At 39.8% G+C, this 72,089-nt stretch overlaps 2 protein-coding genes and 1 long non-coding RNA gene across 4 annotated transcripts; 1 reads left to right on the top strand and 2 right to left on the bottom strand.

Annotated features, from left to right (window-relative positions):
• Window positions 1–610: 610 nt before the first annotated feature.
• LOC128888114 (uncharacterized) lies at window positions 611–1,754 on the bottom strand. Of its 2 annotated transcripts, XR_008460160.1 has the most exons (4): window positions 1,684–1,754; window positions 1,300–1,551; window positions 817–923; window positions 611–738 (listed from the first exon to the last, which is right to left on the bottom strand). It is a non-coding gene; the product is annotated as an uncharacterized LOC128888114 (long non-coding RNA). The 2 variants fall into 2 exon arrangements; XR_008460159.1 differs by lacking the exon at window positions 1,684–1,754 and having other exon boundaries at window positions 1,300–1,609.
• Window positions 1,755–12,820: 11,066 nt separating this feature from the next.
• Window positions 12,821–39,988, top strand: LOC128888064 (uncharacterized). Its single transcript, XM_054144686.1, has 4 exons — window positions 12,821–13,395; window positions 15,289–15,514; window positions 26,087–26,381; window positions 38,449–39,988. Exons 1-4 carry the CDS (start codon window positions 13,262–13,264, stop codon window positions 38,655–38,657), a joined length of 864 nt encoding a protein of 287 aa, XP_054000661.1. The 5' UTR covers window positions 12,821–13,261; the 3' UTR covers window positions 38,658–39,988.
• A 15,767-nt stretch (window positions 39,989–55,755) lies between these two features.
• LOC128888048 (uncharacterized) lies at window positions 55,756–57,887 on the bottom strand. The gene has a single exon (XM_054144663.1). The coding sequence runs from the start codon at window positions 56,888–56,890 to the stop codon at window positions 55,814–55,816; it is 1,077 nt and encodes a 358-aa protein (XP_054000638.1). The 5' UTR covers window positions 56,891–57,887; the 3' UTR covers window positions 55,756–55,813.
• Between the last annotated feature and the right edge of the window lie 14,202 nt (window positions 57,888–72,089).

Genomic DNA, 72,089 nt, shown 5'->3' with positions numbered 1-72,089 from the left:
TTTGGCATGAGAATCCCTGAAGAAGGTCAAGAGATGATCGTTAGGTTTGGAGGGAAGGTAAGAATGTGGACAAAGTCCGCCGAAATGGCGTCGCCACGTGGTGGTACGCGATCGCGCACACAAGGTCGTATCCATGTCGCGTAGGGTTTCGATAGCGAAATAAAGCAATTAACGCATCGGGCGTTGTTGAATCGAAGAAATAACACGACCCGTGAGTCTATTGAATGCACAAACTCGCGGGATAGCAAGGTATAATTACACTGAATGCGTCGACGGAACACGAGTGTTCGCGGGAGCCGGCGAGAGCCAGGGGGGCCAAGCTACCGTATTACAAGTTGGTACAAAGTTTGCAGCGCCGAGTGGTTTTGTGTTTCCAACTAAAATGTAGAGCGCATGAGCGTATATGCATATATATATATATACAGTAGCGGGCTTTTCAAATTGTTTTAAATTATTTGAAAGAAAGTAAGCCAGAGAAAGGCAGACACAGTTCAAAGGATTTTCGTCGTTTCAAAAAATATAATTTTATAACGACGAAAATCCTTTGAATTGTCTGCCTCTCTCTGGCTTACTTTCTGAAAAATATATATAATTAAATATAAAAAACGAATTGTAATAAAAAGGTATACAATACTTATATAACAAACATTTTTTTTATTTAACTTATATTGTACAAATTTTATAATAAGAATATTTTTATAATTACGCTTATGTTACACGAAGTGATAACAGTCCAATCTGAAAAAAATATGAAAATTATTTACAGTCAATCTATGAATCTAATTTAATGCATACTTCATATTAACATATACATACCTGAAATAATAGAGAAATAAGCTAAGCTGCTCAGTTCATTAGACAAGTGAGTGTTTTTCGAAATCCTATATTTAATGCTGCCCCTTCCCCTAGACCAGATATAATTCCTGAAACAGAAATAAAAAGTACTTATTAATAAACTATTTATTTAAAAAATTTTTCCTTGCGAACAAATGAAATTGTTATATTAAATATAAAAAATTATTTACAGTCAATCAATTAAGTAACGCCTTAAGCATCGACTTAAGGATTCCCTTTGAAAGCAATTGCTGTCTATTCTAGATTCACAGTCAATTCTTAAGAAAGTCTTAAGTCCATATGAATACATAAAATAAAATGATAATACATAATACTGTGAATACATAGCGACACAAACAATGCTTATTCCAATAAGGCAAACTTAGTTAAGAACTTCTTGAGACAATGCTTAAGTTGCGACTGTGAATACGGGCCTATAAATATGCTTATTTTATGTATACATACTTGGCAAATGAAGCGTTGGCACTGCTGAAGTACTCAGTCGGATATTTAATTTATAAACATCCTCAAAGTGGACATCGCAGATTTTCACATTTTCCATTGATGACATGTCCTGAAGGCAGGGATTATCACACGCTGCTATCCATTGAAGGCAGCGTTCCCTATCTTTCATCAGATCGGGAAATTGCCGAAGCTGGTTTTCCTGTAAGGTACATCCTCTCACTTGGCACTTTTTAGGTGCCATATTTCACAAAACTGAAAAAAAACACAAAGAAACACACAAAAAACACAAAAAATACACAAAAAACACAAAAAAACACAATTAAAAGTTACGAAGGAATCAAATCACGCTGGCTATCAGACCACCGCCACGTGAGTGATCGTTACCATTGTGCCATTGACAATAGTCCATTATTACTTCGCAAATGATGATGAGTACCGACGGAAACCGGCAGCTGACCCTAGATATGTGTATGTGATGCTTACTAGCGTCGCGTGGATTTGGTTCACCAACTAAAAACGTGATTTCACTTCCTCGCAACTGTGCTTGGTCCCCCTGGCGAGAGCCAAGTGTTCGAGAAACGCAACGGAAGCCGCGAGGCTCGTAGCATCGAACAAAAGAAGTGATGTTGCTTCATTTGTCGATTTGGTGTTCGCGCCGCATGGCGTGGCGATTGAATCTAGGGAGGTACGCGTTTTTTCATCCGTTTTGGAGATGTCGCGTTAATCGCTGATATATGCGAATTAATTCGATTGGTTTTCCGCCGAATCCGCTAGGGCTCGACGGAAGTGTACGTTTCGTTTTAATACTGATTCCATTTTATCTATAACTTTTTCTCCATAATCACCGGGTATAATTTTTAAATTTTCTGTAAATGTAGTTATCAAATCTATAGATTCTGTTAGAGGTTATCCTATTGTTTCTAATTTCTTTATGGCCTCAGGTAACATTTTGAAATGGCTCTGAATAAATATTAAATTTTGTTGTAAATACTCGCATCGTAATGGTTCTTTCGCCAATTTAATTGACCAAGCCTCCTTTTCATCCAATGATTCTATGACGTCTTTCATTCCTTCTAAATGCATTGCATAAAAAAACGCTGCTTCCAACCAGGTTCCCCATCGTGTTACCACAGGTTCTGATGGCAATGGTATATTTTGTAATTTATTTTTATAAATTTCGACGCGTAGTGGAGTTTTTAAAAATACTTTTTTAACGGTAGATATTAATTTGTTAACAACAGGGAATTGCCGTCACACTTCCTCACCAATTCAGTTTAGTGCACGTGCCAAACAAGTTATGTGCAACAAATTTGGATAAACTATTTTCAAATGCTTCCCAGCTTTCAACATACATACGTCACTGCATCTGTGACGAGCAATAGTACTTTATCTTCGCCTCCACTTGGCCATAATACTCTCATGCCTGAATTCACAAATCGAGCAATAGTTGCATAATTTGTTTCTGTTAATTGCTTACACGCCAATAGATAAGCTTGTGTTTTCTCATTCTTCAGAGCTTCCCAATAATTAAATTTGCAATGTAACGACCAGTTGCATCCGTAGTCTTATCTACGGATATCCAAACATAGTTGTCGGCAATATTGTCTCGAATATTTTGGAGAGCCAAATTGGAGCAGTCCTCCAAACAATTCTTCACTTAGGTAAGTTCGTTTAATCATATAATTATATCATACCTTTTAGTGCAGTTTTAATATTTTTTCGAAGTCGGTTACATTTTTTTTCCAAAAATTATTTTATGTCCTATATGTTCCTTCTTTCTGCAATTTCATGAGAGTATTAATGTTTTTATTGTGATACATACTCATACAATAAATCATATAATTCTTAAAACAATACTTTCAGTTATAACCTTAATCATGTTAGTTTATGGTTAGATGAACTTTCAAACCAGAAATAAATCGATCAATGTCATGTATCATGTCAATAAATATACCTGTACATATTAAAATTCGCATAATTATTGTTATTTTTCTTGTTCAGTTACATCTATGAAATCACAAATAATTAGTCACTCAGTGGAACACATTTAAATTGAAAGTGATAGTAGAATTTAGTTACTCAAGGACAGTTTCTGAAGATTGATTAATAAATATATTTTACCGAAAATCTATGTGACAGGAAGGTAAATTCCTTAACGTTCGAAAAGCCCAGGTCACCCCCCCCCCCCCCACCCCACCCGCCCTTGTTGACAAGATTGCTGCGTAGGCATAATTGCCGAAATGCCGAAAGGCACAAAATGTGAGGGGTTCCATCGATTTAATCGATTGCAGGTTTAACATACATGAAATATATTGTTGCGTTTCGGCATAATGAGTAAACACAAACTTTAATAAATAACAACCAGCTTTACAATAGAAATGTGTACAATAGGAATGCAATTAAATATAGCTTCGGAACGTCTGCTCTCAATGACGTCTTGCTCGAATCTGACAGCTTGACAGACGATCGATCCGATCGCCTTCTTTTCGCTGTCTTCATGTTCCGGTCGCGAGCACCAGCAGGTCTTGGATCCATCCAAACGGTGCTCGCAACAATATGTATAATTATGTATAACTATGTATTACAATTGCCGACTAAACGCAGCTTGAAAAATTATCCGACCTTTATCCGACAAACTTCGGATAAAGATGAAAGTGCGAAAATAACCTACGGGTGAAACTCTCTGGAGAGAAACTAGGTACCTCCATCGGTCGGATAAAGATAAAAATGCGGAAAACTATCTTACGGCTGAAACTCTCCGGAGAAAAACCAGGTATCTCTAGCGGTCGGATAAAGATAAAAATGGGAGAACTACCCAATGGGTGAAACTCTCTACAGATGAAGCAGGTATCTTTAGCCGTCGGATAACTCGATTATAAGATAACTTAAATTATTTTTATTTGTGGAATACATTTTTTTATCCGATAGTCATCAAATAAAAATAATGATATGTATCTTTATTCGATTTTCTATTTAAATCATTTTTTTATCTAAATAATGCCCATCTCTGCCGAAAAGTGCAGAACTAGTCGAGCACTGCTTTAAATCAATCACTGGGGATTAAGGGTAATTTCGGTACCGATTTTAGAGCTTGACGCTCCTACGTTTTAAAATTTGATAGTCCCGAAAAAGACCGATTGTTTTTAATGTAAGTATGGTTCCACATGACGTTCGGTCATACCTCTACCACACTGACAGTTTCTTACGAGCCAGTGTGCACATTTAATTTCCTTTGACGGCCAACTTCATACTGGAAAATTATCGTTACCGTGTGCGCGTGCAACACTAAACTTTCATTCTCAATCCACCAAGAAAAGTATAACTTCAAAAACTAAAAGGATAATTCAGTCTCGTTTGGGAAGTCGTAGCGATAAGACGTGTTTACGTAGTAAGATGTGTTTACGCGAACGATCAGTTATTGTGTATTGTGTACTTGTGTATCCAAATTCCTCGTGCGTGCGTGTGAGTGTGCTTCTTACGGGGGCTTGCCGCTGGGAAGTCCAGGCCAGAAATGGCACTATGTACAAATTACTGTAATTTACAGCTAAAAATTGACAAATTAAATGACAAATTTACTGTCATTAAATCGCAAGAGAGTAACAACTTAGCAGATCAGACGAAATCTGATACCCTGATCTGTGATCTGATAGAAAGAACGATCACACATCAAAGAAGCTAACTAAACTACAACCAAAGAAACGTAAAATCAATCCTCCGGATGAATTATTAAGTGGAACAGACACAGGACATACTAAGTGAATGAATAACATTCCCGTTAGTAATCCGTACAGTATCTTGTCGGAGATGGAAGTTGATGAACCCACAGGTAGTAACACTACAGCTATCGAAAGGCAGCAACCGAAACCCTCACAAGTATACATCGAAGCTCAAATCATAGAGCCCCTTACTGAATTAATGAAAAACATAGCCAACAACAACTATACTCTTAAACAGCTTAAAGACAATCATATCAAAATCCAAGTCAATACTCCTGGCAACTACAGGGAACTTACCCGGATACTGAAAGAAAAAAACGCTAACTTCTACACCTACCAACCGAAAAAGGATAGAAGCTACAAGGTAGTACTTAGAGGAATGCATCCTCAAACCAACATTAGTTCAATAATTGACGAGCTGAAAGAATCAAATCATCAGGTAAGGCAAATTAACAATATAACTAAGTACGATACGAAACAACCCTTGCCGCTTTTTTTTTATTAAGTTAGAACCCAAGGAAAATAACAAAGGAATCTATAAAATTAATAGACTACTAAACACGGTTGTGACCTTCGAACCTCCTAGAAACAAAAAAGATATACCGCAATGCCTACGCTGTCAGTCGTACGGTCATGCTAAAAATTACTGCCACAGAACTGTTCCACCTAATAATTCATTCGGAGGATTGATTTTACGTCTCTTTGGTTGTAGTTTAGTTAGCTTCTTTGATGTGTGATCGTTCTTTCTATCCGTCTGGGTACCACATTTCGTTTGATCTGCTAAGTTGCTACTCTCTTGCGATTTAATGACAGTAAATTTGTCATTTAATTTGTCAATTTTTAGCGTTAAAGTGCAGGGATACACTGGTCTTCAAACTGTCCTAATGAAGGGAAAACGAACGTTAAATGCTACAACTGTCAGGGTAACCACCCTGCCAGTTACAAGGGCTGCTCAGTGAGAAAACAGCTGCAATAGAAACTCTTTCCAAGATTAAGATACAAATCAGTTATAGATAACCCAAATACAAACTCAAACATTTCAAATCAAAAGGCAACTTTAGATAGCAATAACAACACTTCTGTATGGAGTCAATACAACACAAAAACTAATAATGTAACCTACGCTCAAGTAACTCGAATTCGGGAACAGGAAGTATCAGCTGATTCTGTCGAAAACCAGACTTCAACATCTGACATGTTAGAAATTAAAAAATTATTAATAGCATCAACAAAAAACACTAAATTAATAACCAACATGCTTATCTAACAAACACAATTATTAACTCAGCAATCTCAACAAATCAACAAAATGTTAGAACTTCTTTCACACATGTTAACAAACAATAATAATTGAAATGGATACATTAAAAATAGTAATCTAGAATGCCAATGGTCTACTACAAAGACTGCAAGAGTTGAAAGTTTTTATATATACAAATAAAATTGACGTTCTATTAATCTCGGAAACTCATTTTATAGTAAAAAGTTTTTTAAAAATTCCTCTCTATAATATATATGACACCAAACATGCCTCTGGCAGGGGACATGGAGGTTCTGCGGTAATTATCAAGCAAGACATTAAGCATTTCTTTCTATGCTCGTTCGCCGACGACCATATACAAGCCACCGCTGTAACCATATGCACAAATCGTGGCAACATTACACTGTCAGCTATCTATAATCCTCCAAAATACAAAATAACGGTACAACAATACGAAAGCTTTTTAAAATCACTAGGTAATAAATTCATTACAGGTGGAGACTATAATGCTAACCATAATCTATGGGGCTCAAAAACAACCACTCCACGAGGTAAAGTTTTAGAACAAACTATACGTAACCTTTCCTTGGACACAATATCAACCGGAGAACCAACATACTGGTCATCGGCACAAGAAAAAACTCCAGACCTATTAGACTGCAATTACTAAAGGTTTACACAAACGTCACTTTGTAGCCCGTTCTTGTTTAGATCTTACATCAGATCATTCTCCCATTCTTATCGATTTTTCATCTAAACCAATACTTACGTACGGAACTAACCACCTATACAACAATAGCACCAATTGGATCCAATTTAAGGAACATCTTGAAACTAAAATAAACTGCAACATACCCCTAAAAACATCTGAACAAATTGAAACAACAGTTATAAACTTTACTGGCTTAATACAAGAAGCATGCTGGCTAACCACTAAACAAACTGAAAATAATAGAAAATATTTATCCCTTCCTAATTATATTCTACAGAAAATAAAGTTAAAGCGAAAATTAAAAGACACTTGGCAAAAACACAAAACACAGCTCAACAAAAACAAACTAAACGCCACCACTAAAAAAGTGAAACAGTTAATTCAAAACTACTTCAATACTGAATTTCACAATTATATAAGAAATCTATCACCCATCGAGGACACAAACTATTCACTCTGGAAAACTACCAAAAGACTGAAAAGGACAGCCATTCTGCTACCTGCTATTAAGAAAAAAAACTCTAGTTGGGCTAGAAGTCCACTTGATAAAGCAAATGTTTTTGCTGAACATTTACAACACACTTTTAAACCTAATGCAGGTAGCTGTAATATTACTCCACAATTAGCTCCACTGTCCATAACTGAGCACCAGGTACCAATTATAACACTAACTACGGTAAAAGAAGTCACCCACCTCATCCATGAAACTCGGGATAAAAAAACGCCTGGGTTCGACATGATAAATGGTAAGATCCTCAAGGAATTTCCACCTAAAGCGGTAAGAATGATCACTATAATTTTTAATGTTGTTCTAAGAGTCAAGTACTTCCCTGTAAACTGGAAGTTAGCTCAGGTCAAACAAATTTAATCCCGCCTCATCAATTTGAATTCAGAAACAAATATGCGACTATTGAGCAGGTGCACAGTCTAATAAATAAAATTTATACTATATTTAAACAAAAGATGTATTGTACTTCTGTTTTTCTAGACATAGAAAAAGCCTTCGACAAAGTATGGCATGAAGGTCTCCTACATAAAATTGAACAAAATCTTCCGTCACCCTACTACCACCTTATGAGATCCTACTTCGCAAATAGAACCTTTTTCGTTAAAATCCAAGACACATGTTCAGGAATCTGTAACATTGAACCAGGGGTGCCACAGGGCAGTATTCTCGGGCCATTACTGTACACAATATACACGGCAGATATTCCCGTCACCAGCGAAACCTCAATATTTTCTTTCACAGACGATACTGCAATCTTAGCTATACATGCTGACCCAAAAATCGCACACAAATTGTTGCAACGATACCTCCTAAAAATCGAAGAATGGTTGATTAAATGGAGAATAAAAGTTAACTTTGAAAAATGTAATCACATTACATTTACGCTAAATAAGGGTACTCTCCCCCCAGTTACCATCAACAATACAACCATCCCACAAACTAAAGTAGTTAGATACTTATGATTACATCTTGATGTAAGAATGACCTGGAAACACCACATCAAAACTAAAATCGATCAAATCAGGATCAAGAGATGTGAAATGTACTGGCTTACTAGCAGGAACTCCAAACTAAGCACGAGCAATAAACTATTCATCTATAAAACAATAATTAAGCCAATTTGGACGTATGGTATTGCATTATGGGGTACGGCTGCCAAAAGCCACATAGTAAAAATGGAAGCCCCACAGTTCATAATTCTTAGAACGATTGTCAACGCTCCTTGGTACGTGCGGAACGAACAGAAGTAGTAAAGATAGGCAGGTTCTAACTCAGGAGCTCCGAGGGTGGAGCGGGGGGGCGAGGGAGGGGGCACGAGTGGTGGAGGGGGGGTCGGTAATTATAATCTACGGTCGTTAAGGTAGAAGGGTCACAACCGATCGGTAATTATCAGTGATCGGTAAGAAAGAAAAACGCAAATTTTACATGTAACGAAATAAGCGCGTAAGGGTGGGGGAAACCGTCCTCTTCGCGCGCAGGAGTGGGGGTGTTTTTTCAGGCCCCGCGGGTTCCCTTTCTCTCTCTTTCTCGTGCCCAAGCATTTTCTTCCTCGCACTCATGCCCTTCTACCCGTGCAACACGTAAGATTAGAAAAGATGAGGTAATTATCATAGGTAATTATCAGAGATCGGTAAAAAAGGAGAAGAGGAACATCAATTTTTCGATGTTTGGTAAGTATTATTATCGTTATCAGAGATCGATAAGAAAGAAAAATGCAAATGGTACATGTAACGAAATAAGCGCGCACGATGTAAGGGAGGGGAAACCATGCTCGTCGTCTTCGCGGGAGGTAAGCGCGCACGCCGTAAGGGAGGGGAACCGTCCTCTTCGCGCGCAGGAGTAGGGGCGTCGTTGCGAGCCTCGCGGGTTCCCTCTCTCTCGCGCCCGAGGATTTTCTTCCTCGCACTCATGCCCCGTGCAACATATAATATTAATATTACATTACAATCTTTATAGAGCGCGCAATATCGGTAAGAACATCTCGCGACAATGGCCTCGAACAGAAGGTCAAAAAACGCAAAGTTTGCAAATAACAATCCGGCAGCAAATCTTTTATTTGCGCGATACAATTGCTCGAAAATTAGATATTAAAAAAACGGAAGAGGTGACATCATTCATTGGCGATGAGAATATTGGAGAACGTGCGAAGGAAACATTACACCGGATGAGAATAAGATATGGGAGAAAATGCGCTAGAAAGAAAGACACATATATCCAAGCTATTTTTTTTTATTGATAACTGTATTCCATCTAAACCTAATGCTAACAATTTAGAGTCAATCAATGAATGACGTTCAAAATTTTCATGTTCAACAAAAGGCCTTTGCATAATCCTAAATTTCAGCATTTTGTATTATTTCTATAAACTTGTACTTAGATTCTACCAGGTACAAGTTTTCAGACAGCCAACTGTACATGTGATCGATACAATATTCAAAAGCGAACAACTTTTGTACGGTTTTTTCACTCATGAACATAGAGATGGTAGAACTTGAGAGTTTTGCGAGTTTTACGTCGTTTAGTTGTCGGAATTTAACTGTTACATCATTAATGCTTATCGGCTCGCTCAAGGTTCCTGATGTATCAGCAAAAATCTGCAGAATGTTATGCCTCTTTCGTAGTAGATCTTTCCACGTATCCATAGAAAATTGAATTTCGTTTCCACGAGAGTCTCCTATAGCCAGCTCTACGTCGCAGGAACCACCGATTCGAACCCCGATGTCGAGATACTTGTAGAATGTATCCGTCAGGGGATATCTCCTCCCCAGTATACGCACCACGCGTGTTACTCTACGTTCCGAATGAACATTATTGCTATCACTGACAAGAGAAACAAAAAATTATAAAGGATATTGAATTTTAAATGCATATTTTGCAATATGTTGTCAAAGAACTTACTGTGTACACTGCGTTCGAGAGCCGCGTATTAACCGGCGCTGTTTTAAATTCGCACTACATCGAACCGCGTAACTTTCTTCAGGATGCGAGAGACGTTGTGCTCGAGCATATACGGGGTGCATTGGTGAAACATAAAACAGTAAAAGTGAATACCGCGTTTAATAGAGAGTTTGTAGCGGGTGATAAACGCTCGAATAAGACTATCAGCACGAAGAACTGTGAAATCTTTGGCGAGATCGGTCTCGAAGAGTGCTACGAACAACGCGTCGTCGAACCCACTCTAGCATCGCTGGAAGAATTTCATGAACGGGATAACGGATGGGCGCTGTCGCGTATACTCAATTTAATTGTTAACGTGAATAAATATATGCCGCTGCATGCTGGATGTACCATACAATTACCACGAGAAATACAACTAAAGAGAGCTGTAATCCACGTATGTTCGAACGACAATGCATGTTTCGCGTGATCAGTAGTGGCTGCTCTGCATCCAACCGAAAGGAACGCATGTCGGGCATCGGTATATCCTCATTATTCAACGGTGTTGAATGTCCAGGATATCGAATTTCCAATGACATTGAACCAAATTAAAAAGTTTGAACACGCCAACAGCATCTCCATCAACGTCTACACCACTGAAGAAAAATAATTTTTTGGAAAAAAAATTGAACCGACTTCAAAAAAGGCACAGTGAAAAGTATGAAATAATTTCTAGTTAATTTATATGAATACGCACTAGCTCTAGATAAAATTGCTTAAAAGTATGGGAAAATACAGTGAAAAGTGTGAAATAATTTCTATTTAAACTGCATTGTTATTCACCATCGTTTGATGAATTTGGTTAAATTATTAAATACATCATATTAAATGCAATGCACCTTTTTCGGAGGCGGCGCAAAATTTAGAATTAAGTATATTAAAAAAAGAAAAAAACTTGGTTTAACTTTCTGTTCGAGGAACAAAAAATATGACATTAATTATTGCTATTACTATATCCGCTTTAGACATCATATTCATTAACACTATTCAATACCCCCGCCCCCACCAAATACTATCCCAAACCTATTCATAGAGTATTTCCATGGGGAGAGCTTATACAATAGCAGTAATCAATATGGCCGCCACTCCCCTCCAAAAAAGCCCCAAATCTACTCACACTATATTTCCGTGTACATACTATATACATTAACTATTAATTCCTCATAGACAATAAACATGTATACATTGACAGCATTCAATATTGCCGCCTCTACCAAAAGCTAACCCAAACCAGAATTAAAAAATTTTTACATCTGCGCCGCCTCCGAAAAAGGTGCATTGCATTTAATATGATGTATTTAATAATTTAACCAAATTTATCAAATGATGGTGAATAACAATGCAGTTTAAATAGAAATTATTTCACACTTTTCACTGCATTTTCCCATACTTTTAAGGAATTATATCTAGAGCTAGTGCGTATTCATATACATTAACTAGAAATTATTTCATGTTTTTCACTGCATTTTCCCATATTTTTAAGCAATTTTATCTAGAGCTAGTGCGTATTCATATAAATTAACTAGAAATTATTTCATACTTTTCACTGTACCTTTTTTGAAATCGGTTAAATTTTTTTTCCAAAAAATTATTTTATTTCACTCTTTTTAATGGCAATTTATAACCAATAGGTTTCATGCAATAACAACAGTTATGAGCAATATACAGGATGACCCAAAAACGTTGGAGGTCCTTGAAAAGACTTGTTCCGCGGGGAAGGGGGGGTTGAAAAAATTTTTCCTTAGCGAAAATGTTGCTCGAGGCTTCGTTAAGGAGATATTCTAGAAACATAAACTCCCGACCAATCAGAGCGCGAGTATGCCGAAGGAGCGTCTGCGGGGCCTATGCTACCGCAAGCGCTCCACCGACATACTCGCGCTCTGATTGATCGGGGGTTTCTGTCAATATCTCCTTAACGAAGCCTCGAACAACATTTTCGTTAAGAAAAAATTGTTTCAAACCACCCCCTCCCCGAAACACCCCATTCAAGGACATCCAACATTTTTTGGACACCCTGTATAATTGCAAATGGGATTATCAGGAATACATCTGCAACTACATGTGAAAGGATTGATTGCGTTTGGTAAATTCCTTGTCGAGCTGCACCAGAGCATAGTAATTTCGCACCAACAATGGTTTAAACGCTTTTTATTCAAACTGTAATGGTTTTATAAACAATAAAAGTGTCCATAAATTTTTGCAAATGGGAACATCACGAATTCATATATCATGAAATGCGGAAGGTTCCATCGCGCTCGGTAATTCCCTCACCGAGTTACATCATATAATAGGAATTTTGCGATAACAATAGTTATAAACAATACAGAAATTCATAAATTTTTGCATTTGTGATCATTGCGAAAACCTCTCCGGCAGCAAAATGTAAGGGGTTTATCAATTTCATCGGTTTCAGATCAAACATACGTGAAATAGTACGCTTTTTGCGATAAAAAGTGATATAAAGTGGTACAAAATAAGACAAGGACAAATGTTTTGCTATGGGATCAAATGGCAAATGCTCTTCCAGATGCAAGAAGTTTCAATTTGATTGGTCCATCCGTCTCGGAGTAAGAAGCAAGACAAAATGTTTCTGTTTAAAAAAAAAAAACGGGTAAAAAATGACAAATCACAAAATGTTTCTTTTACGCGACCAACTGGAAGAAATATTCGATAAGATGCAAGAGGTTTCACTCCGATTCATCAAGCCATCTCGGCGTAATCGGTGAACAGACATTTAAAAAAAAAAATACATGTCGAATTGAGTAACCTCCTCCTTTTCGAAGTCGGTTAAAAAGAAGGTTCTACCGATACGGCTCGCCACACGGAAGATGGAGAGACATGTCAATTTGCTGTATTTAGAAGGAGCAGACGGCATGGAACATTTCGCGTGGATAAAAAACTTGTCCCGCCTCGTGAGCTCACAATTGAGTAACCATAAACGCAGAAAATACTTTTGCGATAGGTATGTGTGACGTACGCATATCGACCGTCCAAACCACGGACATATTTTTTTTTCCTTGTAATGAGTTGAAGACAGATGTAGTTTTGTACATTCGAACGTCACCCTATATCTTAGACTGAGAAGCGTTTAGCAAGTAAGAGAGAACCTAAGTGATAACAGCTACGGGTGCGGAGCGAGCGATCTACTTCTTGCTACATTATGTGCCTCTGATACGACCACGGTACGATCGCGGCTTATTCACTATCGTGAACCACGGATTCGGTTGTTTTATCGCGACGCACGAGAATACAACGGTTCTCCTAGATGTTAAGTCGTAGCTACAGGTCCCGTACAATTCTCAGTACTCGTTACCACTCACGGGTGAGCGGCCAGATCTAATAAGGCCTTGCATCTTTTCGACGAATTCAAGCGTAGCATCAGCTAAGGAACTGTCGGCAGTGGCTATCGTTGGTGTCAGACACCAAAAACCGATAAGGGGTAGACTAAACACCTAGAAATTATTTCGGGCAAGATGTTATTGCTAACGCCATGGGAAGAAATCAACCACCACCCATGAATTTTTAATAAATCACGTGGTATGATTTTTACTCCTTCCTTCGGACCAAAGGTCCCAAATTAGGAGTATAAGTACGCTCGCAATTCAGGTGCTCGGGATAGTTGCCGTTCGAAATTTCAAGCATATAATTGTCGTACTAGATAGTCGTTGCGAGTTATCCAAAATTATAGTCCTTGTCGAGTCGAATCAGACATCGAGTTTTATTGCAAAGCTAAGGTAGTGAATCTTTTTATTCAAACTGTAATTAATTGTAATTGCTATAATAAAAGACCGTGCGCGGATCTTAATAAACAGTAACGTAATTTAACAAATTCACATGTTGCAATTATTTTTTTTTCCATAATCATTCGACGCGTTCGGAGAGAGAAAAAGGAATGAATTATAGTTAAACCAACTATCTTTTGTATTTATGATCGAGGTGTCGAAGCCGGTCATTTAGAAATCTTAAAGATAGAAACATTGTTCGGTCGTGGGTTTCTTTTCCGTCATCGTACTCAGGTTCCAAGTCACTTTCGTGCTTGCTGTAAGGGTTGATCGAGCCGTCGAAGCCGGTTTTCCCAAACAGTAGCCACGGATTTGATTAACGCGGCTTCTTTTCGATCCAAGGCAGAGCAGATATTCCGATCAGGGTCGAGGCGTCGAAGCCGGCTTTGAAAGGAATAGACGCAAAACCAGCGGTCGTAAAGGGTTGCACGGGCTTGATAACGATTGACGGGACATGAGATTTATCCCCGATTAAAACTATTATAAATTCCAATTTTTCCCTCTCAGTAGATGAGAAACACCGAAAACGTACGAAAATACCGGTCGGGCAGACGCGAGCAGATTCGTCGGTTGCTAAAAGACAACGTGCGACCAGCACAAACGGGAAAACTTCCGCTCGGGTGCGTAGTGAAGCTGCGAGTGGTGCAAAACAAACTTTTAAAAACACCAACAGCAGCAACAGCATCAGTACCAACACCAACCCCAGCACCGATACCTTGGAGGCTTACCCCACTAACCATCCCCGAGGCACGTGAGGCTGTGTGGACCATTCCACCAAACGACCCGCGGTGGGAACACTACATTCAAAAGGTGCTCGACCTCACCAAGTAGTAAGTCCGAAAACTTAAAATATTCTAATAAATAGTAATCGCGTGGGTGAACTCAATACGCATCAGGATCCCGTCCAGACGCGAGTCGTTTAAGAGGGGCGTGGGACAAAAGGCAAGCATCATTTGATCGAAACGGGCGATAGATTTTCAAATCTGAAATCCGGGACGTGACATATGTATATAATAATTTTTTCTTTTTTAAATATGTTATGTTTGAAAAAAATGTATGTCTTTTTATTGCAGATGCTTGCACTACTTTAGTTCGAGTGAGAAGCTGGAAGCTCACACCGTAGATTGCAACAAGCTGAACGAATGCGTAATCGTATTACCAGATGATAAAAGCAAGTGGCCCAGCTTCGACAACTACATCCGGAAAGAGCGACTTCCATTTGTAGTGTACGCCGACCTCGAGTGCACTCTGGAGAAAACTGATCGAGAAGCGCCAAGATCCACATACCAGCATTGTAAAGTATTTAGTATTGCATATTATGTTCAATGCGCGTACGATTCGTCCTTGTCGGTGTACCAATGTCGTCGTGATGCGAATTGTGTTTCCCGTTGAAGAATTAAAGAATTTGGCACATTTTGTTAAATCAATTTTATCAAATAACATACAAATGGATGATTTAACGAGCGAAGAGCAGGAGGCATTTCGCAACGCGACGCATTGTCACATTTGCGAAAAACCGTTTGGAGAAAACGATACGAGGGCTCGCGATCATTGCCATCTAAGCGGTCGGTACAGAGGTTCCGCGCACTCCAATTCTAATCTAAATTATAAAAACTCTTTTTGCATTCCCATAGTTTTTCATAATTTGTCCGGTTACGATTCGCATTTTATTATCGAAGAAATAGCTACAGCTTTCGAGGGTGCCGTCAGTGTATTGCCGATAACAAAAGAAAAGTACATCTCGTTCACAAAAAGTGTCAAAGATCCAAATGGACCGTCGCGAAATTGTATAAAATTGAGATTCATCGATTCATACAAATTCTTGAGTACCAGTCTCAATAAATTAGCGTCTTTCTTAGATAAAAGCAAATTAAGAATTTTACGAACCAAGTTTCAAAATTTGTCTATCAAAGATTTCGAATTATTGACGCGAAAGGGTGTTTTTCCGTACGAGTACATTGACTGTGCCGAAAAGTTGGAACAATCATGTTTGCCATCGCGCGAATCATTTTACAGTTCCTTGACGGGTGATACAGTATCGGAGAGCGAGTACGCGCACACCGAAAACGTATGGACACGGTTTTCCATTTAAACACTGGGCGAGTATAGCGATTTGTATTTGAAAACAGATGTCTTGCTGTTGGCCGATATTTTTGAAAATTTTCGTGAAAACTATATCACAAGTTACGGATTCGATCCCGCGTATTATTACACTCTGCCCTGTTTTACGTGGGATGCCATCCTGAAGCATACAAAAGTTAATTTCGAGTTACTAACAGATATCGACATGGTCATGTTTATCGAATGCACTACACGCGGGAGATTAAGTCAATGTTCAGGTAGATACCCGAAAGCCAATAATAAGTACATGCAGTCCTACGATCCATCGAAAGCATCGTCGTACTTGATGTACTTTGATGTGAATAATCTGTATGGGTGGGCAATGTGTCAACTATTGCCATATGCACAATTTCGATGGGTCGACAAAGTCGCAATCTTTGACGTGTCTTCGATTCGTGCCGATTCGCCCACGTGTTATATTCTAATGGTTGATCTAGAATATCCGCAACGTTTGCTTAAACATTCACGCGGACTTGCCGTTCTGTTCCACACGTGCCAAACCACCTGGCAAAAGAGAGGACAAGCTGCTCGTAACTCTATACGATAAGCAGCGCTACGTTATCCACTATCGTAACCTGCAGCAATGCACGCGACATGGTATTCGTATTACAAAGATACACCGCGTCCTCCAATTCGCACAATCACCCTGGCTTCGCGATTACATCGAATTAAATACGAAGTTTAGAACTCTGGCTACAAACGATTTTGAAAAGAATTTGTATAAATTGATGAACAATGCGGTATTTGGCAAAACTATGGAAAATGTGCGCAATCACGTCGATGTAAAATTAGTAACAAAATGGGAAGGGAGATACGGAACGGAAGCCCTTATTTCCAAACCAAATTTCCACAGCCGTAGCGTCTTTTCGGAATACTTAGTTGCTATCGAACTGCAAAAACTTGCGGTGAAGTTCAACAAACCAATCTATGTGGGTATGTGTATACTAGATATATGTAAGGTTTGTTTGTATGAATTCCATCACGATTACATGTTACCCACACATGGCGATAAATGTAAAGTATGTACACTGATACGGATAGTTTAATTTACCACATCGAGTGCGAGAATATTTATGATACTATAAAACGCGATATTAATCGATTTGATACCAGGGATTATCCGGTAGGGAACGTTTACGATATACCGCTTGTACACAAAAAAGTCCTCGGTTTGATAAAAGACGAAAACAATGGGGCAATAATGACAGAATTTGTTGGACTCAGAGCGAAAATGTATGCACTGCGTGTAGATGGTAAAAAAGACACGAAAAAGGCGAAAGGTGTAAAATGTAACGTTATTTCCAGGATGATAACTTTCGACGACTACACGCAGTGCCTACGAAACGAAATTGAAATAATTCGTAATCAGACATGCATAAGATCAAAATTACACAAAAATCGCTCTGAGTCCGTACGACGATAAGCGGTATATCGTACTCGACTCAACGGATACATTGCCGTGGGGTCATTATAAAATACCGCCTTAGATATATCAGTATATGTATTTTGTAAATCATTTTTACCTCGATTTTAATAGATGTATATATTTAGTTGTAAATAAAAACACTGTAATGTAACTAATAATGCTAGTATATGTATGTAGCGGCTAGCTGTAAATGTTTGAAAAGACTTCGAACGTGCAAACAGCTAGCACGGTTTATGACACGAACCATAGCGGAACTATTTTTGAGAAAGCCTTTATAACGAATAGAGTTTTTGTAAAGCATGAACGTAGGTAGGGTTTGCCAACGGTCTCGATAGTTAAGCGCTAGTGTCATAAACCCTGAGTTTCTTCAAGGGTCTTCGACGAGAGGTCTGGCGACCATCGGTTGGTCGCGCCGCGGTCCTAGGACCCTGGGAAATTCTGCTGCGTTGCCACCTTCTTCAGCAAACGCTACCCCCGCCAAATGGCACCCCCGCAAGACAACGGGCCACGGGCACCCTGAGGGGGCACGCACGATTTGGCGGTACTTGATGAGTCAGCCTTGGACGAGTCACCTTGGGAGACACTCTCTCTAAATAAATAGAATTCTCCCAAAAGCTGTGATCAATTAATTGAACACGCATACCTTTTTCCACAAGGTATACATCAGCGTCGGCAACGCGTTGCAACTCGTGTTCGTAGAATTCTCCAGCAATTGGTTTTCCATAAACATCTTTCAGCAGATACGTTGCGGGATTAGTTTTCTGAACCTCGGCGATTGTAAATATTTCAGTGCTCCAATTAGGTGTGTAACCTTTTTCAAAAATTGTTTTGAATTTGCTCACACGTACCGCATCTCCCACTCTGAATCGTGCGGGAGCGGCAATCTTTACGTGATTATATACCGTTGTTAGGAGCTTCGAGGCGTTTGTTGATGTAACGTCAATTGGTCGCATGCCGATAGTTCGATGCTTGCGCGCATTGTAATTTGATACGAGTTTCTGCAACGAGTCGATCCATTTATAATTTCCATTAAGCGTAAACAGTTTTCACATGTCGTTTTTGAGCGTACGATTGAACCGCTCGACGACTGACGCTTTCATCACTGAATACGTTTAATAATGATTTATGTTGTATTTTGACAAATGTTTTCGCACATTTGCGTTATAAAATTCCTTTCCTTTGTCGGTCTGCAAATTTTTCGGATACCTTCCACTGTTTCGGATTATCTTTCCGATCGCTGTAGAAACTTCATTTCCACTCTTGGTTTTAAGGGGTATGGCCCATGCATGCTTACTCAGCGCATCGATAACAGTGAGTATGTAATGGAAGCCTCTGTTATACCGCTCGTAAGGTCGCATCTCGACCACGTCCGCTTGCCATAAGTCGTCGTACCCATGTACTATGACGCGTCTTCGGGGAAAATTTCTTTTCGCCGGAGCATGCAATTCTTTTACGAGACGCCGTTTCTCGGTACTGGGAGTTTTCTTCGCAACCATGTATGACTCGACACTGACGCAAAGACTTAACGTACAAGTCTTATCAAACATCAAATCGATGCTTAACGCTACGGTTGGTCGGTCGATCGGTCGGTCGGTTGATCAGTCTGTTGACCGGTATATCAGTCGGTTGACCAGTCTGTTGACCGGTCTGTTGACCGATATGTCGGTTGGTTAATAGTCTCAACGTCCAGCTATTGATGCGTCTGCGTTAGATTTCGGAATTCGGTAATACCCCTCTCTAATTTATTCAGCTCATCTTTCAAGCTCTGAACGAAATTTTGAAACATAATCATCTTTTTGTCGAATACGTGTTGTCGACTTTTTCTAACTGCCATGTTTTCGTGCAAGTACAGCTTGTTGATAGCATCGCCATCCTCTACAGGCGGTGCTATCCGTCGAATCCTGCGCGACTTTGCGTCATAATTGGTGCCAACAACACAAAGAGCGTTGTCGCGTACATAATTTCTGACTACTCCATTTCAGTGATAGTATGATTCCATTCTTCCAATCGATGACTTAAACTTGTTGATTGACATTTTAATGACGATTGACTGTATCGCCAAGGTGCAGCTTAATTTATAATGAATTCTGCCTCGCGAAGTTCCTCGATAATCGATAGCATCTCATTGTCGTGAGCATTGTGATCGGCTTGACGCGAAACCTCGAGCAATCAAAGCCGATCTACGAGTTTGTTGGGATCGTTCCAGTGAACGTAGTCAATGTTATTTTTGGTTAATCTCATGGAACACGGTATGCCTTTTCCAATTTTTTTATCTTGCAATAAAGGCTTGATTACATGGTTATACTTGTATCCTCTGTTGCCTAATGTTTGACCATACAAATTGTGCTTGTGCTTATGCGTACTCGTTGTCAGCAGTATGTCCCTGTATTTGCGTTCATCAGCCTCAGTGTAAATGTCGTTATCTGGAATTTTCTTGAATATCAGTTCATAAAGGCCGGGTGTCCCCGAATATCGTATGCCATCGATAATTATGTTATCCGCACTGTCCACGTCAATATGTTTATTACCGAGCATCAGTCCATCATTGATGAGATAAACACCGTACATGTAATCCATACCAACGTCTACGTCGCCGCGTAATACAGGTGCGATGTATTTTTGACTCAGTGGACCTACATGATTACGTACCGTTTCTTTGCCTTCCGGCGTTTCCAATTGACTTTGAACAAATGTCGAAAAATAGCTGTTTGAACTTTCATAAACATCTTCGTTTGCAAAGCGTTTTTTTGTTATTGTTGTGTTGGTACTGTCTTAATCGGTATAGAGGTCGGTGTAGAGACTATCAGGTTCATATCGGGTAAACTGCTTAATCTTGATTTTTTTATATTTGGCGGTTTCGAGAAATTTAACCACAAATTTGATTGTATTTTATCTGATTCCTTGATATTCGGAGTGGATAATGGTTCGCTTCCGACATCTGTGTTATTGTGTAGATCGTAATTTCTTAACGTGTTGCTGACAATTGTCTTCAGTGGTTCAGTAAAAGGAATAAAATGTTTTTCCAACGCAATCGCTTCATCAATTTTACCAGTTTTCAATTCACGATACTTTCTGCGAATCAAATCGCTCGTCGTTGCAATCTGTTTCGCTATCCTTTCACGATCTTCAACGCTGTTGCTGCTCATGTTGGAACACTGTTTTCTCAACGTATCGGACATAACTGGACGTGTTACGATATTGCAAAGTCATTAAATCCTTTTCTATAGCGACCATTCCATAAAGCACTGTCTTTGTCAATCACAACAAATCCATATTTTTCTTGCCAGCAAGCGGTATACAATTTGCAGAAATTCTCAAAAGACATGTCAGTGATTACATTATCGTTGTATACATGCTTCAGGTTTGGACCATCTTGTTTGAACATGATCAGCGAGTTCGCGTTGTCGCGTATCAGATGTTTCGGTATCTTCGAATATGTCTGACAAAGATAGAAACAGTCAACGTCCGAGTGCCTATCCATTGCAAAGTATTCTCTTACCGCGTTTTGCTTAACGCATGCCACGTCGTCAAAGATAAAAATGGAATTCGGAAGTGCCTCGCTCATTGGAACGACGTCGCTGTTATTCAAAAAGGAAAAATAACTAATTTCATCTATGGACGAGAATATATTCTCCAGATATCGATATTTCGGTCGTTGGAATGATTTCGAGTACACGTATACGTTTTCGTAGCGAACACTGTGTGGACTTTCTAACAAACTAATCAGCACGTTCGTTTTGCCGCAATTCGATGGGCCGCAGATGATACCACGTATAGAGGTCGGTAGCATATTTCCATGTTTGTGTACCTTTTTCACAGACTGTGCCTTTTTGTCTACATTAGTCATTCTAATCGCAGGTGATTGGCGCACGAACCATTGGAATACGTGCCAAAGATAGTACTCTTGAATCGGTTCGCTAGCGACATTCATTACGCGTGGGATAAACTGCCGAAACATATAAGAGCTGATCCTGAAGTCCATCGTAGTCTTATCGAAGATGAAATGAAGTCTTATCGTAAATGTCTCTTGCATTACAATCGTCCAGATCAACGTACGCGCATAGACGGACTAACGCCTATGAAGAAAGACTGTTTTCTATGCATAAAAGGAGGGGAGCAGGACTTGTAAATACTCTAATAAACAAATTACCGTTTGAACTACACGTACCAGGATATCAATTTTGTGGCCCGGGTACACGCCTCGACAAACGTTTAGCACGCGGCGATCGAGGTATAAATCCGTTGGATGCAGCCTGTAGAGAAACAATATTGCGTACTCTCGAAACAAAGATTTGACCAATCGTCACGAGGCAAGGTAGCATTCTCGCAGTAAGCTATTTTCCGCCCATCGATCTGAGTGATGGTGATTACGAGCTCGGTCTTACGGACTTTGAGACTTGTTACACCATACCGAATGTAAATTTGTCGAATAATAAATTTTACTACGATAACGATGATAAGGAAATCATTATTCCCGAAAGATCTTACGAGCTGGATGACATTCACATGTATTTGCGACGATCGCTTTCGCAGGATAATGGTGGGAACCCCTTCATACTTAGAGCTAACAACAATACGATGAAGAGCGAAATCAAGTGCGATTACAGCATTAATTTTACCAAACCCAATACTATTGGCTCGTTGCTGGAGCTTTCGACAAATCGGTTGATGCAACCGCGAAAATGGCACGAATCGGATGCGCCAGTCAATATAATGAACGTAAATATTATTCGTATTGAATGCAACGTGATGGCTGGCGGGACAGCAACGTACAGCAATAACAAGAGCGTGCACACGATACACGAGTTTTCGCCGACCGTTCCACCTGGATATAAGATATCGGAAAGATCATTTACCTTTCGATCACTGCACGAAGCATTTCGGATTTGACGATTCACGTCGTGGATCAAGACGGTCAATTGTTAGATTTTTGAGGGGAGCAGATCACCGTTCGACTGCATGATCACCTGCGAAGCTGACTGCATCGAATGTTGAATTTCTAAAATCGTTGGGTTTCGTTGTACGAAATGGCTAATATCTTAAACATTGGAGGCGAACCGATCTTTGACGACAGCATCGCCAAGATTGAGACTCACGCATACAACCCATACGTCAACACAACGTTTGAACACAACAATGAGATACGAATACCTATACAACAGCAGGATTTATACACGTTATCATGCGAGAGTTTTCTATACGTTGAAGGAAGATTCAGAGTAAAGAAACTAACGGAAGGGGTGGATGCACACCTCGGAAACCATTGTGTCGCCTTTATGTTTGATGAAATTCGATATGAACTCAATGGTGTGGAGATTGATCGCAACAGAAACGTTGGAATAACAAGCATCATCAAAAAATTTGTGTCCCTAACATTTGACAAATCGCTAATCTTACGGAATGCTAGATGAATCACACAGTCAAACATACCGATAGGTTACTTTAACTTTTGTGTACCGCTCAACATGCTGTTGGTTTTTTGCGAAGGTTACAGGCGTATAGTAATCAACGCTCGTCACGAACTCATTCTTATACGCGCGCACAGTGATAATACTTGCATCGTTAGAGATTCCACGCTGGAACCGGTGGTCGAATTATTAAAGGCGAGGCGAATGCCTCACGTCGTACTGAATGATACGAATAAGCTATCGTTGTTGCGAATTTTGGAAAGCGGGCAATACCTAAGTATGAGTTTTCGGTCGTGGGACCTGTACGAGTACCCTTTTGTCGCAAAGTATGACAAAACATTCGTGGGCCGTTAAAACTGCGACTCAGCTGGAGAAACCGCGATACGTCATTTTTGCACTGCAGACTGGTCGAAAAAATATCATGTCTGAAGATGCGTGCAACTTCGATGCATGTAAATTGACCAACGTGAAACTTTATCTAAACTCTGACTTTTATCCATACGGTGACTTGAATCTTGATTTTGATAGAAACAGATATGCTATTCCTTTTGACATGTATGCACGTTTTCGTAAAGCTTATTACGGATACGACTGTTACGAAACGCTTTGCAACACAGACAACTTTTTGTTGCATGGACCGTTTGTAAGTCATTGATTTCTCGCGACAGAACGAATCAATCAAGAGCGCCACCGTAGATGTGCGAATAGAATTTGATTGCAAAGAAACCGTACCAGCAAATACTACCGCGTACTGTCTTATTTTGCATGATCGCGTCATCGAATACTGTCCATCGTCCAACGTTCGGCGCAAAATCACTTAAACTGCAGCATCAGCAATATTTGTAATATGTAAGAGATGAACACCTCGCATTGTGGCGTAGTTTCAAAGATATCGTCACGATGGAACCAACGTTTGTTGACATACACGGGTTCACCGACAGAACCAGGTTTATCGTAAAAGAAGTGGCGGTGTTGGGAAAAGGAACCCTTCTCACCCATTATATTTTCAAAAGCCCGTATCCATGGAATTTACTATCGGCAGCCGATAAATCTCGTGCTTCTTGGGTGACGACAAATCATCATGGACTGGGAAGATGGCTTCGTTCCATACAGTATAGCAAAACGATTGATTACAACGGCAATAGTCGATGACGATGCATGGCCTATCGCATATGTCAAGGGAAGCCAAAAACGTGACTGGTTGAAAAATCTACTTGATAGAAATGCGAATGTAACTATTGAGACCATAGATGCTCATTACAAAGATATCGCGTGTTTGAAAAATCTTGATGTTACTAATACCATGCGATGCATAAACCATGTAACGAATTGCGCTTTACAAAATGTATTTAAATTATACAACTGGTGGTTGAAATACCAGAAATAAAAAATGTATCTATTTTTTGGAAATTGACTGAATTGTTAGCATTAGGTTTAGATGGAATACAGTTATCAATAAAAAAAAAATAGCTTGAATATATGTGTCTTTCTTTCGAGCGCATTTCCTCCCATATTATATTCTCATCCGGTGTAATGTTTTCTTCGCACGTTCTCCAATATTCTCATCGCCAACGAATGATGTCACCTCTACCGTCTCTTTAATATCTGGTCCTTGAGAAATTGTATTGCGCAAATAAAAGATTTGCTGCCGGATTGTAATTTGCAAACTTTGCGTTTTTGGATCTTCTGCTCGAGGCCATCGTCGCGAGACGTTCCTACTTTGTATGTTCCTAATTTGTAAGAAATGTTCCATTCCCAATGTTAACCCACGAGCGAGACGGTGTATGTACGTGTGCATCGAAACAATAACATGGAACGAGCAAGAAAACCGTCATGAATATCAAATTCTGCCGAAAAGATTAGAGACTGTTCGGGCGCCGCGCGTGTAAAAGGACGTATAAAAGGATCGAGCAATACGAACAAAGATAGAAACGAACGGCACGAATTATTACGTTCACGGCTACGATTTAAGGTTGCGGAGGACCCAGAGCCAAACTCCGAGTTGACTTCAGCGACAGTTGCGGAAAAAGTAGGAAACTCCGGGATAAGGACAGAGAGGGCGATACAACAATTGCAAGAGAGACGAGGACAGGGCGATTAGGTTAGCATGATTTTTTTCAAAGATATTGAAGCAAAGAATATTTTCTAATAATTCTGGTTTTAATATATTCGTTACACTTTGGCGGATGCGACTCCAAGGCCTGATGTTGGAAAAAGTATATGTAAACAAATTTCTTCTATAAGAAAAGAAAAAACGTACTTTTATTGTTTATAAAGTTTTAAGGCCGAAATTGCAAAATCAGGCCTTGGAGTCGCATCCTCCAAAGTGTAACGAATATATTAAAACCAGAATTATTAGAAAATATTACTTTTTTGCTTTAATATCTTGAAAAAAATCATGCTAGCCTAATCGCCCTGTCATCGTCTCTCCTGCAATTGTTGTATCGCCCTCTCTGTCCTTGTTCCGGAGTTTCCTACTTTTTCCGCAACTGTCGCTGAAGTCAACTTGGAGTTTGGCTCTGGCTCCTGCGGACCCTTCAGCGTCCCACAGACTGCTTTGACGTGACGTGGGCCTACGTCAGACACGAAGCGGTGTCAGTTGATTTCATGAGCTACGCGCAGGCGCCCATTTGACAACGCTTCGTGTATACTTGGGCCCGCGTCACGTCAGACCATTCTGTGGGACGCTTTATGGTTTACGATATTGTCTCACAAAATTATCTGTCTTGTATTTTATTCCGTCTTGTATTTTGTGTATTCATCGGAGTATTTAATAAAAGGAATAGTTAAAACAATTCTATATCCTACATTAATAAAAGGTTAAGCTGATAGGCAACATGAAGGAAATGGTAAACCATCTGGCCATCTAGCCAGAATTGGCCATCTAGCCACATGAATTTTCCGTTCGTGTTCCAGATACCATCCTACGACCCGAACTCTCATTGTCTCTGCGTCGCCGGTGAAGTATATTGTTGGTGGCAAAATTACAATCCAAGCACCGATCCCTCCGCGGGCCCCTTGTACCTCCCATCGACGACGATAGAAAGTAATTACACACCGTCGCTGGAGGAAAGCACGGATGTCGTCGACAGTTTGGAGGCTTCCGGTGATCCAGAAGAGGAGCCTTCTGCCGTGCAACAAGAATACATCGAAATTAACGCGACGTACTCGACTACTTTCCAGCCAGCGCCGACTACGTGTCTCGTGATGGGTAATAAATCAGTCGTAGTTCGTTTCAGTCGATTCTTTCTGCGACGTTAACTGATAGGCCATCGATTTCCTGTAAAACGGCCGTCATGGTGCAATTAGTCGCACGGTGAAATTTTAATACGAAAGGGAAATAGTGGAAGGAAATTCGTTCCACGACACGTCGCCAATATCTCGAAGTTTCTATTGCGAATTTTACAAAACCGCAAGGTAGTTACTTTTGTTTGTACAGTGCGTACAGATACCTACAATGTATAGCTGAACTTTTTCGATGTAACGCACTGTTTGTACAGCTAATAAAATAATTTCTGGAAAAAAAATATAAGCGATTTCGAAAAATATTAGAACTGCACTAAAAAGTATGAAATAATTTCTACACTGACGGACAAAATTAAAGGGACTCTTTTTTAAAACGTCATATCTATGGGAGTTTTCAACCGATTTTGGAGAAACTTCGCAAGGAGTAGTTTTGAAGTGTTCTCTAAATGTGCGCAAAGTTGCATTGGCGAGGGTTGACAGGAAGGGGTTAAATCACCCCCGTAAAGAGGGGCACGTCGAAAAACGCCACTTCTGAAGAGTCCAGGGGTGACGGAAGGGGTTGAAAAAATCAAAAAAACCTTTAGGGCGACCCTCCTCGATGGCCTCAACAAAATGCACCCCTCAAAATCCCTCTCGGGCAAACCCACCCCTCACAACACCCCACCCCCTCAAAAATCCACAATTTTTGGACTTTAGTCCCGAATTTTGGCTCAATACATTCCACGGTATCTCTTGATCCAGTAAATGCCAACGCCCACGCCGTGCGCCTCATAGGCACCCCTTGGAAGGATGGAACAGTTCGCCACTTTTCAACACCCTTCGTAAGGGAGCACTTCCACACCTCGAAGGGCGGTGAAATTCACCATGTTTATTCTCGGTACGTTAAGGATCAATGTCATTTGAAGCTCGTTTCGAAAACTGCCCCTGGAGCTGAACAGGGTGGCCCAGAGTTAGGGGTGGTCCACCCATAGGTGTAGGCTTTGGAACGATGTTTCGTTGCGTGGAACACATGTGATACGGTCTAAGGCATTGGAGTGACACAGTTTTGATGTCTTTTCCCTGTGTGGATAGTGTCACCTGTGTACCAGGTGAATGAGTAACCCCACGTCAACGCCGTTCGTGGAAACGGACGCGCGAATGCTTTATTAACAGGTCCCCAAAAATTCAGATATTTTGAATCACGCTTTCATTGTCAAATCGGAGTAGATTTGAAAGAGTATTAAGTGGGCCGGACGGAGCCGGCATGCAGAAGTGGAGCGAGGGCCTGCAGCCGTACGTGGTCAGACCAGACCGGATTCCAATTTAACGTGGACTGAGACAGCTTTTTTCGTAATTGGGGAGACTCAGAAGTGTCACCAAAAAATACATCAAACCCGATGTCAAGCTAATTTTAAAGTGACAAGTCGATTTTTGTTGAAAAATGTCGATTTTTACTTAAAAACGTCCGCTTTTCTGCATTCAAACGTCCTTTCCTCCCTAAAATACCACCGTAGAATTTTTTTGACAATACCATTCAAAAGCTGAGATTTCGAGGAAGTTTTTCCCGAGAAGTGCCCGCCAAACAACTATGTATTTAAAACCGAAAAACGGATAGAGAAAAAGCTAAATGTTTAAAAATTTTCACAATGTAAAATTCGACCTAATTTTTCACTTATTAAGCCTACATAATAAATTTTGATTTTACATCAGGGAGATGGTAAATTTAACGCTCTTTCGAATGGTGTACTGATTTTTAAGTGTGCACTGTAATTTAGTGGAGTTACGGCCGTTTAAAAAGTGTCAAGTCGAAAATACAGAAAAGATATTAAAAGTGAAAATATTCGATAATAAGGCGACACAAAGAAAATGTCTAAGAGTAATTTTTTGTTGGAAATTTGTTGTAAAATTGACAACCTGCGTATGTCCGGACTTATACGTAGACACCCTGTATACATTAATACTATGCAATATCGCCACTCCCACCAAATACTACCCCAAACCTACTCAGACAATATTTCCATGCAGAGAGAATATATATTAGCAATAATCAATATTACCGCCTCCCTCTCCCCCCACAGAATGCTCCAAACCTACTCAGACAGTATTTCCACGTAGACAGTGTGCATTAACAGCATTCAATATTGCCGCCCCACCAAAAATTAACTCAAGCAGGAATTAAAAATTTTTAATGTTGCGTCTCCTCCGAAAATGTTATTTAATATAATATAATATAATGTAAAGAAAATAGACATTATTTCATACTTTTAAGCAATTATACCTAGAGCTGGTGGGCATTGATATATATTAATTAAAAATTATTTCATACTTGTTAGTGCAGTTTTAATGTTTTTTGAAATCGGTTATATTTCTTTTCCTCAAAATTATTCTATTTCGCACTTTTTAGTGAGAATATGTAACTAATTGGCTTCATGGAATAACAATAGTTATGAACAATATGTATATTGTTGCAAACGAGATCATTAGGAATACATGTGCAATTAAATGCGAAAGAATTCATCGGGATCGATAAATTTCTTGCCGAGCTACACCAGAGAATAGGAATTTTGCAGCAACAATGGTTTTAAACAATAATAGTTATCATCAATACAAAAATCATCGCAAAAACCTGCCTGGCAGCAAAATGTAATGGGTATCATCGATTCCATCGATTTCAAGGCAAACATATGTGAAATAGTACGCTTACTACGATAAAAACTCATATTTAGTGGTTACAATCCTTAATACGAGTTGGGGATTATATAAAATCACCGGTGAATTTGATAAATATTCCAGATTTATCACATTCACCAACTTTAGTGGAGATAATGCATAATTCCCATTTTATCACATTCACCGTAACAGATACAGGGTGATCCGCACATTAGTAGACACAATGGACAACCACAACGACGACCGTCATTGTAGACTTTATGACGGTGACCCCCGCAGCGAAAGGGGCTGTATGGGTAAAAATATGTGTGCCAAGCAGGGTTTGAATAATAATCAATTACAATTTTGTAATTAAATAATTAACTTAAACAAATTTAATCAGACAAATCAATTAATCAATATTTTACATAAATGTAATTAAAAATTATTTAATTAAAATTTAATTAAGCAGAGTTAATCGAAAGTCGCTTAATTGACGATTACGCTATTCAAAGCCATTTAATTGACGATTATGATATCCAAGATGGTCTCCTGATAACCAAACCTCCGGAAAGTCGTGGACGTCCCTCTGTTCAGGATCACCAGGTTACGGCGTGCTGCCATCTTGACAACCCCTCGTCGCCTGGTGTCCAGTCTGGGCATTCCCTACTCGACCGTCTTCGCGTTGAAGTCCCCTCCGACTATCCATTCTCCCGCCTGTTCAGCGATGGTGTTCTTTCGCTCGGAAATCCGTGAAGCGGTCATTAGGCGAAAGGTACATGCTAACTAGCGTCAAACCCTCCCTCCTTACCCAGACGAATCCGGCGCCCGCTCCGCGCGACTGGACTTGAAACTTGGAGGGATCCGGTATCCATATCGCTGCGGTTCCCAACGTGTCGGTGAACCACGTTGCCCCTTCTCGAGCCCTGTACGGCTCAGAGAGCAGGAGGATATCGGCCTCCCGCTCCCGCCGCAGCTACTCGAGAAGGGCGTTCGCGACCTTGCTCCGGTTAAGGTTACCCTGCAGCACCTTTTCTTTTTGTTGTGGGGAAATGAATTACACATATTTCTGATCCCCGGGGGAGAAGCCGAGGTTATGTGGGACTTGCCGGCGGATCGGCGCCCTTACAGGACGGTATCCGCAAGCGTACCCACTAAAAACCCCACGGTGACCCTGAGCTAATAGGAAGGTGGCCGGGATCTCGTTAACGAATGCAACCGATCACCTCCCAACCCATAGCAACAAAGGCCCCAACCCGGGGGGAAGAGAAGATCCCCCCTACGAATTCCTATGTTAATAGGACATCGCACGGGTCACCCATACGATGTCCCCACTACCAAGGACCGCTCGGCTGGACAGCGCAAGCCCCAGCTTGCACCGCTCGCGGTCCCCGGAGACTCCCTCCATCGCTCGGACCGAGTGGCTCCAACATGGGTAACAAACACGAATCCGCCCGACGGAGGAAGGCTCCGCGCGCGGAAAGGAAGGATCGGCGGGATTTCCGGCTCCCAAACCAACCCCTCCCCCTACCCACCCCCATGGACGCCCCAAAAAGAATTGGTGCGGTCCACCAGTCGCCGGCAGAGATAGTGGGGTTCCCCGCCCCTTTGCCGCGACTGGCCCGCCCCGATGGGGGAGAACATCTGCTCTCTCCCTATGCCCATTCCCGCTGCCACTGATTTCTGGCGGAGAGGGGGTCGGCTTCCCTTTCTCTCTGCGCGGCTTCCTTCTGCGGCATAACTTCCTCGCAGAAAGAGACTAACGCCTGACAGGACCTGTCGTCGGTAATCATGTGGTCGATCACAGCCACCAACGAGAGGTCCATCCCAATAATACCCCTTAGGACACGACGCGCCGCCGACCACGCTGGACATTCTTCCAGCGTATGCTGCGCCGTGTCCTGGGCCTCCCTGCAGCGGTGACAATGCGTCGTCGGTTCCCTCCCTATGCGGCCCAGGTACTCCCCGAAACATCCATGCCCGGAGAGCACCTGAGTCACATGGTAGGTGAGCCTAACACGCCTCCTGCACCATTCTCCCAGAATGCACCACCCCCGTATAGAAACGGCGTATCCGAACTTCGGGCCCCCCAATATTTGGCAGCAGCCGCCCTAGGGCGGTCGCCAATTTCTCGGTTCGGGGGGCCAAGCAGCCGAAGTGCTCTTCGAAGCACCAGCGACTGTACGCAAGGTCCTACAGGAGCGGTCCAAGGACCGACCCCTGCGGGACACCGCGGTGCATCTTCTCTCTCCGCATACGATTGTACCGGCCCGGATACTCGACCATCTGTCCGACAGGTAGTCCCTCAACGTCACCCGGAGATAGGGGGGCACCCAAGAGAACTCCACAGCCCCCGCCACCTCATCCCAGGGCAGGGTGTTGAAGGCGTTGGTGATGTCAATACTCACCGCCAACAACACCGGGCGACGACCTCGCCCCGGAGGGAGGCAAGACGGTCAATTGCATCGACCGTCGAGCGTCCCCTCCGAAAGCCATACTGGTCGTCATTCAGTGAGGGACCATTACGGAACATCACCTTGCTCAACGAGGCGGTCCGCAAGGATCTTCTCAAAGATTTTTGCCGCCTTGTCGAGGCCTTCCATCCTTTCGGAGGAGGACCAGCCTGGCTCTCCTCCATTCCCTGGGAAAGGTCCCCCGGCTCAGAAAGGTGTTTAGAACCTGTATTAGAGCCGGGGCAAGGACGTCCAACACCAAGGCCAGAATCGGCCCGGGAACCCCATCGGGTCCGGGGGCTTTCCTTCTCCCCTCCCGGATTCGCCGGACAGACCGGGATAGCTCCTGCATCGTGATCCTGAGTTCGTCGGTCCAGTTAAACCGGACCTGATGTGGCGGGTGTCTACCTCCACTTCCCCCACGGGGGTGGGGGAACCAGGCTGGTCCTCCTCCGAAAGGATGGAAGGCCCGCCGACTCCCTGTCCGCGTACGGGCCCTTATGTCTCCTCGACGAGGCGGCAAAAATCTTTGAGAAGATCCTTGCGGACCGCCTCGTTGAGCAAGGTGATGTTCCGTAATGGTCCCTCACTGAATGACGACCAGTATGGCTTTCGGAGGGGACGCTCGACGGTCGATGCAATTGACCGTCTTGCCTCCCTCCGGGGCGAGGTCGTCGCCCGGTGTTGTTGGCGGTGAGTATTGTAGCTGTAACCCGCCACAAGAACTCAGGGTCCAACGTCTCCGTCACGGGGGTACCCACTGGCTGAGCTTACCCAGCACCGCCTTGTACGGGCGCCCCTACGGCCCTCGTGCCCCCTCCGGAATAGGTAACTTGGAGGGCCCGCATCGGACAGCGCAGGAGGGCACCGCACACGATAAGGGAGGGTAGTCGGAGGCGTGGTCCGTCACGCCCCGCCCCTCCCCACACCACCCCACCCACATTCCCTAAGGGAAATCATTTAGGTTTCGACCGGTACCCCACGGACATAAACCTTGATGAGGCGCTGGCCCGCCTCGAGGGGAGTTTAACTACCCTCTGGGGGGCGGGGTTAGCTCACACCCCTGTCCCTTTCGTTATCGCGCCGCCCGCGGGGAGACTCCCCGCACCCGGCCAATAGTAGCTGCCCGTCCCCGCAGGGGCGCGCAACGACGCGATTGGCGTCCTCGCGCCTACACCCTGCAGGCATCGGAGCTGTAGGTCTGCGCCCTTGGCACAGATGTTGGTTCAGACCGCACACTTAGGCAACTTCTGGCAGCCAGTCGCCACGTGTCCCTTCTCCCCGCACCGGTAGCAGTTAGGCTGCCGGTCGGGACCTTTGCACCCGCGTATCACGGGACCATAAGCAAGACACTTGTAACACCGTGTCACAACGGTCCTTCTTGGATAGTACCATCCCGACCCTAATTTTGCCGTGATTCATCAACCTGGCCGCAGCTCGTTCTTCCAGTTCAATGATCGTAATTTTTTGGCCTCGAGCACTCTCCTTCGTCACAAATACTTTTGCGGTTCCGGCGGAGTCGCCCAGTTCTGCTCTAAGGGGCTCTTCCACTTCACCTGCTGTGGTGAGGCAGTCTGGGCGCGCCGGGTGGCCTCAACTGCGTCCGACATAGCGTCCGCAATTTCGCCCATGTGTGGCAATCCATTTTTAATTGTCATAGCCACGTTTCTTTGTTTTTCGGTGGCAGCCGTCATTAGGCTTATCACCTCGCGCAATTGGTGGATGAGGTTTATCATCAACCCAGCCCCGTCACAAGGCCGCGGTGGTTGCGGAGTAACCCTCCCCGTCTCCCTTTCTTGTTGTGCCGGCGCTATTATTGCGGCCGGCTCTTCGGAGGCCTCCGTTAGGGGTTTTGTACCAGTCCTAGGAGGACTCCGTGCCAAGCTCTTCCTTGGCGTGAAAACCTCATCCTGTTCGTCAGCAGAAAAGACCTCGGTGACGAGGTCTTTCGCGCCACGGGGGCGCAAAACCCTTTCCCTTCCCGTTTGTTTGTTAGTAATATCTTCCATAATTAATTACCTGCTCATCTTACGACGGTCCGCCTACCATCGGAGCCACACCGCAGTGTGACCACTATCCCCGACGATTGAAAAAGCCTAGTTACAAGTGTCGAAGCCAGGAAGCGGCTTGTCGGCAGGCAGCACCTATCGACACCGGATGAGTCTAAAAAAAAATGTTACGGGATAGGCCCGCTCCATGAATGATGCTAAAGGTTTAACATCATAATAACAGTAACAGTAACAGTAACAGTAACAGAAACAGTAACAGTAACAGTAAACAGTAACAGTAAACAGTAACAGTAAACAGTAAACAGTAAACAGTAAACAGTAAACAGTAACAGTAAACAGTAAACAGTAACAGTAACAGTAAACAGTAACAGTAAACAGTAAGAGTAATAATAGTTGCGGAAACGAGTTCCCGCGCTTCCGGTTGCCAGGAAGCGGCAAACTTTTAAAATAGTAGAGAGCGATTCGAGAAGTCAAAGTGAGAAGACGTTTCGTTACAAGTCTCCAAGATTATCGTTATATTATCGTTAAATTGATTAAAAGTTATAGTTTGTTAATAAACTTTATATTTAAAATGAATTCTCGTGCTTCAACCCCCCGGCGCAACAATAATAATACTACACAACATCCACCAATACATTAAAGCAATAGAACTACACCCACTCACATACATACGATTACAGAAATCAATCATTACACGGAAATTCCTAAACATAATATTAATAATAATAATAATATAAAAATAAATCTTATTACACTTCTAAAATTCCGGAAATTTTTACATATTTTTAATAATGTGTGTATCCCTCCTTTACTTGGATGACCGCGTCAAAGCGGTGCAGCATACTTGAAATTAAACTGTTCACATATTCCATTGGGATCGCGTCCCACTCCTACTGCGCGATCTGAATAAGTTCTGCCAACGTGGGCGGAGCAGGGACGCGAGCCTTAATTCCCCTTCTGAGTTTATCCCACAAATGTTCAATGGGATTAAGGTGTGGGCTGATCGGTGGGTGTTGTACTACTATGATACATTTTTCCGTAAGAAAGTTTTGTGTTAGTCTTGCGGTGTGGGGTCGCGCATTATCCTGCATCAACTTAAACTTTGGGATCTCGGCCGCCATAGGCACCACGTACGGCTGCAGAATTTCGATAATGTACCGTTCACTGTTGAGGCCAGGACGTGGAATATGCACTAAGGGGATCTTGCGACCATGCATAATTACCCCCCAGAACATCATTCCGCCGCCCCCGAAAGCCATCGACAGACATGAACAATCGCTTTTATAGCGCTCGCCCCTCTGTCACATGACACCGATCCTTTCGTCAGAACGACGGAGCACTATCCTTGTTCGTCCGTAAAAAGGGTGCAATGATGGTCCCTTGTTAATTGCTCCTTCTGCGTTCGTGCGTACTCCAACCTCATCTTCTTGTGACGCCGTGTCAAAGCGGACGATACTTTTGCCACTCTATAGCTGATGCTTTTTTCTGCAAGGCGCCTCATGACAGTCTTTGCGGATATGGGGCGCCCGCTCTCCACTGAGTGCTGGGCCGCAATCGCTGTACTTTTAGTATGGCACTGTCTTATCGCGTTCCGCGCCAAAGAGCTATCCAGCCGTGCCGTCGTGCAACGTGGATGGCCCTGTCCTTGGCATTTCCTGGATCAGGGGAGTCCAGAGAGAATGCATTGAGCCCAAATTCGCAATTGTTGTCCAAAAATTGTGGGTTTTAGAGGGAGTGGAAGGTTGTGAGGGGTGGGTTTGTCCGAGAGGGATTTCAAGAAGTGCATTTTGTAGAGGGCACCAAGGAGAGTCGCCCTAAAGACGTTTTTAATTTTTTCAACCCCTTACGTCACCTCTGGCACCTTTAGAAGTGACGTTTTTCGACGCCCTCCACTTTAAGGGGGTGAATTAACCCCTTTACATCAACCGTCGTTAATGCAACTTTGCACACACCCAGAAGACACTACAAAACTACTCCTCACGGAGTTTAATTCCAATCGGTTGAAAACTTCCATGTTTTTGAACCGTTTAAAAGTTTGTCCGCTAAGTTTTGCGCGTTAGTGTATTTCATTCATTCCAAATGGTAATCAACTTTAAAAAATATCTTTAACAGAGCGTCATTAATAAGCTACAATTTCCACCAATTAATTGCTAACATTTTAATTCAAATATTTTATTAATCTTATGATTAGTACATCTTATACATATAAAAAGTGGGAGCGTGTTAAAGGGCACCTTTGATGTTGATTGTGCGTAGCTACGGCACTGACTTGGTGAGGAGAGCGAGCTATGGCCGCCTAGCGCCAAAACGCCGTGCACGCGTCACCGGCACATATTTTTTTGATTTACTCGCATTGCATACTGCTCCATAACTTAACCCACATAGTTTCTTCTTCAGAAATGTCTACAGAATTCGTTTCTGTATTGCAAATTCGCGATTGATAAAGAACTTTTCCTACAAATACAAAAGTACTAGTAGATCGAAAGGACCGAGTACAGTAAAGTCTCCATAAATGCACTGAAACCATCCCCACCACTAGGAGGTCAGAGATGGGCATTATTTAGATAAAAAAATTATTTAAATAAAAAATCGAATAAAGAGACATAACTTTATCTTTATTCGATGACTGCCGGATAAAAAAATGTATTCGAAGTAAATGTACTCAAAGGATAAAGATAACTTAAATTATTTTTATTTGAAGGCTAAAGATACCTGCTTTATCTGCAGAAAGTTTCAATCGTAAGATACTTTTCGCAGTTTTAACTTTATCCGACGGGTAAAGATACTTGCGTTAACTGCAGAGAGTTTCACTCGTTGGGTAGTTTTCCCATTTTTAACTTTAACCGACCGCTAGAGATACCTGGTTTCTCCCCGAGAGTTTCAATCCTAAGATACTTTTCCGCATTTGTATCTTTATTCGACAGCTAGAGTTACCTAGTTTCTCTCCAGAGATATTCACCCGTAGGTTATTTTCGCATTTTTATCTTTAACTGAAGTTTCACCCGTCGCGTGGGATAAATTTCGTACTTTTATCTTTATCCGAAATTATCGGATAAGGGTCGAATAACTTTTCAAGCGGTATTTACTGTTTAGTCGGCGGTTGTAAAGTATAGTTATACATAATTATACAGGAGTAAGGAAGTAAACATGTATATATAATTATGATCTTTTTAAATGTATATAAGTGTTGTTATTGCAAAATTCCTATTGTTTGCTACGACTCGGCAACGAGTAACTGATCGAGATGATTTCATGATGTTCCCATGTAGAAAAATTTATAAATTTCTTAAATTGATATCATTTATTTCAATTTCAATTTTAGTAAGTTTACCTATATTTGAATATTATAAAATTGGAACATGTATATTTTGTCCATTAAACCAAATTTTATTTTGAATAATTACAAGAATATTTATTATATTAACATGATTAGGAAGACAATTAATTGAATATCCTAATATTGAACTTAGTCAAATTTGAACATTCATGAAATCTTAATTGGCATATATTAATACTTAAATATTTATAAATAGTTAATGGTATAATAGTTATAACAACAACGCATGTTCAAATTGCATATTCAAACAGAACAAATCAGAGTGAAATCTGTGTTCGACCATATGAGATTTATACCTTAATTGAATAATAAAATTGAAATAAAAACCAATTTATATATTTCAAAATTTTTTATTTGAAATTTTGTAATATTGGTCTTTTATTCAACTTTTGGATGTGTAACGTTCATTAACGGGCATTATCCCCCCTGTAAAGCTTTATTAAATTTTGCCATTAATTTATATGGAGGCCACATGGATTCTTTTTTTAAAGACGTAAACCACTCCGATCGTACAACACCAACGATTCCATTGTCACCATCTTGAGTTGCTTCAAATTCAATTACTTTGTACATTATGTAAAAATAAAATAGAAAAAATATTATATACGAAGCGCGTCTAATCGTGATAAATGCACGCGTTCAACTGCATCAGTGCCTCGTCGCTTCCTACCGTCGCCTTCATCGATCAGTTTTTTGTTTTATAACCGTCGTTGTTAGGAACAAAGATTCACAAGAACTAAAAATGTATATTAAATAGAACGCAATAAAACAATACGCATTACTGTTGTACGAACGGATCTTTCACTTTCCATATTAAATTACTACTATTTACCTGCTTTACATTAAGCTATGTGAACTTGGCACCCGACTTTTCAAAAATTAATTTTTTTTATAGAAAACAGATTTTAAAAATCTTGAAAATTAACGAACTTCACTCTTACGCGGATCAACAATTGCTATAAAATTTAAACTATTGAAGTACAAACGAAACGAAAAGCGTTACAAACGGGTACAAACGATTCTAAAGAATCGGGAAAAACCGATTTCAAAAATCTCGATGGTGGGTGTTGACCATTTTTTGAATTTTTTTAAATTATTAATTGGTCGAGGTACAAACGAAATACTATCGTTTTCTATAAAAAAAAATTAATTTTTGAAATGTCTGGTGCCAAGTTCACATAGCTAACCATAAATGCTACTAGGGATTCGAAAGAGGAAGGTCCAACGAAGGGTGCTCTTGTCATCATTTGAATCACAAAATCCGTTTAGTAACCTAAAAATACTTCTATTTTGCGGGTGTGTTTTCCTGGACTTTTGTTCGACTTTGGACGCTCATATTATTAAATATCAACACAATCTCGTTCAACCATGACCAGAGCCGCATTCGTTGGACCTTTCTCTTTCGAATGAGCGCTCATTCGACCCGGTCATTCAACCCACTCTTTCAACCCACTTTTTCACTCTTTGAACATGAATATCAGTCTTTATAAGAAAATAAACGTCTAATGTTTCATAAAAAAACAGCTTAATAATTTTGATTTTTGACGTTAAAAGTTCCCGAAGCACGAACAATATGTCCGTATGAATGCCATCTTTTAATTGCAGGAAGAAAATACCGAGAAGGGGAAACACTGCCGCACTCAACCGGAAACTGCATCGAGTGCAGCTGCGGATCCGAAGGCCGAGTCGAATGCTCACCACGGGACTGCGTGGCCCTTCGACCCGAGATACCAGTTGCGCCGGATATCCCAGATGCACCCGACGGGGATTTTGAAGTGTTCAATTTCGATCGAGGAATTGACGAGAGTTTCTAAGGAATCCAATAATAACGATCATTGTCCGTTCGATGCATTCCTCAAATGCGTTTCACACGCAACTTGGTTTTGGTTTATGGGGGCAAACACATCTGGGAGACTGTAAAACCTGACCACTGTTCGTGATTCTTTTCCCAACCAAACGAATGAATTTATAAAATCAGAATTTTGGTCGTTGGTAAATACATCTGTTAAGAGTTTTTCGATAGCTTGTTTATCAGAAAATATTTGTAAACATCTGAGATATGGTCATTGATCTAATATCACATGTTTTCGATGGAGTGGTTTGCAGTGCCAGGTGTATTTTTCATAACATGCAACTGAATATAATAGCAACATAGATTTATTAAAGTTTAAGAATAATTCGAGTCTCTCTGATTTTGTGAAAATTAACTATTGACCAATTGATATCTCGAGCTAAAATAGGAATTTTTCAAGCAAATATCGCTGATTGCCTAACGAATAAAAAGCGATTTCTGGATTTTTAATACAAGATATTATAAAGAGTTATGGATAGATTATAGAATAACTGTTACTCGCTACCTGAATAATAACTGAATGGTATTCTGTCTTTATATGTTTATAGGACATTAGTCTATGATCGTTCTTTTAAGAATAGACCAAAAAGAAATCGATTTGCTTTACCCTCCATTGTGTGTATGCCCCCTGGGTATATTTTTCATCCGACAACCTCGTTGATCAATACAAATTTATTTTATTTATCCTAGCAAACGAAACGGCATTTTCAATAGCTGCTCAATTGAAGCGTAAAGTTACTTCGATTTTAAACGTAAAATTGAAAAAAGAAGAGATAAGGATAGATACTTATAGGAACAAAGTTCATTTCAGTAAAAACGTAAGTTGTTCTTTGGAGATACTTTTAATCGGTATTTTTTTATGCAAGGTTAATATGCAAGGTTATTAAGTTTAGGAGCGTGCAACTCGAATGGAGCGAATTAATTTATAAGGGTGTAGAAATGCGGATATGATAAACGAAATCTGATCTGAAATTAACCCCTCGCGCGCCGAGATATGTCTAGTCCTGTACAATCAAATTTTGTAATACATTTCTGAAAACTAGTAAAGGAAAATAACCTTTAGCAATTTCAGTCAGACATTGTATTTTATAATTTTCGTATGATCTATTTCAAACAATGTAGACTGAGACTACGTAGATATACGTATTTCAATTGTAACCAAGTACTCGACTTCCTCTATTTCTTTTATCATTGCGATTGAGGAAATCACCCTTAAGGGTGCGGAGGACCCAGAGCCGAACTTCGAGTTGACTTCAGCGACAGTTGCGGAAAAAGTAGGAAACTCCGGGATAAGGACAGAGAGGGCGATATAACAGTTGCAGGAGAGACAAGGACAGGGCGATTAGGCTAACATAATTTTTTTTCAGGATATTGAAGCAAAGAAGCAATATTCTCTAATAATTTTGGTTTTAATATATTCGTTACACTTTGGCGGATGCGACTCCAAGGTCTGATGTTGAAAAAAGTATATGTAAACCAATTTCTTCTATAAGAAAAGAAAAAATTTTATTGTTTATAAAGTTTTAAGGCCGAAATTGCAAAATCAGGCCTTGAAGTCGCATCCGCCAAAGTGTAACGAATATATTAAAACCAAAATTATTAGAAAATATTGCTTCTTTGCTTCAATACCCTGGAAAAAAATCATGCTAGCTCAATCGCCCTGTCCTCGTCTCTCCTGCAATTGTTATATCGCCCTCTCTGTCCTTGTCCCGGAGTTTCCTACTTTTTCCGCAACTGTCGCTGAAGTTAACTCGGAGTTTGGCTCTGGATCCTAGCAGCAGATTTTCAAGCTAAGGTTACTTGATCGGTAACATAGTGTCCCATGTAGATATATTATATCAACACTTTCTCTGTCTGCATATTTATATGTAACTGTCAAAAGGAAGGTTCTTTTGTCGCCAATTAGAACACTTACATATATTTATTTAATAAAATAAATGTGATTTAGATATGGAAAATGTACTTAAACTAAACGTTTTAAACTAACGACGACTTTTCGAGAGAATAAGATTTAAAATAAATTGAAAATAAAGATCCAAATGAGAGAAAATACTTACAGTAGTTTACTTTAGGTTAACATATACATCTTATCTAAATCTCAGATTAAACGTGACGCCGGTGGGACCATGTAACGATTCAATCCTCGATAAGAATAATTTGTCCTATTTTTTCAACATTAAATTCAAATGAATGATTATTATATTCATACGGAGCATAGTGAACATGACGTTTTGACTGTGTGGTCATAATTTTGTTCGGCAATGCAAAATTTGGGGTAAAAAAATTCATGTGGCTTCAGATTATAGGTTTTTTGATGTAAGTCGTTAAAATTAAACTTAATAATCAACTGGGTTTAAAGGGAAAACCGTTATGGCTAAACTTAAAATCTTGAGGTTAATGGATCTAGAATGAACACGTGTGAAGATAAATTCAGGCTTTGAAATTCGAAGTTCAAGAATGCCACTAATAGCTGAAACCCAAGATTTATAGTCCGAGAGTCCGCGACAGAAATGGATGACTCATTTCATTACACAAATGAACCTGTTTTCCGAAGATGGTATGCCTCCCTAGTTCAGAAATGCTTGGTCTGGCATGAATTCAGTGGTGCAATGCTTCACTATGGCGTATTATAATAATTTGATTTTTGCTAAAATCATTACTACTGAAATTTTTAGTGTGTATTGTTGACATATCAAATTGCATAAAAAAGTTGGTCTAGCAGATTATAAGCGGTGCTAAATGGGTCTGGCAGTCGAAGAACCTTGTCGGAAAAACGAAGTAGTTCATTAAAACATCTAACAAAACTATCAAGTAACTGGTATCATTATTTCTGAAACTTTTTCTACAAACAATATGTAATACATAGGGTTAAAAAAATTTGGTCTGAGAAACTTTGAGTGGTGTTAAATCGGTCTGGCAGCCGTTTAAAAGAACGAACACACATGCGTTACTGGCGTTGAGATCTCGATAATCTAATAAACCTATCAATTAATAATTATTTTTAAACATTATATACATTAGTTATGTATAAAATATTGGTGTGATGATTTTTATTTCATACAATTATTATTATTATTTAACTAAAATAAGTCATGAAATTGCACGGCGCGCATATGTGTTCGCTCCTTTAAACGGCTGCCAGACCGATTTATCACCACTCAAAGTTTGCCAGACCAAATTTTTTTAACCCTATGTATTACATATTGTTTATACAAAAAGTTTCAGAAATAATGATTTCAGTCAAACTACTTCGTTTTACCGACAAGGTTTTCCGACTGCCAGACCCATTTAGCACCGCTTACTATCTGCCAGACCAACTTTTTTATGCAATTTGGTATGTCAACAATACGCACTAAAAATTTCAGTAGTAATGATTTCAGTCAAAGATACTGTTATTTCTTACATGTTTACGACTTTCTAGCGGAGCGATGCACCGTTTGTGCGCTGCCAGCCTTGGATTATTTTTATTCTTTAGTAAAAAACAGTCAAATAGCAAAAGGATATATGTAATGAAATTGGCCGAAATTTTATGTCGCGGGCTCTCGGACTAGTAGCAAACGGATTGGACAAGACAAATAAAGAAATATTGGAACACATTGGAAAAAAGAATTTTCCTTTTGAGGCTTATCTTATGAATTTGAAGAAAGAGGAAATCCTTGTGCAAATCTACAGTGCATAACAATTGGCTTAAAATTGCAGATACTTCCAATTCCCAGAAGAACAATCTTCCTTGCCACTTGCATGATTTTCTTATAAAACAATATGAATTGGTATATTGATCTGCCTTGAACACACCACTTGTATGTTTCCTATAACTTAATATAAGTGCTGATTTATTTATACGTATAAGAGCACGCCTGCATGAATTGTTTTATTCATCGATATAATCTCTGATCTCTGTCAGCTGACTAAAAGGTAAAATGGAACCTACCAACAATCACATCAGTTAACTTTGATTGTTTATATTTACGTGACAAAGCTTCAGAATGTGAAGTAGTAAAGGTTCACTATTTTTAATATCAACTCTAAAATTATGTATACCGGAAAGAATAGCTTCTGCTGCAATGACCATTATGTACCATTAGTTTCTTCAATTGTGATTTTATTTCTTGCTTTCATTATGGATGCTATATTACACTCTACTCTGTGTATTGCTATTTTTTGAAATCTATAAGCCTCTTATTATCGCGCTTTAATTGTAGGTCAGCCAATTGTTACCTTTTTTTAACAGATCATTAACCTTTTGCGAAATGTGAAACACGATATCCTTAATACGGGCCTAATTTATCAACGAATAATCTTAGACACAAGAGATCTACAACTACTGAATACAAATTAAGTCGATCTAGTCATCTTGCATTCACGAGCAAGTTATCTTGAACACTGTAAAATATGAATAATTCCAGTGAATGGTCTTGCTATTTTCTAACATCCAAAAAATATCAAAAATTATGTGAGCTATAGGGGAAATTTAGCAAATTTGAAACATTGCGCATATCTTAATTACAAATATAATATTAAATTTTTTTTAGGAATGACAAGAAAGAAAATAAATATGTATGTCTTCAAATAATGGGACTTAAGTTTTCAAAATGTCAGTACTGGAAAAAATATTAATTGGAAACATCTAATCGCTCCACCTAACATTAAATAGTTTATTGTAATGGATCACTGGTATTCTACTTCTAATTCCAATTAGTAGAAATCAGTGAGGATGTACCTGTTCCCTATAATTACCTGAAAAACTAATAATACTCACATTTACACTAAAATTCTTTGCATATTCAGAAACAAAAGGAGAAGAGACATATTATCATTTCATGATACAATCTCTTGATTACATTTTATTTCTATTAATGATATCGATATTAAAATCGTTAACCCGTTAAACGTAGTGCAAGTTTCTGCTCACTAACATTGAACTTTTTGTTTAGGTTATGTTTGTTGGGTTCATTTGATGATTATAGTTCGTTAGACAATCTACATGTAAGCAACAGTAATGCTGATAATCAAGATTTAGAGTAATTCAATCCAAAAGGCTACTAATTAAAGGTTACTTCTAATATCTGCAAAAAATCTTATATTCTATATTTATTCTTTTTGATTCTGCAGACGGACATCGCTAAAAAAAAATAGAGTAATGTCTCGTTAGACGCACAAGCTCGAGACTGACCTTGTACGACTAACGTGGACATCGTATATTCTTTAATGTTTGCCGACGCCCCTCGAACGTAGCTAAAGACAGCGAATAAAGAAGAGGACGGAGCGAAAACACCCAGGCATGTCGGTGAAACAATATAATGCAACGAAGAAACTTTCTTATTATTAACCTTTTTGTTGTAAAACTTTTACCATCATATTCCTGACATTTTTCTCATTAAAATGAGACTAAACACGATATAATTCGGACATATTTACCATTCATCTTTTTTTAATTAGTGTTCTACGATATACATGTGATACATAATAAGTTATTACAAGTAAATACGTAACGAATTACGTCGTGTTTGATCTTATTTTAATGAGAAAAATGTCAGGAATATGCTGATAAAAGTTTTACAACAAAAAAGTTAATAATAAAAAAGTTTCATCGTTGCATTACATTGTTTCCGTCCTCTTCTTTATTCACTATCCTTGTCTGTGTTCGACGCTCGGCGGTAAACATCAAAGAATATACGAAACTCGGCGATCGAACTCCTTGACCCTTCAAGAGGTATCAAGAGGTACAACTTTTTCCTTAGCGAAAATGTCTTTCGCTAAGGGCTTCGTTAAGGAGATATTAACAGAAAACCCCGACCAATCAGAGCGCGAGTATGCTGGTGGACCGCCCACGGTAAGCGTAGGCTACGCGCTAGGCAGCCGCGCTCATACGCTACCGCGGGCGCTCCACCGGCATACTCGCGCTCTGATTGGTCAGTGTTTTCCGTTAATATCTCCTCAACGAAGCCTCGGATAACATTTTTCCTAAGGGAAAAGTTGTTTCAAATCACCTCTCAAACCACCCCTTTCAAGGTGTTATAACATTTTCGGGACACCCTGTATAGGCAATCTGTATTGTCAATCAAAGAAGACAAATGTTGAATCGTAGAACACTGATACATCGTAACATATCGTATAAGACGATTTAATGAAGGCAACTCTCCTCTATTCTTCACAAGAAATTCTTCGTCACTGCAAAAGTACCATGTCTAAAAGATTGTATCGTAACAGTAATGTAGTAGGAATCAAGAATTCGTTCCAATAGATTCGGGCTATGGGCTAGAATCACATCCTGTTCGGGTGTACTACGAATTCCGGCTCAACTTGTATATATTTCTTCTACAACACTGAGGGTAGTTTTCAACCATCAAATATAAGATTAGTCAATACAAACGAATGTGTTTAATATTTTTCAATATCTCGTTTGTACGCATACTTGCATAACATTGAGCGATGTTCCTTGCCAGGGGCATTCCTCATACTTTCTTGTAGTCCTTCACCAGTTGGGCTCTGACTTATGTATGTATTTAGATACCCCGTAGGAGTAGCTGTCTAATTCTGAGTCCCGTATATTTTAGTTTTTCTAAGTTAAGTAGTTAGTTTCCTCATCTATTGAATGGTATTTTGTACACATTTTGGAGGAATACTTCCACGCACACTCAATGGAAAACAAATCATATTGTAGACGTCGGCCTACAACGTACGAATTAAGAAGTTGGGTTGTAAAATTCAGCCTACGAGTCGAGGTGAGGTCAAGTACCCGCCTATAAGGGCCCGTATTCCGAGAGTTTGATAGGTTAGACTACTTTCGTCATATGCCTCGACATATTCTAAACCAGGCGTATAGTACACCTAACCTCCCTTTGCACGGAAGATCGATTCTTCAAAATATCGTGTAAATCATGGTATTTGTATTTAAAAAAAAGCCATACAAATTGGAAAAAAGTAGAAATATTGATTGCAACAAAGAATAAATATTCTTGAAGACTTGAACCTGTGGAGTAAAAGCACACGATTAGCAGTAAGATATCCGACCCCTATAAAACAAAATACACCTGGCTACAACGACAACCTGTGATGAACTTTGACTACAAACAACTTAACAGTAAATTCATGAAATAATAAATCTATATTTAACTATATTTTATCATTTCAATATTGGTTCCTAAAGACATAACTTTTCATTCCATTTGCTAATTTTTTTAAATTTCTTTAAATGTGCAAAATTTACTTGTAAAATTTTAATTTAATTGTAAGAAAAACTACACAAATTTCCGACTAAAAAAATCACGACAATAAGTATCTCTATGCTGCTAAAAATTTACAATAACCTAATTCGATTTAGATAGAATTAATAATAAATAAATTTTCTACATGCTTTAGATATAATAATATTACTTTATCATTATTTTATTATTACGGATTACATGACATAAATTGTTGTCGAGATGAGATTTGAGGATTGAACAAAATTCTGATTAATGAGTATAAAGAATTTATATAAAAAAGAAACACCTCCGTAAAAACAACTTAAGTTATTTTAACTTAAGCCGATATTATAAATACTTTACAGCTTATACACTCTAAGTAAATTTTTAATTTATACTTGTACTCATCAATAGATATGAATAGATACATTCCATATATTACACTAAATTAAAATATATATATAGGGTGCGCAGGAGCCAGAGCCAAACTCCGAGTTGACTTCAGCGACAGTTGCGGAAAAAGTAGGAAACTCCGGGATAAGGACAGAGAGGGCGATACAACAGTTGCAGGAGAGACAAGGACAGGGCGATTAGGCTAGCATAATTTTTTTCCAGGATATTGAAGCAAAGAAGCAATATTTTCTAATAATTCTGGTTTTAATATATTCGTTACACTTTGGCGATACCGCGTTAAAAAAGTACATTAGTACCGTGTAAATCAGGGGATAGGTGTACTTTTAATATATCGTCATGACTTTTACGAGAATGTGTACTTCGGTAAAATACAGACTATACGAGGTGTTCGTAAAAATCAAAAGAAAGAAATTCAATCTGCCGCTTCGAAGAAAAGCATTGTAACGTAAAACGGAAATAATCTTCATGTGTAGCAAAAGTAAAGGAACTAATGAATTCAGTAGTTTCTAAGAAAGGAGTTTGTAAGTTACTTGTCGTATTCGAACCAAATAGTATAATAAATATAATCTGAACAAACATCGTTTATTAAATATAAATGTTTGGCCTCTAAATTTTGGCATCTACTGCTTCCTTATATATTGACTTTGATTGTATACTTTGAAATATACAGGGTGTCCCAAAAATGTTGTAATACCTTGAAAGTGGTTCGGGAGGTAATTTGAAACAACTTTTTCCTTAGTGAAAATGTTGTCCGAGGCTTCGTTGAGGAGATACTAACGGAAAACACTAATCATTCAGAGCGCGAGTATGCCGATAGAGCGCCCGCGGTAGGCGTAGACTGCGCTCTAGGCGGCCGCGCTTATACGCTACCGTGGACGCTCTATCGGCATACTCGCGCTCTGAATGATTAGTGTTTTCCGTTAGTATCTCCTCAACGAAGCCTCGGACAACATTTTCACTAAGGAAAAAGTTGTTTCAAATTACCTCCCGAACCACTTTCAAGGTATTACAACATTTTTGGGACACCCTGTATACAGTAAAATTGTATAGAAAGAAGGTAATAAAAGGCAAAAACAATTATTATAAGCAATCATGATGCATGTTCCACAATTTATTGCTTATAGAGTTATATGGGCAGTTGAATCGTCTAACGAACGTAATATAGATAAACTAGTATAAAGAACGTATTTATAAACGGTAGCGGAATGTCATACACCTTTCTAGAAGAACGATAAAGGTTTAGCGTAAAATGTGAAAAACTTGGAGTGTCCAATTTGAATAGTGGTCAATCTAATTGCATAAGTTACGGTACATACATTGTGACTGTTTATAATAATAATACTTTTTGTTATAATTATATTCATCTTGTATAATTTCACTAGTTATATGTTTGAACATATACAATCAATTTTTGTACACCGAGAAGGATCAAAAGTAAGCGTTGAAATATGTTCAGATTAGTTTTGGCGAAGAGTGGAATCAAGAATTAATCAACGAGCGCCACTTTTTGCAATCTACGTTTTGAACAGAGTGATAAACAGAGGTCGAGGTAAAAACATGACCTTCAGCGATCAATTGACTTTATTTGTTTTTATAGAAAATTCAATTTCAATTACGTGTATTTCCGATACAATTTAATTCTAAACAGATGAAAAATAAATATAGGCATAACGAACAAATAAGGAGATCCCAAATCTATCTAATCGAACATCTCGTATGGATACATCATATCATGAGATATCACCAAGAAATACTAAACTTTTAAAAGAAATGATTAATATAGTTTGACTTAATGTAACAATTAATTAGCGAGTACTAATGACAAGAGCGTAGAGCGAAGTAACATTTTTGAGAATAACTGTAATCGTAATTACACGCGCAGATTATCTAATATAAACACACATATTAAAACCCATGTTACAAAGTAATGTAAGATTTTTTGGTAGGACGATCCTTCCTCCGCGTAGGCGCATAAAAAGTTTACGAAAATATTTAACAAAAATCGGTAGCATATTCTACCGTTTGAATTTGATCTTAAATAGTGTCCTGAACTATATATATATATATACAGGGTGTCCCAAAAATGTTGTAACACCTTGAAAGAGGTGGTTTGGGAGGTGATTTGAAACAACTTTTTCCTTAGCGAAAATGTTGCCCGAGGCTTTGTTGAGGAGATATTAGCAAAATACCCCGACCAATTAGAGCGCGCGTATACCGTTGGAGCGTCCGCGGTAGGCGTAGACTGCGCGCTAGACGGCCGCGCCCATACGCTACCGCGAGCGCTCCATCGGCATACTCACGCTCTGATTGGTCAGTGTTTTCCGTTAATACCTCCTCAACGAAGTCTCGGACAACATTTTCGCTAAGGAAAAAGTTGTTTCAAATCACCTCCCGAACCACCCCTTTCAAAGTGTTACAACATTTTTGGGACACCCTGTATACACCTATGTATATGTACCTCTGTGAAAAACAAAACTATAAACAAACTCTGCGTTGTATGGATCAACATGCACAATATAATATACATATATTATAAATATATATATTCGCATAAACATGTACACGTATCTATGTATATATATTACACGAGGAACCAAATACCAAGGGATAGTATTGTACGTATCAATGCATATGATATATAAAATTGTATCTAGGAGTAGGTTACCAAAGTATTGTCAACATTATGTCCTTTTTGTAGATGCACAGCGATAATTTGTCTCTTCGTTTTGCTGTTTATAGCGGTATTAAATAACACAAATTACGAACGTAACAGACTAGGAATGAGTTGAGGGAAAATAGTAGAATTATCGTTTACACTAATTCTATTATCGCGAATTGCAACTTAATTAGCAAACAGATGGGTCAGTAGTTTTAATTATCTAACTTTATTAGAACATAAAATATCAGAAAGTATAGACTTATCAAAAATAATACACGAATTTGCGTCTCTAAAAGCCAGAAGAGTTAATTTGAGAACATTGGTATAGTAATTTTGTTATTTAATTTTAGAATGTTTTAAAAGATGTTGGTATCGCTAAAAATTATTTCTTTTTCATTTTCTTCATAAATAATTATTAAAATAAAATAAGCAATACATGTTTAATAAATGAGATTGTTCATAGATCCTATTCTATATAGTACCAATATTTTTAAATTTCTTATGAGAAATGGATGTCCATAGCGGTGGGCACTGGCTATAGTATTATGGTTGTTACCACAAGATAAAATTAGTATGTCTTTTCGTTCAAAATATTGCTTCTGCGAAAACTGATAATCGCGTTCACCCTCTCAGTGATCCATCTGTTCTCGAACCTGCTACACAAAAACTTAGCGTACAAATATGTAGCGATTTATGATAGCGTCGACTATGACACTTGATATACTTTTACGACGACGAGAAGTTAATTGTTTATAGTTAGACGCATAGTTAGGTAAACATCCAATGTGATATATACATCTAAAAGGTAAATTTGTCTAAAAGTTTTACAATACGTAAGGGGAGATACAATCCTATTGCAAGATTGCTGTAATTAGATGGTACAATAGAAAAAATAATCAGAATTTCGAATGATGAGTGTGGAGTTCGGTCCTTGCAACGACTACATTTATTGCTGGATATATAGAGTGTCCCAAAAATGTTGTAACACCTTGAAAGGGGTGGTTCAGGAGGTGATTTGAAACAACTGTTTCCTTAACGAAAATGTTATCCAAGGCTTCGTTGAGGAGATATTAACGAAAAACATTGACCAATCAGAGCGCGTCGTATACGGCTAGAGCGGTCGTGGTAGCGAAGGCTACGTGCTAGGCGGCCTCGCTTATACGCTACTGCGGACGTTCCACTGGCATACTCGCGCTGTGATTGGTCAGTGTTTCCCGTTAATATCTCCTCAACGAAGCCTCGGACAACATTTTCACTAAGGAAAAAGTTGTTTTAAATCACCTCCCGAACCACCCCTTTCAAGGTGTTACAACATTTTTGGGACACCCTGTATTAATCGTATTTTCGTTAGCAGGTTCGCCTGATAAAATTGTAATAACACGGCCTGTAACTCGTATTACTTGTACTGGTAATTGAAACAAGGGGCAGGATGATCACGTATGTTTGAGCCCCGATGCGGGATAGCGATCGAGACTATTTTTTAATTATGTCGTTTTTGAAAGGAAATCGTAGACAATCCGTGTGTCGTTTCGTAAGCATAATAAATGTTTCTACGAATTAGCGAACTCATAATACGAGATACAATTCGATGTGAAAACAAAAAATAGAAATGGAGAATATGGCGTACCGCGGGACCACCATGGCAGTTTGTTTTTTCGTTGATATCTGCATTTGCATAACGATCTCGTACGTCTTCCAATCATCCCACACACTGTTGTGTTTATCCTGTACCCGTGGGATCTCCCAGCTTCTTAAAAAGGGTTGTGTACACTAAATAAAGGAAGATCTTACGATAAATTGACTCTTCTTATTTATTACTCATGACTCTGTTACATTTCTTGTGAAACATACGATGAGTAACTCTTATATTCGGACACTTTACAATTTTTACTGTGTCGCTTCATAATTTTGCTTATGCTAAATGATTATTACTATATTAATGCATCTGGTTAATACATTGTACACCGACTAAAACTCAGCAATCGAACGTCTGTGGGCCTCTGCGAAATTGGTACCTCATATTTTAAAAATGTTTTTAATTTTGATTTATCTATACTAGCAAACTGACTTTAATTTAGACTTTCTACGTAGGACTTCTAGAAATGAAGGGGAGCCACCAGGCTTGGAAGTTGTCCTGAGAAGGTTATAGACGGAGGTAAGATTGTGAAATGTCGATCAAAAGATATAAGATTACAAAAATTATGGCTGACCGCTTGCAATGTAGAGCTCACCATATTAGTGAAGTAAGTATGCTGACAACATATCTCCTTTGACATTTTCCAATCTTTTGCGAATATTCTTTTTAAAAAAACCAACAACAATTTCAATGCTTGTCATTAATTTTATTAATCTTTCATTAATAGTATTTCAGTTTACTGATAAACACCTTAGACTAATTTTTTTTATTCTAACACAATAAATTGTGCGTTAGAAATAGTGGGTCTCTTCATTCATTTTTTTACAAGACTTTCTGCCTACTTTTCAAAACTTAAAGGACGGAAACTGGTTCCTTTCCTATATCTGGCTTCAGATACATTATATATTGTAGACTCTACGCTTATTATAATAAAAGACTGATGTATTTTTATTTTAAGCTTTATGTTAATTTGCAATTAAAGTATGGTTTGTATGTGTTTTTTACAGATAATTGAAGCATAAGATGATGCGGTGTGCACAACATAAATTAATGGTATTTATATTAATTTATGAATTGAATAAATAAATGTTTATGATTAATAAATTAATATCATATAAAATATATGTATTCGCTTTCATTACTCCCTCTTCTTTTTTTTTCCTTCATTCAAATAAAAAAATCAGGAATCTGTATATTAATCATAAAAGTAAAATTCATTTTTTTTATATTATTTCATGTTACGAGCCAGGGCGATAGCGACGCGCGCGTAAGCCCTGCGAGTGGGGTGGATTCGAGAATTGGAGCAATACGATTAATTAGTATGTATCAATGGAGCCGAAGATTTGAGGATAGAGTAGATAATGCAGACGCCTCTGACGCGAAGTCATGGAGCTGCAGAAATCGGTATCTCCCAGTAAAGGGTAACCGTAGGATAAGGTTCGAACTGTGAGGTTGTTGGAAAAAGTGCAGCGACTCTGGAGCGAAGTCAGATAGCTAGCAGGAGTCGGTATCTCCCAGTAAAGGGTAACCGCAGGATAGGTTAAGTTTAGGAGTTCAGGTTGAGTACACAATGACTAAATCGTATCGTTAAAATGTAACACGCGTCGTTAATAAAGCCTCGGAACTTGTTAATTTAATAGAATAATAACTCGAGCGGTAAAGTTATTATGTTGAGAGGTCGTTACACTGGCTAGGATTGCTAATTTCAAAGTAAGGTTTTATGATTGATCTGACAGACTTTTACGTTTACACAAAGAGTATATATTCAAAAATAACTATACTAATTACAAGTGTGAAGTGTCGTGTTGTCGCGGTTAGTGTATGAAGTTAAAATTACCTAAGTGTTGCGCGGTGTTGATGCACAGGCGATGCGGGGGTCGAAGGTACTTTTATGGCCGTAATAGATTTTAAAACCATCTTCGCGGATCTATATGGTAACAATGATCGAAAGGAACTGAAGCCCGATCTCATTAGAGTGCTACTCTACAGACGATCGATGTATCTCTAACGAGTAACTCTTTCGTACTAGCTCCCGAGCAATGAAAATCGTGGGTTTATATACCCCTAAATGTTGGTGGGGAACCGCCAATGATTTCGGTGAGTGCGGTCAGCAGCTGTGTGTCCTGGGAAAAGGGTAGATTAAAAATTACCCCACGCAACGCGGATCAAAGATGGTATTAAAAGGATGCAGCTGCAGGATGTACTCCAGGGAGACCGAGCTCCAAATTCCAGAAGGGTAGATAAAATAAAGTTAATGAACGCGAGCTTCGAAAAATCGAATAGTTTCTGTACGTAACATCTGCCCCCCAAGATGAAACATCGCGGTTCGCGTGATGCTTTCACCTTAGAAGCGAGCTGTTACGTATGTGTGATAGTGTCGGGTGTAGTGTGGTGCTGTTTTGTGTACTTATCTCATAGGATGTAATGTCGTCAGTGATGTCTAGCACTGGGTAGTTGAAAGTCCGCCAATGTTACGCCATGTCGACGGGTGGTTGTCCCGGTTGACAGTCAAGTAAGAGGTCCGCCACGAGTCCATCCCTGTTTGCGCCAAGGTTTGTGATCCGCCCTCTCCTGTTTTCCATAACGGTGGCTACTACGTTCCTCGGTGCTCCTGGCCAAGATTTGATGCCTCGGATGTTTACTTTAATGGCTTGCCACGTAGGCCACAGAAGCGCGGGGGGGAGGCTCCATACTGCACTGACGGTGCGTTCTTACCCGAAATCTCCCAAGAACACTTGGTAGTTCTTGGCTGTCGCTTCCTTCAGGACTCCGCACTGCCATTTGCCGTTAATGTTCACAGCTACGAGCCTTCCTGGGTTTAGGCTCGCAAGGGTGGGTAAGAGTAGATGCTTCCTTTGCGTTATGAAGTGGTTGAAATTCCTTGCGAATGTCGTCCACTCTTCGCAATTCCGTTCTTCGATTACCCACACCTCGTGGAAGTTGTCCGCCTTAATGAGTAGGTAAGGTATGTCGGTTCTGGAACAGTGGGATCTCAGGGGGGCGCGGGGACGGGGGAAGCGAGAGTCGGGGGCGTTGTGGGTGGGTGGGTGGGGGAAGCGAGGGACGGGGCCTCGTGGGCAGGGGGGGTGACGTTACTTTTGATTGACCACCCCCTTCAAGGCGCTATTTTGTTTTTTAATTGGCTGCCTCCCACCTCTTCGTGTTTTTTAATTGGCTGCTCCTCTTCGTGTTTTTTAATTAGTTAATAAGGCCCTACCTCTGCCCACTTTTGATTGAACACTTTTTCGAGGCGCCATTTAATCGGCTGCCCACACCCCTTTAAAGTGTGCTAATGGATCTATTTCAAAGACACGTGCAAAGATTCGCGAAGTTTCGCGAGTCGTAGACAAATTTAAAAAATGCAAGCTAAACGTTCTGTTTTACCATCTTAATGTCATACGCGATAAAATGCATTCTTTGCAAATGTATTATTCGCGGAAGATTAGATCATCGAAGATCCATACCGACTCACGATCGAACCATGGATACAGGATACTCTATTTCAAGGGCATACGTGAAGGAATGCGCTTTTTCGCGGTGGAATATTCGAGACACCGATATGTTGTTTCATGGAAAAAGTCAAAAACTGCAAGCTAAACGTTCTGTGTTACCCGCACCTGCCGCCAGTGATTCGCGCTTACGAAGAAAGAAATAATATTCAATTGTAAATACATAATTTTATTTGATCACCATGCTGAATTACATTCAACCCTAAGGCTAACAATTCAGAATCAATCAATGAATGACGTTCAAAATTTTCATCTTCGGTAATTGTTCTTACAATATCATTTGGTTTTACATTATGTATTAATTTTACAAAAGTTTCATATCTGTGCTCGACGAGAAACGTAATCTCGGAAAGCCACGTGTACATATGATTGATACAGTATTCGAAATCAAACATTCTACAAATCGTTTTTTCTGTGAGAAACAAGGCATTGACGGAGGTGGAGAGTCTTGCGTCTTTAACATCGTCCACGCAGCGAAACTCAATCGTTATATCGCAAACACGTATCGGATCACTAGACGTCGTTTCAATGTTCCGTAAAATGTCCATCTTTCTCTCCGATAGCTTCCTCCAGGTAAACATTGGAAACTGGATTTCATTGCCGCGGTTATCTTCAATAGCCAATTCCACATCACAGCGACGACCAATTCTTATTCCAATATCTAAATACTTGTACCAAGTAGTCGTCAAAGGATATCTCCGTCCCAAAATACGTACTCCGCGGCCGACATCAATTCGGGCGAATCATTGGTTTCACTGTATAAATGAAAAGAATATGAAAAGAATTATGCATATTTTTGCTACGTTTTACATCGAGGAAACGAACATTTTACCATGTACGCATTTTCTTGGAAACCTGCCGCAATGTGTAATTATCATCTAAAAATTTCTCCCCCGTTCCTCGAGCAACTTCAGCAGCAGTCCACATCGCTGACGTTTAAATTAGTCAAAATCTAACAATCTTCTAACCGCTGTATCGCAAATTTCCGTTTTATATCGAATCCACTCCCCTCCATCACCCCTTATCATGTAAGGAATTTATTGATGATGCAGCATTTCTTTTTTCTGTACCATGACGTCATGTTTATTTCATATTTCAAAAACACTTTCTAGAGCATTTCTACATCAAATAGCGTATATATTTTGAACACATTTTCCATGGCACAAACGCCATCGTGAAACGTACATCTGTAATGTCCTTCACTCATTGTAGATAATTTCGGTATTTCTCTGTCTTCTAAATCCGTTTCAACATCGAAGGCTTCCATTCCAGTTAAATTGTACAACCATCTCTTCTTTTCCGATCGTTTAAGTAGAATTCTGTCAGCGCATTCCAACGCGGTTCGTAACAGGCTGCTCGCCTTCGCGTAGGGTATGTAACCATCCGTCCATCTGATTCCATGGTGTTTTTTCTTTAACCACCAAACACCAAGTTTTTCGTTAGTCGTTAGACGATGCAATCCAAATGGAGGTTCAAATATCCAATGCACTAATTTTTTTCCTTGCGTGAGGACAGCCACTTCTTTTACGATAAAATCATTCGAGTCCATTTTGAAAGAGACTGAACATTCAACAGAGATTTTTACTGTATTAGTTTATTCTGTTTACTACATTCGTCAGAGGGCTGTACTCGACTATGCGATCGTGTATAATCAAGTAGTAAGCAGTTGTATTGAGCGACACGTTATCTTTGCATTCGAAATCTATCTTAACATCAGTCGTGGCACTCTTTAGAGATTCGTTCTGACGCGAGCAATCTATGACTGCAAACGGACCATATGATAAAAACTAACATATCGAGCAGGGGTTCACCGTGTCCGTAATATGATTTTCGAAAGTTTACGTACATATCGTAAAGTGTCGCATACTTATTCTTATCAAAATCCAGATTCAAGTCATATGGATAAGATTTTGAATTTAAATGTAATCGTATGTTTGATAGTTTACAATTGTCAAAGTGATTAAATGTTTTGTCCAATTTGTTCTTTCGAACGGTTTGCATAGCGAATATCACATATCGCGGTTTCTCCAATTGTGTTGCAGTTTTCACAGACCAAGTATGCTTCGTGGTTGTTTGTAATAACGGATATTCATACAGATCCCAGGAGCGGAAACTCATCGAAATCAGTCGACCACTTTCAAGAATAGGTAAGAGCGCCAATTTGTTCAATTCATCCAAACTGACGTGAGGCATCCGCCATTGAACTTTAAACAATTTGAGTACAGGTTTCAAAACGGTAGGACCAATCAGGGCGTTTTCATCGTTTCGCGATCGAATTAAAATCAATTCATGGCGCGCATTGGTTACGATGCGTTTATAATCTTCACAGAATCCGAATAACATACCAAGCGGCACACAAAAATTAAAATCTCCAATTGCAGCATTTTGCTTATGGTAACAGCCAGCATTACCTAACGTTTTACTTTTTTCAATGGACAGAGATACATAATTCTTTAACGCAGTCGTTACTCCCGGATTTTTGCAACGATCTATTTCAACCCCATCCAGTTCATATCGAATTTCATCAAACAGAGAGGCAGCACAGTTGTTATCAAGAACAACATCTTCCTTCACTCCCTCCGGTTTTTTCTCTAGTAGACTCAGTTTTCCCTCGATGTATAAGTGACTCTCACACGGTAGCGTGTACAGATCCTGCTGCTGTATCGGTATCCTTATCTCATCACTGTTTTCGAGTCTAGTATTTGCATATGGATTATAGGTGTGTGTCTGTATGCTGGTTATGCGATTGTCAAAGACAGGTGTACCGTCAATATCCAATGTGTCCGACATTATTGCTTCACGATGAATCCTAATGATTGTTTTTTTTTTTAGCTCCAAGTGTGATTAGAATTTGTTCAATAAGAACATTTGGTAACCTGTGTTAGCATATATGAACAAAAATATTATCACGTAGATGACTTCTCATTAGAATTCACCTGATGTAACATGATAGGACATGTTAGGATAAAAGGTCCTTCGGATATTTTTTGTGTAATCTTCTGGGTATACTTGTATTGTACAGATCTCTTGCAAGTTCGTTGGGGTGAACCCGTTGGGGTTTCCATGTAAGTCGCGAATCTAGATACATTCCTAAATATTTAACTACTTTGGTTTGAGGTAAATGTAATGTGTTTGCATTTATCAGCATTTACTTTTATTTTCCATCTACTTAACCACTCATCGAGTTTTAGGAGGTGTTGTTGTAAAATGGAAGCTGCTGTCTTGGGGTCTTGGTGTATGGTTAAAATAGCTGTATCATCGGCAAATGTAAATAGCGTGGTTTCTTGTGTAGTAGGAATATCGGCAGTGTATAATGTATACAGAATAGGCCCCAAGATACTGCCCTGGGGGACTCCTGCTTCAATAGTGCAGATAACCGAAGTAGAATCCTGAATTTTAACAAAAAATGTTCTGTTTTCTAGATATGATTTGATGAGCTCATAAAATGATATGGGAAAGTTTTGTTTGATTTTATATAAAAGTCCCTCGTGCCACACTTTATCAAATGCTTTCTCTATGCCCAGAAAGAGAGCAATACAATATTTTTTTCTTTAAAGGTAAGAGTAATTTGATTTGTCAATCTATGCACTTGTTCTATTGTAGCATGTTTTTTTCTAAAACGAAATTGATGTAGCGGTATTAAATTTTTATCCGTGATTATCTTTTTGAGCCTGGTTAAAATTATTTTTTCCAGTAACGTGGACATTACGGGAAGTAGCAAGATTGGGCTGTAGGACGTTGGTAGATGTGGTTCTTTTCCGGGTTTAGGCAACATAATTACCTGTGCTAATTTCGGCAAAAGTGGTGGCTTTTTCGAGTGTGCTTTTTGCCCAACTAGAGTCTGCTTTTTTAGTAGGCGGTAAAGAGACCACTGGCCTTTTTAGTCTTTTGCAAGCTTTCCATAGTGAGTAGTTGGTGTCGTCATTAGGAGAGAGGTTTGAAATGTAAGAATAAAACTCTTCGTTACAGTAATTTTGAATTAATTGGTTCACTTCTTTCGTGATTTGGTTTAGTTTTTTTTTTTTTGTTATACGGAGTTTTTTGTTTTTGCCATATATATTTTAATTTTTGTTTAAGTTTTATTTGTTTTATTATGTATTCTGGATATATGTAGAATTTCCTTTTAGTTTCGATTTGTTTGGTGGCTATCCATCCTGCATTTTGGATTTTGTCGGTGAGATCTATTACTGCTGATGCTATTTGTTCAGGAGTTCTTAAAGGTACATTGCAATTTATGTTCCAGGGATTGTTTAAATGTATTCCAATCTATGTTACGATTATGCAAATATGGCGTTGTTTTTGTAAGGATAGATTTATATAGATAGTTTATTAAAATCGGAGAATGATCAGAACTAAGATCTAAGCAAGATTTAATTTTAAAATGCAATTTGTTTAATCCTTTGGTTATTGCGAAGTCCAATAGGTCGAGAGCTTTGTCGTAGGCTGACGGCGAGTATGTAGGTTCGCCAGTGGTCAGTGTGTCTAATGATAGTATCCTTATTGTTTATTCTAGAATTTTACCTTGAGGTGAATTTATTCTAGAACTCCATAAAACGTGTTTAGCGTTATAGTCTCCGCCGGCAATAAATTTGCTCCCTAATGTTTGAAAAAAATTTGAATATTGCTATACTGATATTTTGTGTTTTGGAGGACAGTAAACTGCAGCTAGCGTAATATTTCCATGAACTGTGCTAATAGTGACAGCAGTAGCTTGTATATGCGTGTCAGTGGTATTTTGATGAAGAAAGTGTTTAATATCTTGCTTAATAACTATAGCTGATCCACCGCGTGCTTTGCCGGATGGGTGTTTAGCATCGTAGATATTATAAGATGGAATTTTAACGTAATTCTTAGTACTAAGATGTGTTTCTGCACATCAATTTTATTAACTTGTAGAAAGATTTTTAATTCTTGTAATCGTTGTTGTAGCCCATTTGCGTTCCAAATTGCAATGTTTAATGTAATATCCATTTTATTTGTTAATATTGTTAAGCATGCGTGTGATAAGTTCTATCATTGTGTTAATTTGTTGCGACTGTTGACTTAACAATTTGGTTTATTCAATGAGCATATTTGTTATTAGTTCTGTATTTTCTGTTGAGTCTGATGCTGATTCGTGGTTTGGAAAGTAGGAAACGATTCGTTTAGAATTTCCTGATTTCGAGTTGCTTGAGCATAGGTTTTTGTATGTATAGAAGACTGCTGGGTCGTGATAGTGTTGTTGCTGTTAGCGTTCACTGTGACAGTTTGGTTTTGAAGGTTTGAATTTACTGTAACTATTTTCTGTTTAAGTTTAGGATATAATTTTTGCTGTAATTGATTACGTATTATACAACCTTTATAGCTAGCAGGATGATTTCCCTGGCAATTATAACTGTTAGAGAAATAATTTCAGAGATTGGTATTGCTTCTCTTAACCAAAGGTGGCAACACTGAGAAACAACAGAGTGCGTGCGAGTGCGAATGTCCGGGGAAGACCCTGTTAGAATGTCGGAACGAACGAACGTGCTAAGCGTAAAACAGTAAAGTGTGGTTCGAGAACTGTATGTTATAATCTAAGGACATCGTCTATAATAATCGCAGATAATGAGTGTTCATTTAATGTGTTAAATTAACCACAAACTGAATATATTTTTCTTTATGTTATTTAAGAAACACAAATAACTGCGCACGTTTTATTTCCTTTTCCTCACTGAACCTCATCAATAACATTTTACGTTATCTATTTTTCCTACGAGAGGACAATTCGAAGTCCAGTGTTTACCTGCACATTTAACACACGTGAGAATTCTATTGCAATAGTTTCTGGTATGACCGTAGGCTTGGCAACATGAACATTGTGGGATGTCTCTTTTAGTTCTTGGAGGTTCAAAAGATACTATAGTGTTCAGTAGTCTATCGATCTTGAAAATGTCTTTATTGTTATCGCTCGGTTCGAGTTCTATGAAGAAAAGTGGTAGCGGTTGCTTTGTGTCGTGTTTTATTATATTATTTATCCGTCTTACCTGGTGGCTGAATTTTTTTAGTTCGCTAGTAATTGTACTTGGATTTGTTTTAGGGTGCATTCCTCTTAGTACTACCTTGTAACTTTTGTCTTTCTTTAGTTGATACGTATGAAAATTCGCATTTTTCTCTTTCAGGGATATAACAACTTTGCTGTAGATTTCGGTGGAGTTGACTTGAACTTTGACGTGGTTATCTTTTAACTGTTTTAGTGTGAAGTGTTTCTGCGTCGTTAATCATAAGGTTTGAAGGTGGATTAGTTTTTCGTTTCTTGGGTGCAGCTTGATTTAAACCACTACTCAACGGTTTATCGATATCTATTAAGTTTGAGATGGAATTATTATTTTTATTTTTATTGGCTTGATGTTTGGCAACAGTTTAGTTTTCTCCATTTTTAGTGATTTTTAATCAGAGATTAGTCATTTGTGCCGTTGGGAATCTAAACTTGCCAAGAGGCAAATTTACTCTCTTTCGAAATCGCACTCGCACTCGAAGTAACGTGAACACGTAACACAGAGATAGTTTGACACTTCGCGTAAACACGTCTTATCGCTATGACGATTTAATTGCGACTGAAATGATTGTAGAAAACGCTTGTTTTGCACGCTCAGTGTCTTCTTCTTCGTATTCTTTTGCTCTTTTCCTCTTGGTAGGACAGAACGTGGCTTCAGGGTGTTATCGAGAACCGCGGTTACGCTTGCAACTCCTCCAGCTGTTTCCGCGCAGCCTTGGCATCGTTTACACTTTACAGCTTTAGCTACACCTGCCGCTCCACCGGTCAGCGCTCCTATGGCTGATAAGGTGGGAAGGAGGAACAGGAGGGAACCACCACGCTTTGCTAGGGGTAACACTCGTTTCTTTTTCTTCTTCTTTTCGTTATCGCTCTTCTTTCCCTCTGCTGCGCCCCTTGCTGCGATGCGTTGTCGCGCTTGATCGGCTAAAATTCGATCTGCCTCGTGACGGTCTTCCAAATCTTTACGTTCGAAATACGCGAGATCGTGTTCTCTGCGAGGCTGCATCCAGCGGATTGATACCACGATCACCGCGATTTAAACGTTTTTGCAAATATGTACCCGGCCCACAAAATTGATATCCTGGTATATGAAGTTCGAACGGTAATTTGTTTATCACCTTGTTCAATAGTCCTGCTCCCCTCTTTTTATGCATAGAAAACAGTCTTTGATCATGGGCGGTGGTCCGTCAATGTGTGTACGCTGATCCGGCCGATTGTAATGTAAGAAGCACCTGCGATAAGAGTGAACCTCAGGATCGGCTCTGATATGTCTCGGTAGCTTGTCCCACACGTAATGTATGTCGCGAGCAAAACGATTCAAGAGTACAATCTTTCAAATCAAACAGTGTACCACCATCGATCAGTACAAAAGTCATTGTCACACTAAGCGATACGTTTGTACGGCGCTTGTATAAATACCCGCGACATCATTTTAGCCCCTTTTTATTGTGGCAACAACGTCAACAGCGGTACCAATATGCGTTTCATACGAGAGCCCGTCGAAATTCGAGTAATTTCGGACAGAAGGTTCGACGACACCGTTCAACGCTTTCAGAGACACGGACCGTTGTTACCCGACACTATACGTGGTATAGTCTGCGTTCCCTCGAATTGTGGAAAAACCAACGTTGTTATTAGCTTGCTGGAGAGCCCGAACGGTGTGCGATTCGAAAATGTATACGTGTACTTAAAGTCGTTGCAACAGCCAAAGTATCAATATTTGGAAACACTGCTCTAATCCGTGGAGAACATTAGATATTTGCCTTTCTCAAATAATAACCATGTCGTTCCACCCAACGAAGCTTTACCGAATTCTATATTTATATTTGATGACGTGGCATGTGACAAGCAGGACGTAATAAGAGAGTATTTTTCCATGGATAGACATTCGAATGTAGATTGTCTGTATCTTTGTCAATCGTACGCGAGAATACCGAAACACCTGATTCGCGACAATACCAATTTGCTGATCCTGTTCAAACAGGATAGTATGAATTTACGCTACGTTTATGATGATCATGTAAACATCGATTTAACATTTCAAAAATTTAACGAACTTCGCGGGAAATGTTGGCAACGGAACTATGGGTTTTTGGTTATAGACAAAGGTAGTCCTACGCATCAAGGTCATTATCGACGAGGATTTAACGAGTTTGTCGTACAGTAGATGAGTCAGTTGTTGGGAAAACGTCTCCGATACCACTTTAAACCACTATCGAACCGCTTTGAATCCCTATCGAACCACTTTAAACCACTACTATCGAACCGCTACCGAACCACTACGAAACATAGAGGAGGATCAACAACACGTTCAAAGGAAGGAAAGAACGAAGACAGAGGTTTTAACGAAGGAGATTGCTAAAACGAGTGAAATTAAACGAAAAAAGTATTTAGCTTTAAAGATTGGAAGGATGGATACCGATGCATCGTTGGAAACCAGGTTTCGATCCATCGTTGATCCTTTAAAGCAATTAGTTGAAAATACAAAGTCATCCTCCAACTCGATTCTTCAAATGACGTTGAACATAATATTGCAGAGGAAATAAAACGATTGCAACGCATAGCTAAAAATTATGACAGAAAAAAAATGCGAAGCCAGATGTTTAAAGATGCAGGAAGAAATCATGAACAATGTCCGTAAATTGCAACAGTACGTTGAATTCAATGTGAAACACACATAAATATTACTATTTCAACATAATAAATATATTTACATGCTGTAAACCATGTCAGTCTCTAACTAAGATGTATCCAGAAGAGACCAGTAGGGGTGAACAATCGGATGAAACCGGCGAATGCAACGTCAACGGAAAATTCATAGATCACATCCTACAATTATTTTCATACATCTTAAATTTCTTTTGTCCAGTTTCGAGTCCTCGATATGAGCAAAGAGAAGACGCGATTAGTGGAGGAACTGCACGCTCCCGCCAGACGGACTTTTCCGCGGTGACGAGTTATAGTACATGGTTTCGACGATTTATGGCAAGCCGATCTCGCCGAAGTGCAACCTCACGCGCGTATAAATGGTGGTAACAAGTACATACTAACCATTATCGATGTGTTCTCCAAGTATGAGTGGGCTGTGCCGCTCAAGACTAAAAGTGGGGGTGAGGTAGCTAAAGCGTTTGCAAAGATATTTCGAAATCGATATCCAAAAAATTTGCAAACAGATCAAGGAAAAGAATTTTACAACATTGAAATGCAAAAACTCATGACAAAACATGGTATTAATCATTATTCGACGCACTCGGCGATGAAGGCTTCCGTCGTAGAACGGTTCAATCGTACGCTGAAGAGTGACATGTGGAAACTGTTTACTTTAAACGGCTCTTACCGATGGATCGACACCCTACCCAAACTTGTACGAGACTACAATCATCGAAAACATCGAACGATAGGAATGCGTCCGGTTGATGTGACTTTGAAGAATGTTAGTAACTTGTTATCTACCGTGTACTCTCATTTGAAAATTGCGGGTCCAGCGAAGTTCAAAGTCGGAGACTACGTACGCATTAGCAAGTACAAGACACTTTTTACTAAAGGATATACACCAAATAGGACGACCGAAGTGTTTAAAATTGATAAAATTCATCAAACAAATCCGGTGACGTACCTGTTAACAGATTCTCAAGAAAATCCTGTCGCAGAAGGATTTTACGAGTACGAGCTACATTCGGTTGCAGATCCAGACGTGTACTTGGCAGAAAAGGTAATCCCTATAAAAACTTCAAAAAAGTAAAAAAATTACGCCAAGTACATGAAAATGTGGAGGACTTAAGGGTGCGCAGAAGCCAGAGCCAAACTCCAAATTGATTTCAGCGACAGTTGCGGAAAAAGTAGGAAACTCCGAGACAAGGATAGAGAGGGCGATACAACAATAGCAGGAGAGACGAGCACAGGGGGATTAGGCTAGCATGATTTTTTTTCCAGGATATTGAAGGAGGGAAGCAATATTTTCTAATAATTCTGGTTTTAATATATTCGTTACACTCTGGTGAATGCGACTCCAAGGCCTGATTTTGCAATTTCGGCCTTAAAAATGTATAAACAATAAAATGAAGATAGCAAACATACTTTTATTGCTTATAAAGTTTTGGGGCTGAAATTAACGGCCTCAAAGTGTAACGAATATCTTAAAACCAGAATTATTAGAAAATATTGCTTCTTTTCTTCAATATCCTGGAAAAAATCATGCTAGCCTAATCGCCTTGTCCTCGTCTCTCCTGCAATTGTTATATCGCCCTCTCTGTCCTTGTCTCGGAGGTTCCTACTTTTTCCGCAACTGTCGCTGAAGTCAACTCGGAGGTTGGCTCTGGCTCCTGCACACCCTTAAAGAGTAATCATAGAAAAATAGAAGATCCCCCTAAAAAAATTCAAGAAAGTAGAAAAAGAAGTGAAATCGAAATGAGCTGCCAGTACATGAAGGTGCTTTCCACCTATGCACAGCTAAAATGCTGTGTTCAACAGTGCAGACGTTCGGACCCTAATGACAACTCATGTAAACTGACTGCTCCGCACTTTGGCGGTGAAATGAAGAAGCTAAATAGTGTATCAACTACAAACTGAGACTGTTTAGACATTTGCCTAGATGTCCGAGCCTGGAAGTCAAATGCTTGGCGTGGCCAGGCAAAGCATTCTCAGATCATCAATACCCATACTTTCTCTCACGCAGACTTTCACATAATTTGTCAATTTAAAACTTTGACAATATGAGTACATTTTCATTTTATTGTGTTTTAAAATATTTCTAAGGACAGTCATTGACGCAGATACCCCTCCTCTCACAGACTTTCAGATAATTTATCAGTTTAAAATGCTGACAATATGAGTACATTTTTATTATTTTGCATTTTAAAATAATTCTTATTCATCAAAACCTTGACCTTGCCTGTCCACGCCAAGCCACGGACATCTAGGCAAATGTCTAAACAGTCTCAGATTGTGGTTGATACACTATTTAACTTCTTCGTTTCACCACCAAAGTGCGGAGCAGTCAGTTTACATGAGTTATCATTAGGGTCCGAACGTCTGCACTGTTGATCACAGCCTTTTAGCTGCACATAGTTGGAAATCACCGAATATACATTGTGTTACATAGTGTCGCCTTTGCACTTTATTGGGAAGGACTTTCATGTACTTGCTGGTCATTTTGATTTCACATCTTTTTCTACTTTCTTGTAGTTTTTTATGGAGATCTTTTATTTTTCTATGATAACTCCTTGAGTCCTCCACTTTTTCAAGTACTTGGCGTAATTTTTTTACTTTTTTGAAGTTTTTTGTGGGGATCTCACTTCTTTTTACAAAGATAATTTGTATAGTGAATGACTTCAAATAATAGAAAATGGGAGATCAGTTTGAATCCTTTAAGGTTTCAAAAGTACGCGGAACGCATTGGAGTAAGTCTAATTGCAAGCAATTTATTAAAAAGAAAAATGTAATCACTTTATCAGTAATATTTAAATACAACAAGACTTTCTGTCATGTGTTGTGTGTACTTTTGAAAATTCTAAAGACTGAAACTGATATTGCAATACGATTAATTGTGCATTACAAATAGTGGATTTCTTTTTTTATTTCTCACTTCATCTTTAACATTTAAATTTCTTGCAGTGAGACATCTTGCCATGCGTTCTGTATACTTTTGGAAACTTAAAGAACTGAAGCTGGTCTCTTTCTTATATCTGGCTTCAGACACATTATGTATATTGTAGACTCTATACTTACTATAATAAAAGACAAACTTATTTTTATTTTAAGCTCTACATTAATTTGCAAGTAAAATAAGGTTTGTATGTGTTATTTACAAATAAAATTAATGTCATATGAATAACGCACAATTTATTATATTACAATACCAGATTCAGCCCCTTAAGTTTTCAAAAGCACACCGAACGCAAGGCAGAAAATGTTGTTGTAACAAACTTACATGTTGAAAATGAAGTATGAAATGAAAAAAGAGGTCTACACTATTTCTAATCCACAATTTATTATATTATAATACCAGTTTTAGTTGTTTATATTTCCAAAGTACATACAACGCATCGCAAAATGTCTTGTTGCTAGAAATTGAAATGTTAAATATGAAATGAGAAATAAAGAAAGAGATCCACTATGTGTAACGCACAATTTATTGTATTAGAATAAAATTCACAAGTATGTACAAGGCGTGGCAGAAAATCTTGTTGTAATAAATTTAAATGTTAATAAATGAAGTGGGAAAATGTACAGAGATCCACTATTGGTAACGCATTTTTATTGTATTATAATTCCAGTTTCAGTCCTTTAAAAGTTTTCAAAAGTACGCACAATGCATGTCAGAAATCCTTGTTGCAAGAAACCAAATGTCACAAATGCAAACTGACAGTTACAGGTGAGAAATGAACGAGCGGCATGAGTGACAGCCATATTACAATTCCGACCGACGAGCCTTGCCAACTGATTCCGAGAATCGACGAATCGACGAATGGTCTTAGCTCCTATTGGTTAAGTATTGACGAAAAGAATAAAAATAAGAATCAGAAGAAAAATCTACAATTTCTGACTGATTCATGACATGATATTACGATATCTCAGTTGTACATAGACCGATTTTATTGATTTTGGTTTTATTAGAAAGCTTATATGCAATTTACATTAGAAAAATGCCTTTACATTTAGAAAATAGAGCAAGCGTGACGAGATATTAATGACAGAAGTTTCGGGTTAGGTTGGAATCGCAGTTTTACGAGTAAAAGATACGTGGTAGCCCCAGCGCTAGTATACACAGTGGCGTATAATTTTTCATGTACTTGACGTCGAGACGCTACCGCGTCTCTAGATACGTAGGAAAGGAAATAAAGTGTACGTGAAATGGTTGGGATTGGATTCGTTTCATAATTCATGGATCGATAAAAGTAATGTTTTTTAAGAAATAATTATTGAAAAAAGTAAGTAAATATAAATATAATAATTATAATAAATATAATGAAAATAAATATTTACAATGTTTAAGTTTCGATAATTATTTATATCATTTCGACGTCATCATCATTTTCTTCCGCAATACAGTAGTGCCCCCACGGCAAGGTACTTACACCATTCGTCAACACACATCTCTTATCATCGTGTGGACTAAGAGCAATTTTTTGTTCGCTAATCGAATACACGTTATGTAATTTTGATCGAATGCAGTTTTGTCTAATTATTGTTTCTGTATGATTTTTCAAAGACTGTATGTAGTCATCAAAAGTTATTCTGTCTACTGTAATATTCTTTTTTATTCCCTTAATTTTTTTCACATCATCCTTGTCAAGCACGCGAGTAGCGTACATCTTTGCTCTCAGTTCCACGAATTCTGTCATTATCACACCGTTATTCTCATCCTTCATCAGACCTGGAACTTTCTTGTTGGCGCGTGGCATACCATACACGTTACCTTCGGCGTAATCGCTCGTATCGAATCTAGCTATATCGCGTTTCATAATATTATACATGTTTTCACACTCGAGCTCGTAAATTAAACTATCTGTGTCTGTATACAAAACTTTACATTTCTGACCAAAATTTGGAAGCATGTAATCATAATGGAAACTATACAAACATGTTTTTGATATGTCCAAAATACATATACCTACGTACACGGGTTTTTCGAATTTAACTCTCAATTTACGCTATTCTATTGCTACTAAATTTTCATTGAAAATGCTATAAGTATGAAAATTCGGTTTGGAAATCAGGGCTTCCGCTCCGTATCGACCATCCCAACGTGTAACTAATTTCACATCTACATAATTACGCACATTTTCCATCGTTTTACCGAATACAGGGTTGTTCATTAATTTAAACAAATTCTTGGCAAACTCGTTTGTAGCTTGCGTTCGCAACATTGTATTCAGTTCGATGTAGCTGCGCAACCATGGAGACTGATCGAATCTTAGAACGCGATAAATTTTTTTCAAGCGGAGTCCGTGACATAGGCATTGCTACAGGTTCCAGTAATGTATGACGTAGCGCTCTTTATCACATACCGTGGCAAGCAATTTCTCGTCTCGTTTACCTGGCGGTTTCTCGCGCACGGGACACAGCGGAAGATCGGCGTGCGAATCATGAAGTTCATGGGGATACTCTAAATCTACTTCTAGAATATACTCCGCGGGCCCGTCCGTACGGCGCCTCGACGTCGCTCGACATCTAACACTCGGCCATCCTGTCGATAGCTCGTCCCCGAGCACAGCCTAATTGGATTTCTAAAAACACAGGAAGAAAATATGTTCCATTAAGTATGAATCTGTCGACAATCAACATTCGCACTTGATATCACTATATTAATAAATGACATAAAACAATATTTCCTTCTGCCCCGTTTGTATTGGGCAATACACATGCAACATGTAGCCACACCCCTCGTTCGGTCCATCACCAACGTCCCAGTAACGCCTATGAGTGTATCCCTGCCCAGTGGTCATACAGCATCCATCCGAAAGACGGTGATCCATCTTTTAAATCTCTATCCATTTCCAGACGCTGCCATCAGCGTCTGCCAATTCCATCATGGTGTGACCTCCATCACACGCACAATGTTTCCAGAAATGATATGTCACCTTATCATTTCCCATCGGTTCCCAGATGCTGTCACCCGCATCTACCGATTTTTATTGTGATGTGACCTCCATCATAAACACACAATAACCAACTTCTCATGGCGCCCCGCCAGTCGAAGAATTGATGGTCGAATTAAACCGAGATTCTGTCTCCACAGGATTTTAAACTCAGTACCTGCCTCCACAGACTCGATGTCCGCTACAACAGGTGCTCGGTCGACCTCCACCAACGTCCGCTCGCTGTTGCCCGTACCTGTAACCCCTTGAACGCCCATCAAGGGTGTTTCCTCCCTCCAGCAGCTACCTGCTCTGGACGCTCGATCAAAGTGCAGAGGCCCATGACTCTGTTACTCGACAGCCGCTACCCACGGCTTCATGCGATCGACCGCTACGACCGTCCTCACCCGACGACCTCCTTCCCTTAGGTCCTCGACTTCGTACCGATCGTTACACAATACGGCGACAACTCGAAACGGGCCTTTAAACCGTGCATGCAGTTTTCGTCTGTCTCCCGTCGGCTGCTCGGTTGTAATTTCAATCACGACAACGTCCCCTTCCTGGAACTTGGTTGCCGCTCGTCGTTGTCGGTCGTATCGTTCTTTCTGCTTCCGCTGGTCCTCCGTGATGTGCTCCGATATCTTTTCTTGGAGTTCACCAAGATCCATGCGTTCCACTTCACCTTGCAGCTCTTGCAGGATCCACCCTTCAGCTGGGTATCGCACTTTGCATCCAATCAGAGCCTCCAACGGCGTCATCCCGATGCCTTTATTGTGCATTGTATTCAAAGTACATTGAATCTTTTTCGCTTCCTGATCCCAATGCCCCGAATCCTTTCCTGCCATCGTTGCTGCCAGTGATGCAACTATCGTGCGATTGTATCTCTCGCATTGTCCATTTGCCTGAGGAGTAGCCACCGCATTTAATACGTGACGGATTCCATACTCCTTGCAAAATGTCTTCAAAAGTATCTTCACCACCCGCTTAGCCTTCACGATTAGGCACGATGATAAGCAGGTAGCGATTTCCTTTCCTGCTTTTCTCGAACGGCCTGACATGGTCAATATGTACGGTGTAAAAAGGCACCGACGTCTTCCTAATGGGATGCAGCTCGCCTTGTTTCCTTCCTGCACTTCGCTTGTAATAAGTACAATTCAAACATGCCTTTACGTACTTATTTACAAATGCATTCATCCCTGCGAACCAGTAATTTTCGCGAATGCGTCGAAGTGTTTTCTCCAATCCTAAGTGACCTGTGTCATCATGACACAGTCTACAAATTTGGAAACGCACAGCACGTAGCATCACCCATGGCGCTCTCCCATCTTCCAGACGTCTGCAAGCTTTCCTTTTTCTTAAGACGTAGCCCGTAAAGTATTGCTTCGTCTCGCTATTACGAACGTTGTCCCCCAAGATTTTTCGGATGCGTTGCAGCTGTTCGTCCTGCATTTGAGCCACCAAAAGCCAATCAGCTTCAGTAATGTCGACTGGATACACATCGACTGTTGAGATTGGATTACGACTCAATGCATCCACATGTTGCATCGCCGTCCCTGGTCGATACTCGATGTCAAACTTGAAGTCTTGAACCTCGAGCCACCATCGTCCAATCCTGAGAATCAGATCCTTCTTCGATAATGTCGTACGCAGTGCATTGCAATCCGTAACGACAGTAAACTGCATTCCGAGCAGGTAAACCCGAAAATAGCGCAGCGCTAGTACAACTGCCATTGTCTCCAGCTCGTACGAGTGATATTTTCGTTGGTCGACCGACGTTTGTTTACTAAAGTACGCGACTACCTGGCGCGTTCCGTCGGTCTAATACTGGAACAATATCGCTCCTAATCCCAAAGAGCTGGCGTCCGTATACAGTTCCGTTCGCTTCTTGCTGTCGAAACTAGCTAAAATCGGCCTTGTCGTTAAGATCTACTTGACTGTTCGCACGACCTTTTTCTGCTTTCTGCCCCAAGTTCATGGCACGTTCTTTTTCGTGAGAGCCGTTAAGGGTGTGACCAGGCGTGCGTATACCTTCATAAACTTTCTGTCGTACTTCCTTAACATTCTTCGGCTCCAGTATGTTAAGTACTGCAGTAATTTTATACTCTCCGGGTCTAACCCCTGCAGCGCTTATTTCCCTTCCCAAATAATTAATCTTCGTTTTCAAAAACGAACATTTCGTCAGTTTTATTGTCAAATTTGCCTCACGCGGTTTTTCCAAAACGAGACGTAGACGTTCCAATCCCTCAGCGACAGTCTTCGACGGAATAATTATATCATCGATATACGGAAAGGCAACCGTATTCCGTAACGGTCCCAACACCGTGTTTATGAGCCGTTGGAAAAGCTGGTGCATTCGTGAGTCCGAAAGGCATTCTCAGGAACTCGTAATGACCATCAGGGGTAACGAAGGCCGTCTTCGATATAGATTCTTCGCTTATGGCTACCTGGTAGTACCCCGAGACCAAGTCAAGTGCCGTAAAATAGCAATATCTCCCTAATCGATCGATCTGATCCTCGATCAATGGCAGAGGGTATTGGTCCCTAATCATGACTGCGTTTAATCTTCTAAAACCTACGCAGAGTCGATACTCGCCCGTTTTCTTCTTCACAAGGGCAATAGGCCTCGCGTATGCCGATGTCGATTCGTGAATTATTCCGTGTTCCAATAATTCTTCGACGATCTCCCGCGCTGCCGCATGCTCGGACTCGGCCATTCGGTACGGACGGTATACAATTGGCGCATCGGTGGTGCATTTTATCTCCATCTTCACGACGCTCGTATTCCCCAAAGTACTCATCGACGTCGTGACTCGATCCTTAAAATCTTGAATTAATCTGCTACACCGAACGCGATCCCCTTCCGCTATTTCTCCACAGTCAATCGTGTCTGTCTCAACGCTAATTTCTGTTGGACATGCATCGATCAGAAATCGTTGTTTCCTCTCCATGTTAGGTAATTCCTTTAAGATGACGCGGTCGCGCATCTTGATCAATATAATATGATTTTAATAAAATCCTGACCGACGATTATTTCATGCAATGTCTCTTCGGAATCAACAATAATTGCCGTGACCTCGGCCGAAGCTTCCATTATTCGGACGACTATTTCCGCAGTCAGGCTCTCGCACGATCCGATACTCAGGTATTCCCGCATCTGTATGAGGGGCCCCTCGACTATTTTCATATCTAATCGTAGCGCCGCTGACTTCAGTACAAGAGTGTGCATGCTACCCGAATCTAACAGGCACCGCACCTTTCGCCCATTCACCCTAGCGTGCAAAATCCACCGGTTTTCATCGGAACTTACTTGTAGTACATCGACTGTGGTCTTCAGCCTGAAGCAATACTTCTCCAGATGTCCTCGTTTGTACGTGGTACACCCGTGCACCCGGGC

Source organism: Hylaeus anthracinus, unplaced genomic scaffold, assembly GCF_026225885.1.
Source record: "Hylaeus anthracinus isolate JK02 unplaced genomic scaffold, UHH_iyHylAnth1.0_haploid 11989, whole genome shotgun sequence".
NCBI lineage: Eukaryota > Metazoa > Arthropoda > Insecta > Hymenoptera > Colletidae > Hylaeus > Hylaeus anthracinus.
Note: the sequence above shows the minus strand (reverse complement) of the source record. Positions and strands in the feature narration are given on the sequence as shown.

Coding starts and splice junctions, on each gene's coding strand:
- LOC128888048 (XM_054144663.1), bottom strand. CDS start 56,890: ATGTCGGACACATTGGATATTGACGGTACACCTGTCTTTGACAATCGC.
- LOC128888064 (XM_054144686.1), top strand. CDS start 13,262: ATGGAGAGACATGTCAATTTGCTGTATTTAGAAGGAGCAGACGGCATG. Junction 13,396..15,288: donor AGAAAATACTTTTGCGATAG/GTATGTGTGACG, acceptor TTTTTATTGCAG/ATGCTTGCACTACTTTAGTT. Junction 15,515..26,086: donor CCACATACCAGCATTGTAAA/GTATTTAGTATT, acceptor TTCGTGTTCCAG/ATACCATCCTACGACCCGAA.